The following is a 72,089-nucleotide window of genomic DNA, read 5'->3' on the forward strand; positions in this document are numbered from 1 at the left end:
ACTGATTCACCATCCCCTCTTAGTATAAACATGTGATCAACAAGGGGTAAGGTTTGAATCCCTCAACCCTCAACTAGAATTATGGTTTTTGACCTTCTAAAATCTTCTTGAAATGCCACATTTGGATAGCCTCATTTTCATGAGTAATGGAGGCTAACATGACATCCTTTTGTACCATGGTGGTCAACATGGTAGCTCAACTTGTAGTAGGCATAAATTTTGCTTATGAACTCCAATTGACATGATTATTACACCACCCTGAAAATATATATGAGTATAGATCAATGTATCAGGGTCTTGGATTCTACATAGCACTCTCATGTATAGATTCATGTGCATTTGGCTAAGTCAAACTAAGTCACCTTAGGCTACTTTGCACTTTGTTTTGATGTGAAGAGTTCATTCTTATGAATGTTTTCCTATATGTGACTTATAAGTGTTTAAAAATAATCTTTACTCAAATATTATTTTGTAATGTTGAGGAAGGCTCTATTTCATATCTACACATAGTTTTCAATTCAAAGATGAAGGGGTTTTATTTTATGTAATGGAAAACTAAAAGCCTTCAATCCATTTTTTAAAATATGTTTATAACTAATAGAAAAATATTTTGAAAGTGTAATGAGGCGTTTGGCCATGGTTGTAGATACATGTGAAAGGGTATAAGTATATGTTAGACCCTACTATTATAGCATGATTTTCCACCCATACAATATTTTCCACCCATTCGCATGCTTTGTCTGATCTACCATTCCTTGGCTTTTGAAGACATCCATCCTCCCTAGAACACTTCAAAAATATAATTTTGAGTTCATTACATGCCTCCTATATAAGAAAAGCATGTACATATGTTGTTCCTCTAAAACAAAAATGTGTACATATGTAGTTTCTCCTATTTTTTTTTAAATATCTCTATAAAATTGCATTAAAAAAATTAGATACAAGCATACTAATATGTTTTTTGGTGGGGGATGTGGGGTTTATCAAGGAGCCACCGACTAAAGCCCATTCCTAATGACCCCAACCACCTTTTAGTAGTATTTAAACATCCTTATGGTGATGGAGGAGGGGGAAAAATCATAGTATACTTACATTGTTGAAATTCTATCTGCAAGTCTGATATGTATTTTTGAGTTTCTAAGTTCTTCTCCATAGTATGAAACCATTGTTTTAGAATTTCATCCCTTTTATCCTCTTGCTTTAGGGAGAGGTCCTTTCTCTTTCATTTTCTTGGAATGGATTAGTGGAGACCAATGGAGTTGAGCTTCAATGGCTTAGGATAGAAGAATCTAAAATGTGGTTCTATGTGGGGTTAACAACAATGAATTAGTTGATACACTTTCATTTATTTATTTTCTTCATATAATAAAGAACTCACTTTTATTTAATCCCCAATCAATTATTATGTAGTATTCTTACTCATTTAATTATATAAATTTGACCATATATATTTGTCTAATTCCAAATATTGAGAACAACTATCATTAGGTTGCTTTCACTTGTGACTTGTTTCCTTTTGTGTGCAGGTTAAAAAGATATATTGAGGAGTGAGAATTGAAGTTTGAGAAGTTTCTTCACTTCAGGACTAAATTTCAAGAAGTTTCTTCATTCATGATCTTCTCCAACCAACGAAATTCCGAGTATGTTCTTTTTTTTCCTCTTATTTTATGATAACGATCACAACTTATCTAGTATTATAGGTTCATTTTGAGTGTTCTCTCTCTTTCACTCTACTTTGACTCCAATCCTAGTCATAGGATAAATTTCCACAGACAACTAATATGATTAACACATCCTTTATGTTTATAATAAATAATTTAGAATTGTGGTTGTGATATCTTATTATTTATATTTTAATTTAGTTGTCAAAGTGTGTTTGTGCTTTGTGACTTTGATTTGAATGTCATAGGGTTATCATTGGTTACTATTAGAACAAGTGAATTTCATTTGTTGAAAACTTTAATTTTAGAAGACAATTATAACAAAGACTGTTGCATAGAATTATTTGAGAAGGAAGGCAATAGGATTTTCAGTAGAAGTTACATAAGAGGAAAAAAATTGTGAAAGAACAAATGAAATTTTGGTGAATATTCCATGGAGAGAGTGTAGGGTGCATTGCAATTGTAGCATTAAAGCACATTTGGAGTAGTTGGCAAAGGTGGATACGTTGTAAAAAGAAATAAAAGAAATAATGATGATGATGGCAAAGAAAATCTTGATAAAGAAGATGGAAACATGGAACATAGGTGTGAGGGCGATTTCAATTGTAGAACTTTATATTAGAAAGAGGAAGCATAAGAATAATGAATGGAGAGTCCATAATGAAAAGTGGAGAAAAATGTATAAAAGCTGAAAGAAAAAAGTAGAATCTTATAGAGTGATTAATACAGATCAAATGTTTTAAACAAAATGTTCAAGACAACTATCATGTATAAATATTGATTTTTCTTTTAAATAAACATATTTTATATTTAATAATTTTTCTCGATTTTAAAAGAAATTAAAAAATCAATGACATCTATTTTACATTATCTATATCTCTAATAATTTTCTTAACCTACAAATTTTTTATTTTGATGTGTATTTCCATAAAATTATAAAAAATACTAAAAAGAATGAAAATTAAATTGTGATTTAAAAATAAATAAAATAAAACTATATAATAATTTTCATTTTTAATATTATTTTCCTAAAAAAACATTAATTTTCTTGTATTATAAAAATTATTAAATTTCTTTGAAACTAATTCATGTTTTGCTATAACAATACCTATTTTGATTGAGATGTAAAATATAATTATTTGAAAAAGCTCAGATCTAAAATATAATTCTTAGAAAAGAAGAATTATCTATTTAAAAAAAACTTAACAACATTTAAAACTAAATTTTGAGTTGGAAAAAAGTTCAAATGTTCCTTTTAAGTAAAAGGAGTCAAATTTCAAAAAGTGCATGTATTGATTTTGTGGATCCACTACTACAAGAATAATTTGAAGATTACGAGACAAATATTTTAGGCAATGTTATTGAATTTTGGTATATACTCTTGGATTCCATGTGGTGTGCTTAGGTATAAATTTAATTGTTTATGGCCGATTTATTTACACTTTCATTTTTAGATTTCATTAAATTTATATATTTGGTTTATTATAGTTATATAATTATGTTGAATCAATGCTAATAAAAACATTAGTTCATATTTAAAATAATAAGTTCATATTTAATAAATATTTAATCAAAAGATAAAATGATTGAATTCTCATATTATAAATCAATCTTCAATCCCTTTATTGTAAATATATCAATATATTTTAAATCTTTAAAATAGGAAATATATTTAAATTTAATATAATGTTTTTAAAAAGTAATTATAAAATATTATGAATTTAAATATAAATTTAATATTTAATATTTATTATGAATTTAAATATAAATTTAATATTTATTAAAAATATATAGAAAATTTTATTATTTAAATTTAAATTATAATATTATCTATATACAAATTTAATTAAATGTGTTTCTAGGATGGGTTTGGCTGGCAGATCTACTTAATGACTAAAGCTTTTTGACCATGTGGTGGAGCAATGATGATATGTTTTTATTGGAGTTTTTTTTCTAGCCAATTCTGTAACGCCCTGCGGTCGTGCACGGGCGCGCGCTCCCTCTCTTCACGAAATTGACTAAGTGTTGGTGCGAGCGCTCCATGAAACGCCGAGAGCATAAGTGATAATGCGCGCGTAGTAATGGAGGGCGCTCGCCTACTTATAAGGCAGCTCGCCTTATGTCTTAAAAGCCGACCAAGGAGCAAGTCATACGTTGGGCAAGCCGACGGTTGATGGAGCGATTGGTGGCGAATGGTTAAACGTTTGTAGCGTCGGCCAGGAGACAACGCACAAGGGAGTGTGCGTATAAACATGGCAGGACTGCGATTCATTTGGATCAATCAACCGATCGCTCTCACATCGGTCTTCATCGCACAAAGGGTAGTGCGCACTTGGGAGAGGCGCAGGTTTACCGCAGTTTGGTGGATGAGCCCGCCGAGCCGGGCGAGGGTCGAGTTGAGGATCGTGTGGAGGTTCCGGTGGTGCGCACGGGCGCCCACACCTATATCGCACTTGGATTGGGTTGTGGCTTGGGTAAGGGCCGTGCACGGGTGCGCCCGCCCGCCCAACGCCGAGTTGGTGTGTTGTTGTAACTTGTATTTTGGTGGAGTCTTGGTAGACCGCCGTGCGCTCTTGCACGGGCGGGCACCCTCCTGTTTATGGAACGCCAGTTGAGCGCGGCTCCCGGTCATGTAACTTCGCATATATAATAAAAGATTGATTATTATTATTATTGCCGAGTTGATTTTATTATTGTATATTGTTAATGGTTTCCGCACATTAATAATATGAATTCATGTGTATTATGAATTGTTAAGGCGTAGTTCGCAAAGTTTATTAACGATGGAACATCTTAATAACTTAGGCGGTGCCGCACCCGGCCAATTTAACGAAAAAAGAATTGGGGGCGTGACAGGTGGTATCAGAGAAGGTTCACGGGATGTTGAAGCTGCTGAACGAAGTGAAGGTGAAATGGTGAAGCCTGATAGAGCAGGGTTGCTCATGACAGGTGAAGCCGATGCAGATATGGTTATGGAGAAATCATGGAGGAACAGTCTAGGTTTCGTGGACTTGATGGTTCATGACAAGACCATTCAAGCTCTGGTGGACACAGGTGCCACACATAACTTTATGACGACACGGTTGGAAAAAGAGGCAGGGCTGACGATCACCCCATCGAATATGGAGGTCAAGGCAGTGAACTCTAGAGCTAAAGTGGCGGGTTTGGTACACGATGTACTTGTGCAGATAAAAGACTGGAAGGGTCAGTTGGACTTCACAGTGATGGAGATGAATGACTTTGATATGATACTTGGACAGGATTTCTTGAAGGGAAACAAGGCTATTGTTGTCCCCTTCTGTGATGAGGTGGTGCTGGTTGGACAGTCACAAACTTGGACTTTGCCCACTCATAGGCAAAGAAGGGAAGTCAAGGTGCAACATGTTTCAGCACTGAGTTTGGAGAAGGCTATGAAGGATTCAAATATGGAGACATATGCGGTGATGTTCAAGGATGTTGAAGGTGATGGAGTGGGGACGCCTGTTCCAGCTGAGATATCTGATGTGCTTACCAAGTATGCGGATTTGATGCCTGATGAGCTTCCGAAGAAACTTCCACCAAGGCGTGCAGTGGACCATAGCATTGAACTTGAGCCAGGAAAGCAACCCCCAACTAAAGCACCTTATCGATTGTCAGGGCCTGAATTGGAGGAATTGAAATGCTAGTTAAAGGAGTTAACTGAGGCAGGTTTCATTAGACCTTCAAGGTCCCCTTATGGAGCTCTGGTATTGTTCCAGCGGAAGAAGGATTTGAATGAGCTATGGATGTGCTGTGATTATCGTGCATTGAACAAGCAGACGGTAAGGAACAGGTATCCTTTGCCATTGGCTGCTGATTGCTTTGACAAGCTTGCGAAAGCCCGAGTGTTTTCCAAGCTGGACTTGAGGCATGGGTATTATCAGGTGCGGATAGCTGAAGGAGATGAGAAGAAGACCACGATAGTAACAAGGTATGGTAGCTTTGAGTTCCTTGTTATGCCATTTGGGTTGTGCAATGCTCCTACTATGTTTTGCAATTTGATGAACGATGTTCTACGACCATACTTGGATTCGTTCGTAGTAGTATACTTGGATGATATAGTGGTGTTCAGTGAAAACATGGAGGATCATAAGAAACACTTGGCGATGGTATTCAAGGCACTGAGGGAAAATCAGTTGTTCTTGAAGAAGTCTAAGTGTGTGTTCGCTCAGACCCAGATTCCGTTCCTTGGGAATATTGTTGGTCAAGGGTACATACGGATGGAGCCGAGCAGGGTGAAGGCGATTGAGAACTGGGTTGAACCGAAGAATGTCCATGAGATGAGGGTGTTTTTGGGCATAACCAACTACCAATGGAAGTTTGTAGAGGGGTACTCCAAGGTGACATCGGCACTGACAGACTTATTGAAGAAAGACAAGAGGTGGAGTTGGACGAGCAAATGTCAAGAGGCATTTGATGACTTGAAGAAGAGGATGGTTACAACACCGATACTGAAGTTGCCTGACTTCGAGAGACCATTTGAGGTACACACTGATGCTTCAGATTTTTCCATAGGAGGAGTTCTTATGCAGGATGGGCATCCGGTGGCGTATGAGAGTCGGAAGTTGCAGGATAGAGAACGAAGGTATCCGGTCCATGAGAAGGAGATGACTGCCATCATCCATTGTCTTCATGTGTGGAGGCATTACCTGATTGGGAAGCCGTTTGTTGTCAAGACTGACAACGTTGCAGCAAGTTATTTTGCATCACAACCGAAGCTTTCTGCGAAGCAAGCTCGTTGGCAGGACTTCTTGGCAGAATTTGACATGACTATCGAGTATAGACCGGGTACACACAATGCGGTAGCAGATGCCCTTAGCAGGAAGGGACAACTTGCAGCATTGGAGGGGGAAGAAGACCGGGCAGCAAGGAGTAGGAGTCGAGTTCAGATGTCAGAAGAGATGCAGAATAAGATCAAGGAAAGTGTTGAAACCAATACTTTGGCGCAGAATATAGTGAAGCAGATAAAGGAGGGGAAGACACGAAAGTTCTTTCTACGAGACAGGTTCTTGTTCTTTGGAAACCGACTCTATGTTCCAAAGTCATCCGGACTCAGGAGGCACATTTTGAAGGAGTGCCACGATTCTCCGTGGGCTGGCCACCCAGGGCAGCGTCGTTCTTTGGCATTGTTGGAGAGAGGATTCTTTTGGGAGAAGATGCGAGAGGATGTGGAGGAGTATGTACATACGTGAATCATTTGTCAGCAGGACAAATCGGATACTCAGAGACAAGGAGGACTGTTGCAGCCTTTACCGATTCCAGAGAGGCCATGGATGAGCGTCTCGATGGACTTCATCACTCAGTTACCACAGGTTCAGGGGTATAATGGGATTATGGTCGTGGTTGATCGTTTTTCCAAGTATGCTGTCTTTGTTCCTACAAAGATACCTTGTGGAGCCGAGCGGACAGCGGAGTTGTTCTTTAAGAACATAGTGAAGTATTGGGGGATGCCATTGAGTATTGTGTCGGATAGAGATCCGCGATTTACAGGGAGATTTTGGACCACATTGTTCAAGTTGGTCGGGACAGAGTTGTTGATGAGTTCGAGTTACCATCCGCAGACAGATGGGCAGACCGAGAGGATCAACGCATTGCTGGAGGACTACTTGCGACAATATGTGACGGCTGATTAGAAGAATTGGCCTGAACTCTTGGATATTGCTCAGTTTAGCTACAATATTCAAAAGAGTTCCGTGACGGGGTATAGTCCATTTGAGTTGGTAAATGGACAGATGTCGGTTGCACCGCATACCGTAGTGACGGGAGGCTTCTTGAGAAGTCCTCATGCGAGGAAGTTCATGAAGGCTTGGGAGGAGACCTTGGAGTTAGCACGGTTACGCTTGCACGATGCTGCAAGGAGGATGAAAAAGTATGCTGATCGTGGAAGACGGGAGGCACACTTCGGTGTGGGAGATATGGTGTTTCTCAGGATTACCAGGGAGCAGTTTCAGCCAGCCAAGGGGAAGATGAGCAAAATGACACGGAAGTATGAGGGACCATTCCGAGTGAAGAAGAGAGAGGGGGAAGTTGCTTACGAGATGGAGCTTCCACGCCATATGAACATGAAACACCCAGTTTTTCATGTGAGTCAGTTGAAGAGATGTAGACTTGATTCAGACCATCCAGAGAGGGTTGAACCGACGAGAGGACCAACCGGGATAGTGGACAGACCAGGACTAGAGTTGGAGAATATTTTGAGTCTCAGAACTACAGGAGTTGGTTGCCACATGCGACGGGAATTTCTTTGCAGATGGAAGGATGCACCGGAGGAGGACAGCTGGGAGACGGAGGATTCACTTTGGAGATGGAAGGACAAGATCGCGAAGTATGACAGGAAGTTGAAAAGAAGAGTAGGAATTGTCGGGACGACAATGACTTCTGGTGGGGAGGATGTAATGCCCTGTGGTCGTGCACTGGCGCGCGCTCCCTCTCCTCATGAAATTGACTAAGTGTTGGTGCGAGTGCTCCATGAAACGCTGAGAGCATAAGTGATAATGCGCGCGTAGTAATGGAGGGCACTCGCCTACTTATAAGGCAGCTCGCCTTATGTTTTAAAAGCCGACCAAGGAGCAAGTCATACGTTGGACAGCCGAAGGTTGATGGAGCGATTGGTGGCGAATGGTTAAACGTTTGTAGCGTCGGCCAGGAGACAACGCACAAGGGAGTGTGCGTATAAACATGGCAGGACTGTGATTCATTTGGATATCGCTCTCACATCGGTCTTCATCGCACAAAGGGTAGTGCGCACTTGGGAGAGGCGGTTTACCGCAGTTTGGTCGATAAGCCCGCCGAGCCGGGCGAAGGTCGAGTTGAGGATCGTGTGGAGGTTCCGGTGGTGCGCACAGGCGCCCACACCTATATCGAACTTGGATTGTGTTGTGGCTTGGGTAAGGGTCGTGCACGGGTGCGCCCGCCCGCCCAACGCCGAGTTGGTGTGTTGTTGTAACTTGTATTTTGGTGGAGTCTTGGCAGACTGCCGTGCGCTCTTGCACGGGCGGGCACCCTCCCGTTTATGGAACGCTGGTTGAGCGCGGCTCCCGGTCATGTAACTTCGCATATATAATAAAAGATTGATTATTATTATTATTGCCGAGTTGATTTTATTATTGTATATTGTTAATGGTTTCCGCACATTAATAATATGAATTCATGTGTATTATGAATTGTTAAGGCGTAGTTCACAAAGTTTATTAACGATGGAACATCTTAATAACTTAGGCAGTGCCGCACCCGGCCAATTTAACGAAAAAAGAATTGGGGGCGTGACAAATTCCATCAGACACAAAAGGTGTTTCTGTGATGGATTTGGCTTTGGGTCGACAGATCTAGTTAATGACTAAGGCTCTTTGACCATGTGGTAGAACGATAATGATATGTTTTCTTTAAAATTTATTTTTAGCCAATTCCAACCAACACAGAAGGTGTTCCTATGATAGGTTTGGCTGAGACGATCTAATTAATGACGAAGGCTCTTTAACCATATGGTGACGAAGGCTCTTTAACCATATGGTGGAGCTATGATGATATTTTTTCATTGGAGTTTCTTTCTCGCAAATTCCATCAGGGTTGTGGCGTTTTTCTTGAGGAAGTCTGGGGATCTGCAAACACAAAACTTTTGGCATTTTCAGGAAGCGCGGGCGTGTTTTCAACAAAAGTTATTTTTTAAGTAGGTTTTATATTTTTTTCTTTGGAGGCATCACCCATATATCCATACGGCTATAGTGAAGGAGGACCCATATACCCATAACCCTAGAGTCTCATAGGGCAGGAGGATACACGCACAATATAAAAAGATACAAACAAAATAAATGCAAGTCTCATCACCAACTCATACCTCTAAAATTTTGGTGTTTGAAATTGATTTACAATAGTCCCACCAGTGTTCTAATTGGTATAATCACCTCTGGAATTTCTCAAGTTCTCAATTACTTTCCCACAGGAATTCTTCAGCGCCCCCGAGGGCCATCTCGTCCGCCAATTATGTTCAACCAAATGTCCATGGCCGGGAAATATGTTCCAACCAAAATATCAACAAGATCATCTCATACATGCCCACGTCCTTATCAAACCACCATCTTTCAGGGATTCGTTAAGGGTTTTGCACAGTCTGTGGCATCCTATCTAATGAAAATGGCACTGGGAAATTTTACATTCGATTACTTCGGAAATTATAAGGATTGCGTCGATAGTTCCACTGCATTCGATTTCAATAGTTCAGGTGATGCAGTATCTGGTGCTTTCGATGACAATAGCTCTATGGGTTTCGATACCAGTGGTATTCATCTTAGATACGCCCATGTTCTTATCAACCATCATCTATCAGGGATTTATTAAGGGTGTTGCATAGTTTGTCGGGTCATCTATAATGAAAATGGAACTGGGAAATTTCACATCTGATTTCGCTGTGAATTATAACGATTGTGTCAATAGTTCCACTGCATTCGATTTCAATAGTTTAGGTGATGCAGGTTCTGGTGCTTTTGATGATAGTAGCTCTGGCAGTTTTGATACCAGTGGTATTCAGGGAGATTCCTGAGTATACATCTTTGGCTGATTAGATATTTTGCGTAGTTGAATTGATTTGATTATATAGTATTTTCGTTTTATATCTGTCTGCATGTGCTCTTCATATATAGTTCCACACATCCGGAGCCTTGTCAACTAACCGTGTAGCATTAAGATTTTTTTGGTCATGGAAGAAACTTCGTGTATGGTCACTAATACATTGGAACTCAAGTTTCATTCATTATAGTCCCTTCCCCTTCGGGGCTGTAGGGACTATTGTAATCTCTTTTCAACCATCTATTGCTTCGACACAAGAACCAATGAAGTTCTTTTCACTTTTAATCAAAGTTTTTGAAACTACATAGTAATCAAGTTTTTTGAAGTTATTTTTGTTTTAACCAATCAACGAAATCATCATCTTATTTGGCCTCATACCTAGGCGGTATGAGGCAAAAAGTTTAGGAAGATGCAAAGTATTAAGACAATTTGAAATCAAAATGAACTAATGCTATCTTCCCTCAACATTATTTATGCAACATTTTATGTTAAGTAAAATCATGGCGTATACTCCTTGAAAGTGAAACCTATATCTTGTTAAGAAGTAGACACATATTTCATACGTGTCAATCAAGACGTAGACACATGTCCCATACATGTCAATCAAGACTCTCATACGTGTCAATCAACACGTAGAAACATGTCCCATACATGTCAATCAAGATGCGCGAAGCCTAATGTGTTGTTGTCATTTGAATGTCACCCTCAAAGGGGACTTCATTAGTTTATGGTTAAACTGAGATTACTACCTTAGCCAATTGATAAACCACTTTCAATTGGTTTTGTAAGGACCTTCAGTCCTTGAAACACGCTCTGGTATGAAGTGCGATGGCGAAACAACAAAGTGCAAGCTCAGAACTACAATGTGGAGGTGTTATGTTATAATGCGATGCCTAGGAGGGGAGAGCGATGGTTTATATATGCGTGGGAGCGTGGAGGAGCACCCACGGGCCAACCAACAAACGTAGCGAGGCCGACTTGACTCGTGGGCATTTGGAACGAAGGCCGACTCATGTTTAGGAGTGTTTGCGATGGAGTTTGAGGGCATGGGCAGGTCGGCTGGGCAGCCACGACCTTGCCTTGCCACTCGTATAAACAAGTGCGCGGTGGAGCTCATTTGGACATCGCATCATCGCTCAACGAACTCGCTCATGAAGAAGAAGGCACAGATCTAGTGCGTGGAAGCAGCAAGAGGTAAAGGCGCAGAACTTGGATGATGCGCCCGTTCTTGGGCGAGGCCGCATAGAGATAGCACCATCTCTTGGTTTTGGGTGAGGGCGCGGGTAGAGGTCGCCCGCCGGTTGGAGAAGGGCATGCACGGGTGTGGCACCCAGTTGTGCGAAGGAGTGCCCGACGGTGAAATGAAGGCATGGGCACCCGGTTTGTGCGACGACTTGGCATGGGTTCTTGGGTGACTCGGGTAGGCACCCGCCCGTCATGCAAGTGTGCACGGTGTGACTTTTGGTGAAGTGTTGAGATTGTGAATGGAGGTGTGACTCGTGCGGAGGTGCCCGTGTGTGTGGCGACTTGGTTACAATGAGACGTGCACAAGTTGGGCAAACAACACGATCATGCGACGAGGTGAACGCAGGGTTGGTGAGTCATGCGGCGACCGTGCGGAGGTGCCGACGAGCTGGGCAACCGAGTTTGCCGATGTTGAAAATTGGCTAAGTGTAATTTGGGGTTTCCCAAGATTTAACTTGTACTTTGTAAAAGTGAAGATTATATAATATATTGATTCGGGCAGACTCATATTGCAGGGAGTTGCCCCTCCCTTTATAATGTTGTGCATTTCTCTTGTATAATGTTGTTTATTTGAATGTTATGGGCTTTCACTTGTATAAAGGAACACATTAATAATACTTGGTTGCGAAACACAAACTAAGTAGGATAAGTGGAATGTTAGGCGTAGTCTACAATCATAAGTATTGGTGAAAAGAAAACGATTGGTAGTGCCGCACTTCGCTTTAAACAGTTGAAAGACTACTGCAAGTGTAGGGGTGTGACAGGTGGTATCAGAGCTGGTCCAAGTTTTGCAGGAAACTTGGTGAACTGAATCAAGGAGTTGATTCTACGAAGACCGAAGACTTGAAAGGAAGTTCAAGCTTTGTAGGTGACAAGTGGAATATCAGAGTGATTCAGGTAAATGGTGAAACAGGTTTGGCAGAGGAGAAGCTTTGTGCTTGGGCCAAGCTGAACGACAAGGCATGGTAGGTTTGGAGGAATGCGAAGGGAATCTCTTGCTTACCTTATACAGGTTGAAGCGGATGAAAGAAGAGAATCCCCGGATTCGAGATAAGCTTGAAGTCTTGGAAAATAATGTTGAAGATGAACTTCTTTAACTTGCTTGGACAATGGAGCAAGATGAAGTTGCAAATTGTGCTGACAAGGAAGAGGAAGTCGTGATGTTTGAGGATGTTGTAGATGTGACAATGATGGAGGATGAACTTGAGATCGATCAAGTTGGACCAGGATTGTGTAGTTTGCAGACATGGATGGATGAGGATACTCATATGGAGGAGCCTCATGATGATGAAGTAAGTATTGATACTTGTGTTTCACTTGAGCATTTGGTAGATGAACTGTATGCAGGGAAGGGTAAAATCAGTTTGTCGATGCTAGGGAGGATCTTACCATGGATGTTTATGATGAGACCTTGTATGGAGAAGGAAGGATTGTTGACTGTTGTAGGACTTTTTGGGGTTGTTTGTGACCTTATTATAGAAGGTACAAAGGCTCGTGACAAAGGAGGAACATGATGATCATTGTGGAGGATTGGGTCATGCTTTAGCCACATAGAGAATTGGCTAAGTGCCCGGCATGACTCATGGACAGATTGAAGGGCACACACTTGGGTATGATGATGCCTGGGTGGAATTATCATGCCCAAGACCAAGAGCAAGTCTTGGTGGAACCTTTAGTGGGGAGCTATGATGGAAGGGACTCATGATGATGATGATATGGTTGGGTGACCGAGTTCACTAAACCGAAGATTGAGAACTTGGATTGGGATGACCGATTGTTGTGGTGGGTCTACTTGGTTGGACTACATGGGTAACTTAGTCATAAACATCAGGTTGGAGACATCAAGCATGGCAGTCTTATGCAGGGGCATTATGAAGGAGCACTTATAGAGGTGTCATATGGGCATCCAATTAGGAGTGCCAAGGCAAGGATGTTGTGCAGGTAGATTTGCTGGTGTGACATGGAGATGGTTTATTTATTAGCCAATGGAGAGGTTGTGCACTCTTGCACAAAAAGGCCATGGACTTGGATGGAGTTGTGAGCAAACTATGGAGCATTCCTACTACATGGAGAGCTGAGGCATCTTGCAGAGACCTTTGGGCCGAGACTTGTATGCTTGCTAGAGTGTTGGTTGGAGATGACTCATGGAGCTCATGATGACATGAGGTTGTGACTTCCAGGGAGACTTCATATATGGTGGACTTAGAGGATCTGATGCATTAAGGAGCTCAGGTCAGAGACTTTGATGCAGGATGGGGCATACTTTCAAGTACATGTATGGGGATGGCTTGAAAGAGTAACTTGATGTGGAGGATCGATATGAGACACTTTGGAGTGATGGAGTTACGACGATGATGATGCCTTGGTGGCAACACTTGGGCATGGGTTGTGTTAGCTACCTATACCAATGGGTTTCATATTTCATGATTGGCAAAGAAAGGTCCAAATATGCTCTGCTTTGGTGATGCAAAGATCCCATATTTCATAGAGAAAACAATGTATGTACATAGTTCTTTGTTGACTCATTTTGTGGGTGATCCAAAAGTCTAATCTAGATCATGCCATGTTTCAATTTTCTGTTGTAGCATAGAGAAAAGAAATCTGTCCAAACTGTTTAATCTTGACAGACCAGTAGCTAGGTAGAGAAGTAAGGTTCCCAACTGCTTAATCTGGGACCTTGGAAGCAATAAGGGTAGTATTAGCTAGAAAATCAAAAGGAAAAAGCCAAGGAAAAGAAAAGTCATATGAGGGTCTGCAAGTCTAAGTGCACCCTCCAGGAAGTAACAAAAAATGCTAGGAAATAGATGGGTAAGCAGATGGGGTTGCAGAAATATAATTCCTTTCAAATGGAGGGTTTGATAACCTGGTCACAAAGGCAAATCAATGGATGGAGAGGCTCCTCTTCTACATCATGTGCAGCAAAGCTAAGGAGCATGTCTAACTTCCCTTTTTTCCCCTTCACATTCATTTACTAACATCCCTTAATCAGCTAAGATTCATGGAAGAATTGAAGGTTTATGCTGGTTCTTATGCCTTTAAAAGCCACATTTCTTGTCTAAAAATTCTTTTCAGTTTGATCTACTCCCTAAGCTAAGTTATCTTCACATAAACTTAGTGAATTTGCTCCTCATTCACTTCTTCCATCCATATTAACCCCTAACTTCTATTATCTAAGTCCCTGATTTTTCCCTTCCCCCTACTATTATAACACCATGGTGTATAAATCCCCAACATTGTATAAATATCCTCCCTTTAGCACTATAGCTAAATAAGTTTGTTAAGGGAGACATTAGTCCACCAGGGACTATGGTCAACCCTGTCATGGGATTGCTCTGACCTCAGGTTGGAGTAACAACCTCCCTCTAAGCCATCACCTCACTTCTGTTCAATAAATTCCACAAGAACCCCTTCCCTCTGCTTAAAACCCACTTTTTAACCCTTTTTCCCCCCTTGGATTAACCCTTGCCCCGAAAAACCCACAAAAAGCACTAAACCTAAAGTTCTCCACCCAAATATTAAATCAAATATTTTAATATGCTGACGGGTCCCTCCCCAACATGCACGATCCGTCGGGAGGCCCGCCAGCCATCCATCATCTGCCACCCCCGATCCAACGATGGGCGGGCATTTTCAGTTTCGGATCTGCCGACCTTTAGCGTCCGGGGAACGGTGGTTTTCTGCCCCATACAAGGGATGCGTGACAGGCGGCGGGGTTGTTCAGAGCCCCCCTCCCCGATACTGCCTTTGCCCAAAGGTGGTGCGGGGAAACCGCTTACCACCATCCCCGTTACCACCTTCCCTCCTACGTCACCTACACGTCATCATGACGTCGGACCATCTCCCGCCCCCGCGCCCGTTGCCCTCCACGTGTTCGGCCACCGCATCTATCTGCCACCGCATTCCCCTGCCACCGCGTCTGCCACTCTGGCCGCCACCTCACCGTCCACGTCACCTCCGTACCCGGGCCCGCCGTGACGTCATGCTGATGTCATCGGCGGAAAAGCGCCAATAACCCATTTTTGCCAAAATTGCCGTTATTAACGCCCGAAATAGCGGTTTTGTGTCATTTTCGAGCGAAAATACACGGAGCTCTTGTTGCTGTTTCCGTGCCAGATTGTTCCTGAACCTCCAAAATTCGAATTTGTGCCGCCCGAGCTTATCAACTCAGCTACCTTGTGCCTCCACAGTTCGGCCCGCAGGCTTTTTAAGCGTTTTTATCCAGGTATTCACCGTAATTCTTCCATTTGGCCCATGCATACCATTTCTCTGTAAATTCACCATTAAAGCACTTTTCAAATTCCATACAAGCTCTGTCTACTACCTAAAAGTGAGCTAAGGTAACCTGCATTACCCCAGAACCATAATTCAACACTAAAACAGTTAAAACGCGGACCAAAAATCTAAATTTGTCCTCGAGGGGCCCGACATTGTTCCCTTTTGCCGGGTGTAGACCTGCTGCAGCTGCTTTCCTAAGTAGACCTCACATACCCTCTGCAATTTACCCCTAGCAATTCACAATCCCTGTGAATTTACTAAAAACTGCAGCGGCAAGCCTGCTTTTCCACTTTAAAAAACATTTCAGACATTGTCTACAGTTGGCCTATCATTTGAGCCCTTAAGAGGTTTGCAAACCATTGCACTCATCTTACTCAAAATCAAATCATACAATGGCTGCCCCTGCACCCACAGCTCTCAGTGTTGCTCCATTAAATCCACCCAATAAAGATCTGCAGTCCTTGCCTCTTGCTGACAATGACTACCTTATTGAAGACTATGTGAGAAACAGGGACTTTCTGCAGACCTTCAGGCAGTTGAGAGAGGACTACCTGAATGGTCATGATACATATGGCATATGAGAGTCCAACCTGCCATACTATTGTCTCCCCTCTGTAAATGTGTTTCCTGAAATCATTCGCCTATGTGCTGAAAACTATGATGTGCAGCACAGAGCCATCAACACCCCATCTGGGAGGATCCTCTTCTACATTAATCCCGATTCCATCAACAAAATGCTACATTTTGATCAGACAGAGCTGCTAATCCCATTCTCCATGAACTATCTGCTGGACACTGGTGCCAAGATGACCAGTGAGGAGATTCAAATGGTCACCAGGGCATTCATGAAACCTGAGTGCCAGCCTGCAGGGCCACCTCCTTATTTAGATGTCCACTTCACTGAAGTAGGCAGATTACTCCTGGACATGATTGCTTATGTGCTGGGATACAAAACCAGTGAACATGTGGATGAGACAATGCTAGTATTACTAGCTGTTTATAGCCTAGGCCAATCCCCTGCCCGCAAATATAACTTTGCCAAGTTTATAGCTAACAAAATCCATGATCAGTTGGGTGCAGTGGATAGACAGGGGGTCTTCAAGTACTCGGCCTATATCTATCACCTCTTTATGTACTATCAGTCTGAGGCTTTTCCATGCTATATCAAAAAGCTGGATTATAGAGGGGAAAGAAGATCTGTGATCTTCTGGACCTCTGTCTATCACAAAGTCACTAACTCACCCTATTCCTATTGTGAGTTTGTTGACCAATTTGTGTATCCAGTCTCTTGCCTGTTGATGAGGTCCCCTCCTCCCAGAATATCAACTAAAATGCAGAAGGCTCTGCAGCTTTCCAAAAAATGTAAAATAGGTGATTGGTACCTATATGAGGATCATACAGTCATCAGAGTCTATGGCTGTGAGCTCTGTCCATACAGGCTCCCAAAATATGTGCCTATGAGGATGTTTGCCTTGGAGTATTACAGGAAGCTGATTTAATCCGACCTCACCCACTTCCACAGCGCCAAAAAGAAGGCCCACCTCAAGTTCAAACACCAGTTGGGCCCCTTCATCATGAATCAGAAAGAAGGGTGGGAAGATGCTGACCTCATCCTCAAGGACAAATATAAACTATCATATAGTTTTCAGTGGGTCCCTTATGACCCTGAGGGCTTCATTACTGTCAGAAGGAACAAATACAGGCTTCTAGGTTATAGGCATTTTCAATACCCACACATTGAAAGATATGCCAACCAGCAAGAATGGAAGCTGGGTACTCTAGTTGAAAAGCTAACTGAAGAAGAGATAATGCTAAAGAATATGAAGGAGCTTGAAAAAAACCATTGACCTAGACTCTGTGCAGCAGGTACCTTTCAAGCGGCCTTATTCAACAGGAGAAGGGACCTCGGCCTCAAGGACTGCACCAGTCACATAAGCACCTTCCACAGCAGCACCAGCTGCAGACAAAGGCAAAGGGATAATGGGTGCAGAGGAGGAAACAGTGAAAGAAAAGCCTGCCCCTGCAAATGAGCAGCATCAAGAGCCCCAACAAGGACAGCAAACAGAACAGCAGCAAGAGCAGACTGCCCCTCAACAAACGGAGCTACCAGCAGCTCCAGTAATGCAAACTCCACCTCCACAGACTGAGACATTAACTGCTCCAAGTTTGCAGACCGCAGCACATGAAGAAAGGGGTATGAAAAGAGATAGAGAAGAGTCCACTCCAATTAGTGGATCCTCCCAACAACCAGGAGCCAAAAGGCAAAGGCTAGACTCCCCAGAGGTAGAAGACATCACTGAAGAATTCCTTGACAGCTCAAGGAAAAATAGGGAGGGTAGCCAGCACACAGGGACAAGCTCCTTTCAGCAGGAGCAAGGATTGCAACTTGGTTTGGAGGTGTCTTCCTCCTCCCAGCAGAGCAAGAAGCCCAAGAGCACTAAGGCTTCTTTCAAACAAATAAAAGCTCAGAATGATCTGCTGAGGGCTGAGGTCTACAAGCAATTTATAGATGCAACACCAGCCCAGCAAGAAAGGCTAATGTCTGTGTATGACATTAAAGAGGAGAAAATAATCCTCAGCCACTTTAAGCCTACAATACCGCAACCTAAGTCAGCTGCGGATTTTGTGAAGACAAGGGTGGAGGTCTTGGCCAAAGACATCCATCCCATGGACCAAATAGAACTCCACAAGAAAGCTGGAGAAATGGTTTATGCAACCTTGGTGGAGAGGGAAACATGGCCCATGAGCTAAAAGAATCCCTGAAAAACACCAACACACAGTTGGATTTTGAGAGAATGTCCTCCTTGGCCAAAGACAATAGAATAAAGTCTCTTGAGGACATCATCATTGATCTAGGACATGATCCTAGTGATCCAAAGGGTGTGAAGGCCCTTATGAAGAAGAAAGATGATGACCTGAATGCATTAAAGAAGAGGTTGAAGCTGCAGCCCACAGAGCACCCTCAAACCGCAGAGCTTCAAAAGCAAAAACAGGTTGATAACCAATTAGACCTCATAATGCAGCTAGACCAGAGGATCATGGATTTGGAGAAAGAGTTGGAAGGAGAATTACAAGATAAACAGGGAGAATCCACTTCCCAAGCCCCTCCAACTACTTCAACAACAGCAACAAATTCAGGGGCAGCAGTGGCCCCCACAACAGAAGCAGCAGGAACAACAGCAGCTCCAGATGCCAGTGCAAGTATAGAAGAATTGACTAAGGCCATCAAGGAAATGGAGCTCCAGGCCAATGAAATAAAGAAGGCCAAGGAAAAATTGGTAGAACTGGATGCCAAATATGACAAGTCAAAAGTAACTGTAGCAGAGCAGGGCAGAGAAATAAAGGCCCTAAAAGACAAGATCAAGGCCTTAGAGAAGGAACTGAATCTAGAGACTGCCATGGCCGACATAAAGAGGATTCTATGGGCCAAAATTGGCCATTCCATCAATCAACAATGGAGGTCAATCAAAACAATACATGAACAAATGGACTTAATGGACCAAGCACAAGCAGAAATCCATAAGGCCAAGACAACACTGGGAGACAAGCCAGAACAGGCCAACAGGATGATAGACTTCCTGAACAGACAAGAAAAGGAGGAATTGGCAGCCATAGGCATTTCCAACAGAACCGAGGCTGTCCTCACTGCTAAGAAGGTACTAACTCTCAGGAACTATGTACAAACTGTGGAGAGGAAGTGCTATGAGATACAAGCTGAGGTGGAGGAATATAAAGTCAAGATGGCAGTGCTGCAATCAAAGGGACTGCCCAGCCTCCTAAGTGGTGCGGGAAGACTGATCTCTCGAGATCAATTTGCCAACAGAATGGCAACCACTATTGAAAATCAGATTATTGCATCTGGCAGTACATCTGAGCAAACAGGGCCCACCACAGGATAGAGCTTGTATGAAAAACTTGAAGGCCTGTTCTTCATTGAAAATGAGGTAAATCATCTGTTTGAAACTCCTCCTAACGTTTATAGGTATACAAAGGCCGATGATACCTTGATAAAAGTTCAGAGGCATCAAATGCCTAAGGAGGATTGGTGGCAAGCGATGCTTCAGATTTTGCCACGGTAGCCTCTGTTTTTCGGCCATTGCCAGCTCCAGGTCACTACAAGACAAACAACATGACAAAGTCAGAAATAAAGGCAGCTGAAAGGGTGACTCAGCATAAGGACAATGACAGCTAGCCTAAAGGATAAGCAAATGCGCATATTTGGACAGCTTAGCCTCAGCCGACTTCGACACCCACCAAGTCATCAATTTCTGACTATTTTTGACAGCTAAAGCAATAAAAAGTTACTACAGCTTTTACTTTCTCAGCTACCAAGCTCCAGGAGTTGGCATAACATTTATGAGCCATTAACTCCTTTTCTTGATATTTTTACATGTAAATTTTGTATAAATACTCCCCTTAGTAACGCATAAGGGGTTGGTGATTTTTGACTCCAAGGAGAATCTATTGTATACTTCCAGTTTTATCTAATACAGAGGGCTGGACCAGCTCAGTGATTTCCTGAAGTATTTGATGTATGGATGATGCTAGATGTGCTGATGCAGAATTCCTGTGCTGTCTGATGAAATAACAAGTTTTTCTCAATCTCTGTTTCTTGTCTTCTTGTGTTTATCAAACCATACTTATGTTGTACTAAGCTAGCAGTGAAGAAAAAGAATAGTACAGGATTTGTTTTACTACACCTTGTGCTCAATTTTTACTGCTGTAAATGTTAGTTTTCAGAATTAACGATATACATGAATTCTTAACTGCTCATGTGTCTATTAATTCTATATGTCTGAATGTTACCTAGAAATTCTTCATTGCTTCTAGAATAACATTCTCTCTGTCTTTCTTTAGCGGTTTACTGCAAGATTCTTAATTGCCTTGCATAAACTGGACACACCCCACTCAATCACTATTATAAACGTTGTTCCTCAGACACTAATCTTGCTCTGCAGCATCACTACTGTATTACACAGCACCTCAAACAACTAAAGGACCACTGACTCCATTGCCCAATGACATACAACATTCTAGTGAGAGCATACATATCCTGACTGAAGCATTCTACAAACAAATATAAAAACAAATCTCGAACATCATAGCTAGCCTAAAATTTATACATAAACAGAGCTAAACCTTAAAGAGAGAGCCCTCTATGATTACAGCTTTGGCTAGAAGCTGTAATCCAAAGATTGGTTAGTGGTTACCCCGGCCGTATTCCCTTGGGAGTCATAGGGAACAACCTGGGTGTTAACATAAATGGCGACTCCACTGGGGAACTCCTTAAGATTTTCTAATTACTGTATATCTCCTAAATCTACAGGTGAAGTCTGAATAACAGCCAGGAAGCTTTCAGGACCGTTTCTGTTTTACATTAACAGGTTCAGATAAATGCTGCTTCAGTCAATCTTCATGTTAGCTTTAAGAAATATACAGCCATTCCAAAATCTTGCTTAGTCCTTACAAATATAAAAATATTCCAAAAAACATACTCAAAAAAGAAGTTCAGAAGCTGGCTCCTAAAAGGGAAACCAGACACACTAGGTCGAACCCTGACCCAAATCCACCAGCAGTTTTTGAAAATCCAAATACAATCCCCAAAATAATTAGGAAACAGCAAAGGCAGGAAAATCCTAGTGATTTGAGTCCTGAGACAACTCACCCTGAACCCGTTCCAACTCCTATCAAGGTTCTATTTCGGTCTACCCCTGTTTCCCCCAGTTCACCATCTACATCTCAAAGCCCTCCTTTCACATTTTCACCCACTGCACATATCCCCTTGTCCAACACTCTAGGTGCTGCTGCACCTGTTACCCCTGTGGTACACAGTGTTCCTATTATCACAGTTGCTCCTGTAAATCCCCAAAACCTTGTGAATATGGCTAACAGATATGCACCCTTACAGTTACCTGCTAATGCTGCAGCTCTACCCCAAGACTACCAAACTAAGATCTCATATTTTGACTCTACTGGCCCTTTCACAACTATTCAGCATGCCAAAAGGATGCAAGACCATTTTGAGACCTACGAAATAGATGATGACAGTGTGAGAATGAGGATGTTTGTTCAAAGTCTGACTGGGGATGTAAGAACTTGGTTCAGATCCCTGAATGCAAATTCCATCATAACTCCTGATGAGCTGTATCAAGCCTTTACTAACAGATGGGAGAAAAAGAAAGATCCTCTGCACATACTTGGCGAATATGACACTATCAAAAGAGGTCCCCAAGAGACTGTTTTGGAGTATTGTGCAAGATTCAACAATGTATACAACGCAATCCCACAAAATTTAAGACCTCCCCCTGATTTGGCCTTATACAAATTTCCTGATGGTTTTGATCCTGATATGGCCTACCAGTTGAAGGAGAGAGCTCCTGAAACCCTTGCAGATGCCCAAAAGGTTGCTATCACAGTGGAAGCTAACCTGATTGCCAAAAGAAACAGAGCTAGGTTGGAAAAAAGAACCACCTTCAAAGAAGAACCCTCAGCCTTTGATCAAAAACTGGATGCAATACTCACTGGTATGAAGAGATTGGGAGATAGAGTGGAATCAGTTGAGAGAAAGTCATCATGGGAAGCACCGCAAAACAACCCTCCTAGGAATCCAAATTTTAGGAGAACTCTAAATCCAAACGTTGGCAAGACCAGTTCTGACCCAGACATAAGACCCCCTTTCCAAGAAAATTATGTTGAGACTTCCACATCAAGTGAGCCCAATGAAGATCCCCACATTAATTTAATGGGTTTGGATGGTGAAAGTCAAGTCTTTTTAACACAAGAAGATCATGAGAATGATGAAATCAAGCTGTTCCAAACCAAATCAGGTGAGTCATTTGACTTTAAGCAAGGCTATGACACAGCTGTTTATGAAGTCCATAAACAATACAAGCTAAGGAGTAGAACTGTAAATATAACACAGCCTGAAAAGATAAAGGATAGCCAGCAGCCCAAAAGAGCCATAGTTACAGAGTCAAATGACACAATGGAATCACTTGCAAAGGAAGTAACCATTGAAGAAGTCACTGAACCATTCTCTTCAAAACAACAGCCTATGGCTACATCATCCTTGCACCCTAACCCAAGTGTCACTCCTCAAGAGATGAGCAAGAAGGGAAAGCCTCAAGATCAAGATAAGAGTCAAGAAGAAGAGTTAATGAACAAGGAAAGAACTGTCATCCACAACCAAAAGACCCAATCTGAAAAACCATTTGACCTAGAAACTGAAATTGGTAAATTAAAGGTAGCAATTCCTCTTTCAGAACTAGCCAAGCATGACATTTATAAACAACAAATCAAGAAGTCCCTTCAACTTACTAACAACAAAGATGATGTCAATGTGCTGGATGATACCCCAGAATTGTTGTTCGGCCCAAAAGTGGATGGAAAAATAGTAGTCACAGGGATCTTACCTTCTTATGTCAGTTTACATGTTCATGATAAGATATTACACAATGCAATGTTCGACTCAGGTGCCTCTCACAACCTCATGCCAAAAGCAGTCATGGAAAGACTTAATCTAGATATTACAAGACCATATAAGGACCTATTCTCATTTGAATCCAGCCAAGTTAAGTGTCTAGGTCTCATAAAAGATCTCTGTGTCTCACTCGTCCAATATCCCAATAAAACAATCCTGATGGATGTTGTAGTGGCTGACATCCCACCCAAATATGGAATGCTGTTATCAAGGTCATGGGGGGCTAAACTCCAAGGTTCCCTACAACTAGACATGTCATATGCAACCATCTCTGTCTTTGGGCAACCAAAAAGACTATACAGAGAAACACTTATGAAATACATGGTCAGCAGTGAAGAAAAACCTCAAAATTTTCCCATATATGTTGTTCATTCTGATATAGACTCATATATTCTTTTCAATGATAATACAGGTCTTACAAATAATGATGTTGAAACCAAAACACTTGAGCAAGGCTAGGATATTGATGAACAAACTACTACACAAGAAATAATGGTTAAACCATCACTAAGCAAAGCTGCTCTTCTAGAAGTCAAGCTAATTCAATCAAGTGATCAGACTGTCATAGAAGACAAACCAGGTGAAAAATCAGAACTTCAACTTATGATCCCAGATCATAGAAGGGTTATTAAACCTCCCCTAGAAAGAGAGAACCTATGGTTTCTTGAATTTGATGGGTCAGTCAACAAAGTAGGGGCAGGAGCTGGAGTTTGGATACACAATAAACAAAACAGTCATGCAGAAGGCCGAGCCTACAGACTAAATTTCAGATGCACCAATAACATGGCAGAATATGAAGCTCTTTTACTAGGCCTTAAACTAGTAAAGTCCCTACAAGCCATAAAAGTGTCAATTTTAGGAGACTCAGACCTAGTTATCCAACAAGTAAAGGGAAATTTTGTCACCAATGACAAAAGACTGAGATCTTATAGATCTGCTGCTGCTGAAATACTACAGTCCTTCACTGAATTTCAAATTACCAAAATTCCTAGAACCCATAACCTGCATGCCCATAGCTTGGCCACATTTGCAAGTACCTGCAAGCTACCTTTTGAGCCCCACCACTGTTTTACAGCTGAGGTAAAACACAGACCATCTGTCCCAAACAATGTCAAGGATTGGCAAGTGTTTGATGATGATACTCAAATAAACAATTTCTTGACTTTATAGCAAGAATTTTCAGGACTAAACATTGACACTGAAAGAGCAAGTCAATCAAAAATACCTGAAAGAGCAAGTCAATCACAAATACAGAGTAGACAGAATAACAAAGCAATATCACCCAAAACAGCTAACCAAATACTAAATCCTACAATTTTCAACAAAGATAACATACAAGAAATTCAACAAATCAGTTATGAGGAGACAGCCGAAGATGAGGCTGAAGTGATACAATTGAAGGACAATTTTCTTCCAACAGGCTTAGCTCCTTTAGAAGACATTTTCGACTCCAATGATGTTCCCAACAAACCAAAAATGCAGCCCCTCAACACTGCCATAGAAGAATGTAACATTGGGATTGCTGAACAACCCAAAATAATAAAATTGTCTGCTTCTTTACCTCCTGATCAAAAGCCTAAATACATTGACCTCTTTAAAGAGTTCTAGGATGTCTTTGCATGGAGTTATGAGGATTTAAAATCCTATGACACCTTTGTAATTCAACACACTATCCCTCTCAAGCCAGATCAAAAACCCTTTAGAAAAAAATTGAGGAGAATCAATCCTATGCTTCTCCCAGCAATGGAACAAGAGGTACAGAAAATGTTCAAGGCAGGCATCATAGCACCAATCAGATTCTCTGATTGGATTTCGAACTTAGTCCCTACAAGAAAGAAAACTGGTGAAATAAGGCTATGTGTTGACCTAAGGAACCTGAATCAAGTATCCTTTAAAGACAATTACCCCTTACCCAAGATGGATCACCTCTTGCAGAGAGTAGTGGGGGCCTCAAGAATTTCTCTACTTGATGGATTCTCAGGTTTCAACCAGATATTAGTTCATCCTGATGATCAGGACAAAACAACATTTACAACCCCATGGGGAACCTTCAAATATGTAAAAATGCCTTTTGGATTGAAGAATGCAGGGGAAACATTTCAAAGAGCAATGGATATTGCTTTTGCCAAAGAGATTCATGACTTCCTTGTCATTTATTTGGATGACCTCACACCTTTCTCAAAATCAGACCAAGAACATTTGAAACATTTGAGACAGATCTTCCTAACATGTAGGAAATATGGAATTTCCTTAAATCCTAAGAAATCCCTGTTTGGTTTAGAGGAAGGTAAACTGTTGGGCCACATCATTTCTAAAGATGGCATTAGGATTGATCCAGACAGAATCCAGGCCATCTTACAAATGCCTCACCCAAGAAATATAAAGGAATTACAAGCCTTTTTGGGTAAAATCAACTTCCTGAGGAGATTTATCCCAAATCTGGCCGAATTAAGCAGGTTACTGAATAAAATGTTAAAAAAGGATTCAAAGGTAAAATGGACGATAGAGGCAAGTCAAGCCTTTGAAGGAATAAAATTGGCCCTCACCCAAACTCCAGTCCTAACAAATCCACAATTTGATAGGGAATTTGTTGAGTCCCTATAATACTAGTGATTACCCCATTACTATTGTAGTTATACCCCCTATTTATATTGTTGTGCCCCTATTACCGCCATATTGTTATTTCTGTGCCCCATAGAATCCCTCTATTGTTATTTTTGTGGCTTTATATTATTATTGTTAGGTCGGCTGGATTATATTGTGACTCCTTAGACTCCTATATATAGAAAGGAGGTTTTGTCATTTGTATCATCCAAGAATTGTTCATTTATGTAATGTAAAGGAGGTTGCCCCCTCGAAGAGGCTGAATTCTAAGGCGTGGATCTCTCTTTTCTATCTTTTTGTGAGCTGGTTTCATAACATTTGGTATCAGAGCTTTGGATTCTAGGGTTTCGCTGCTCCAAACAGACTCCTGAATTACATTCAAAACAGGTGACCGGGGGAAATCGTCATAACTTTCTCTCTGGGGATCAGATTGAAGTTTCGTAAGAAGGTACAAAAAGAGCACGGACTGTAGTTTCTTGTGGGTGTTTTTTAGATCCAAAGGTTGAAACAGTGACTCGTGGCATGCCGTACAAGTTCGCTCTACTGAACTAGTCTATAATCAAGTCACTGTGGGAGATTTCGCATAACTCTTCCTTGGAGAATCCAATTTGGGTCAGACTTGTGGCATTGGAAAGAGGACACAGAGGGCTACTACAGGTCACAAATTCAGGACTAGATAATCAGAGAGTACAGAGATACATCAGAGGCAATATCGAGCTCCTACAAAGTGAAAAAAGGTGTGTAGATTTTCTTAAATTTTTGCTTAAGCTTGGTTTGAAAATTTATTTTGAAGGAATTCAAAGGGCATAGTAGAGCATTATTATCGGTAACTGATGCCCCGAGGAAAGAAAATGCAAACACCTAGTAAGGAACCTGAAAGCTCTGGCATGACTCATGAAGAAGAGGAAGAAATGCAACATGATATATCAAAATTACAAGACCAAGTGCAACAACTGTCCCTTACACAAAAAGGAACAGAATCTAAGATGGATGGTTTAAAGAAAGGTGTAGAAGCTAAGATGGACTGTTTAAAGAAAGGCGTAGAAGCTAAGATGCTTGACGTGGAAGCTAAAATGGATGATTTGAAGATAGATTTGAAGACAAACATGGAAGAATTGAAGAAGTTGCTACAAGAAAGGGTCACTAATGGTGAAAAGGTAGTAAAGGAAACTCATGATGAAAACAAAAGAAATGTTAATCATGATTCCATAGACTCTAATGTTGGATCGAAGACTCACCATGTTCCAAAAATCGATATGAGGAAGTTTGATGGCAAGGATCCCGCCACATGGATATTACAGATGGAGCAATTCTTCGATCTCAATAATGTGCAAAACACACAAAAGGTACGTATGGCAACTTTATATTTGGAACCAAATCAGTTTGTATGGTATCAATGGCTTTGTTCTCGTAAACAATTTATCACTTGGGCAATTTTTACGGAAGAATTGATAGCACATTATGAGGATACAAAAAGCAACACTTTTTTTAGCCAATTGATAAGTCTCAAACAAAAGGGTTCAATAATGGAGCACATTGAGGAGTTCCAAAAATTGAACATAAGGGTAAAAGATATTCCAGAGGAGCATAGGATTGATGTGTTCATAGGGTCTTTAAAGGATAATATCCAACATGATGTGTGCCTTTGGGAACCTGATTCATTAGAGAAGGCATTCAGGTTAGCAAGAAAAATGGAAAGCAAAATTATGGCAACTAGGAAGCATACCATTCACAACTATAAAGACGGAAGTGTTGTTGCCCATAGTCTTCCACAACCTACAAGGTTGACACCACAAAAATTGGAAGAAAAAAGAGCAAAAGGGCTTTGTTACAATTGTGATAGCAAATACACAAAAGGTCATAAGTGTGCTGAGAAGAAATTATTCTACATAGATTGTGAAGAGGAAGAAGAAAAGGAGCAAGAAAGGTCAAAAGAAGAGGATATATTCCAGGAACAAAGCCTAGATGAAGAAAAAATAAATCCGACCATATCTTGTAATGCATTGGCGGGAATTACCACTCCTCAAACCATCAAGATAGAAGGACAAATCAAGAAGAAAAAGGTAATAGTGTTGATTGATTCAGGAAGCACCCACAATTTTATTCATTGTAGGGTAGCAAAAGAATTGAATTGCTTCCTATATCCAGCACCAGAGTGTCAAGTGATGATTGCAAATGGAGGAACAATAAATTGTTCTGGAAAGTGCCATAATATCAAGCTATCCATGGGAGAATATGTATTGACTAGCCCAATGCTTTCCATTCCAATGGGAGGTGCTGATGTTGTACTAGGAGTCCAATGGCTACAATCCTTGGGTACAATAGCTTTTAATTTTCAAGAACTTTTCATGAAATTTTCTGTGGAAGGAAAGGAAGTTGAATTAAGGGGTATTGCAGGGAAACCAGGAAAGATAATCAGCTCTAATGGCATGACAAAGCTTCTAAAAAAGGAGCAAAGAGGTGTAATTGCACAATTATGTTCGCTAGATGTTTCCACATTGGAATCATCTATTTCTCCAGATCTCCAAAAAGTCCTGGACAATCATTCCAAGGTATTTGAGACTCCCAAAGGTCTCCCACCTATGCGTGATCATGATCATGCTATTCATCTGATTCCAGGAAGTGTTCCTCCAAACATCAGGCCGTACAGATATCCATATGTCCAAAAAAGTGAAATTGAACGTATGGTTGCAGAAATGCTAGAGGCTGGTATAATTCAACCGAGTCAAAGTTCTTTCTCAGCTCCAGTAGTATTGGTGCACAAGAAGGATGGATCATGGCGCATGTGTCCAGATTATAGGGAGCTCAACAAGCTCACTATTAAAGATAAGTTCCCCATTCCTGTTATTGATGAATTACTGGATGAATTGCATGGATCAATTTACTTCACCAAGTTGGATCTTCGTTCGGGATATCATCAAATCAGAATGAAGATTGAAGACATTCCAAAAACGGCATTTAGAACTCATGAGGGTCATTATGAATTTTTGGTCATGCCTTTTGGCCTTACCAATGCACCTTCAACATTTCAAGGTTTGATGAATTCAATTTTCAAACCATTCCTTAGAAAATTTGTGTTAGTATTTTTTGATGATATACTAATCTACAACAAGTCTTGGAAGGATCATGTTGAACATGTTGACAGGGTGCTACAACTATTGGAGGAGAAACAATTATATGCAAAAAGATCCAAATGTTTCTTTGGAGTCCAGGAGGTGGAATATTTGGGTCATATTGTATCTCATGAAGGAGTTAAGGTAGACCCTAGCAAAATTAAAGCCATTAAGGAATGGAAAATCCCCACATCCATAAAGCATCTGCGAGGATTTCTTGGGTTGACAGGGTATTATCGCAAGTTTGTTAAGAATTATGGGAGAATAGCAGCACCTCTAACAACATTATTGAAGAAAGATTCATTTTCATGGACTTCGGAAGCAACAAAGGCCTTTGAACATCTTAAAGAGGCAATGTGCCAAGCACCGGTCTTAGCTACACCAGACTTCACAAAAACCTTTATTGTGGAATGTGATGCTTCAGGAAATGGAATTGGTGCTGTTCTAATGCAAGATGAAAGACCCATTGCTTTTAAGCAAAGCTATTTATGAGAAGGAAATGTTGGCAATACTCCATGCACTTAAGAAATGGCGACCCTACCTAATGGGAAGACACTTCAAGGTAAAAACGGATCATGATAGCCTTAAATACTTTTTAGAACAAAGATTATCCTCTGAAGAGCAACAAAAGTGGGTCACAAAGATGTTGGGTTATGACTTTGAAATCATCTACAAAAAAGGGAAGCAAAATGTGGTGGCAGATGCACTCTCAAGAAAGGATGAGGATGTGGAAGCATTGTTGTGTGCCATTTCTATTATCCAACCAGATTGGATAAACGAAGCAAGGGAGGAATGGAAGAATGACGAAGAAGTGTGGGCACTTATTCAAAAGCTACAACAAGATTCCAGTACTTCTGATACATTTAGCTGGCAAAATGATTCGTTATGGTACAAAGATCGCTTATACCTCTGTAAGAATTCCCAGCTAAAACAAAAGATTCTTATGGAATTGCACACTTCTCCCTTAGGAGGGCACTCAGGATTTTTAAAAACTTACCACAGGGTTAAGAAGGAATTTTTTTGGGATGGCCTTAAATCAGATATTCAAAAGTTTGTGGCGGAATGTTTGGTTTGCCAGCAAAATAAAGTTGAAACAATTAAGACACCAGGTCTATTACAACCTTTATCCATTCCAAGCCAACGTTGGGAGGAGGTTTCAATGGATTTTATCACAGGTTTACCCAAGTCTGAGGGAAAGAGTGTCATCATGGTGGTAGTTGACAGACTTACCAAGTATGCACACTTTTGTGCATTATCACATCCATTTAAAGCCAGTACAGTTTCTACTGCATTTATGGAAACAATTCAAAAGCTACATGGAAACCCAAAGATTATTGTAAGTGACAGAGATCCCATTTTCACTGGAAATTTTTGGACAGAATTATTTTCTTGTCTTGGTACTCAGTTAGCTCATAGCTCATCTTATCATCCTCAATCTGATGGGCAAACTGAGATAGTAAACAAATGTTTGGAAGGATATCTTCGTTGCTTTGTATCTGATAAACAGACACAATGGGTCAAATGGTTGCCTCTGGCTGAATGGTGGTATAACACTTCCTTCCATACAGCAACAAAAATGACCCCATTTATGGCACTTTATGGGTATCAACCACCATCCATCACATCATATTTAAGAGAAAATTCTAAGGTTCAGGCAGTGGAACATCACATCGAACATCAACAACAAGTCCTCCAACTCTTAAAGGATAACCTCGTGTTGGCACAAAATAGAATGAAACAACAGGCAGATCAACATCGCAGTGAAAGAAGTTTTGATGTAGGTGATTGGGTATTCCTACGGCTACAACCATATAAGCAAATGTCCCTAAAGCAAGCTAAGAAGGATAATAAATTATCACCAAAGTATTATGGTCCGTACAAGGTGTTGGAAAAGATTGGTACTATGGCATACAAATTGGAGCTTCCTGCAGCTTCTCGATTGCACCCAGTTTTCCATGTTTCATGTTTAAAGAAGGTTATAGGTGACAAGCTCCCAATTCAAACAATATTGCCAGAACTTGACGAGGAAGGAAAAATTATATTGGAACCGGAAGCAATCACAGAAACAAGAACTCGACAGCTACGAAATCGATCAATTTCAGAGTATCTTATCAAGTGGAAGAACTTATCTGCTGAAGATTCCACATGGGAGGATGAGAATTTTATGCAGAAGTATCCAGAACTGCTCAAGCGTTGAGGACAACACTTTTTTGAAGGAGAGGGGCATGTTGGGTCCCTATAATACTAGTGATTACCCCATTACTATTGTAGTTATACCCCCTATTTATATTGTTGTGCCCCTATTACCCCCATATTGTTATTTCTGTGCCCCATAGAATCCCTCTATTGTTATTTTTGTGGCTTTATATTATTATTGTTAGGTCGGTTGGATTATATTGTGACTCCTTAGACTCCTATATATAGAAAGGAGGTTTTGTCATTTGTATCATCCAAGAATTGTTCATTTATGTAATGTAAAGGAGGTTGCCCCCTCGAAGAGGCTGAATTCTAAGGCGTGGATCTCTCTTTTCTATCTTTTTGTGAGCTGGTTTCATAACAGAATTTATCATATTTTCCTTTGCTTCCCAACATACAATTGCTGCTGTCTTATTACAGAAAGATGACTAAGGAAATGAGAACCCATTGCTTTCTTTAGTAAATCTCTTAGAGATGCACCCCTGAAATACCAGATTATGGAAAAGCAAGCATATGCCTTGGTCAAAGCTATTAAAGACTTTAGGATCTACATCCTATACTCCCATGTTATAGCCTATGTACCAAGCCCAATTGTCAAAGACATACTTACTCAAGAGAACTTAGAGGGCAGAAGAGGAAAATGGATTGTAAATATTTTAGAATTTGACATTGAGATAAAACCTACCAAACTGATAAAAGGACAAGGTCTGGCTAAATTAATGTCTGAAAAAAATTTCCAAGCCTTGGACATCAACCAACTGGGCAGTGAACCGGAGCTGGCGACTCCAAAGATCAAAGTAGCCTTTGAACAATCCCCCTGGTATTCGGATATCTGTTATGTGTTACAAAACCTGTGTGCTCCCCCAGGGCTGTCCAGAACTAAATGTAGGTTCCTGAAAATGAAAGCTTCAAAGTTTTGTGTTATGGATGGAAATTTACTTTGGAAAAACCATGAAGGGATATTGTTAAACTGCTTAATTGAAAATGAAACTAACAATATCATAAAAGAGTTTCATGCAGGTGACTGTGGTGGACACTTGTACTGGAAGTCCACTGTGGATAAAATGCTGAGGGCTGGTTACTACTAGCCCACCATGTTCTCTGATGTCAAGAAATTCACTACCTCATGTCATAAATGTCAAGTGTTTGAGGGAAAGAGACGGTTACTGCCACTTCCCTTGAGACCTATTGCAACAGAGAGACCTTTTCAACAATGGGGCTTGGATTTCATTGGGGAAATTCATCCCTCATCTTCAGGACAACATAGATGGATTCTGACAGCTACGAACTACTTTACTAAATGGATTGAAGCTGTTCCATGCAGACAAGCAAATGATTCCACTATCATTCAGTTCCTTGAGACCAATATTCTTTCTAGATTTGGCTGTCCTGATAAAATAATAACAGACAATGCTGCTGCCTTCAGATCTAAGAAGATGGTAAATTTCTGCCACAAGTTTCACATTACCTTGGGCCATTCAACTGCATACTATCCTCAAGGAAATGGCCTTGCTGAATCATCAAATAAAAGCCTGGTAAACATCATAAAGAAGGTATTGGAGGAAAATAAAAAGAATTGGCACAAGAAGCTTGTGAATGCCTTATGGGCAGATAGACTAAAAACCAAGAGATCAATTGGGTTCAGCCCATATGAGTTAGTCTATGGACTAGAGGCCAAATTCCCTTCATCACTAGGGGTTCCTGTTATGAAACTACTGCAAGAAAGTCAAGCTGAACCAAATGACATGCAAAGAAGGGTAAATCAAATAATATGTTTGCAACAAACTAGAGAACAAGTTTACAACAGAGTGCAAGTGTTACAAGAAAAGTTAAAAAAGGCTTTTGATAGAAGGACCAAGGCAGAAGATTTCAAAGTTGGTGACAAAGTCCTTAAGTGGGATTCCAGAAGGGAAGATAAAGGAAAACACGGAAAGTTTGATTCCCTTTGGAAAGGACCATTTGTTGTTCAAGCAATACAGGTAAATAATACTTACTTTTTGGAAAATTTGGATGGCACTGACTTAGGTGAAGGTCCTGTGAATGGCAGGATGCTGAAGCACTATTTTGACTACCATCCATGAGTGCAGCCTAATTGTCCCTTGTACATAATCAGCTGTATATATTTTCTTTTAGCAGATAAATAGTTCAGTTTGAGAAGTCACTATAAATAAACAGAAAGGGGCTTTACATGCCAGAAAGTCCACAGAGGTGATAGCTTTTAGTTTTGAAATACAAAAGGGAGAATTTTCAAATTTTGGCAAGAATGGATCAAGGGCCAAGGCATTCTGACCTGCTGTTCTTGGTCTTTCAAGAAGAAAAACCATCCCCAAGTGGAGCCATTGTTAGCTACCTATACCAATAGGTTTCATATTTCATGATTGGCAAAGAAAGGTCCAAATATGCTCTGCTTTGGTGATGCAAAGATCCCATATTTCATAGAGAAAACAATGTATGTACATAGTTCTTTGTTGACTCATTTTGTGGGTGATCCAAAAGTCTAATCTAGATCATGCCATGTTTCAATTTTCTGTTGTAGCATAGAGAAAAGAAGTCTGTCCAAACTGTTTAATCTTGGCAGACCAGTAGCTAGGTAGAGAAGTAAGGTTCCCAACTGCTTAATCTGGGACCTTGGAAGCAATAAGGGTAGTATTAGCTAGAAAATCAAAAGGAAAAAGCCAAGGAAAAGAAAAGGCATATGAGGGTCTGCAAGTCTAAGTGCACCCTCCAGGAAGTAACAAAAAATGCTAGGAAATAGATGGGTAAGCAGATGGGGTTGCAGAAATATAATTCCTTTCAAATGGAGGGTTTGATAACCTGGTCACAAAGGCAAATCAGTGGATGGAGAGGCTCCTCTTCTACATCATGTGTAGCAAAGCTAAGGAGCATGTCTAACTTCCCCTTTTTCCCCTTCACATTCATTTACTAACATCCCTTAATCAGCTAAGATTCATGGAAGAATTGAAGGTTTATGCTGGTTCTTATGCCTTTAAAAGCCACATTTCTTGTCTAAAAATTCTTTTCAGTTTGATCTACTCCCTAAGCTAAGTTATCTTCACATAAACTTAGTGAATTTGCTCCTCATTCACTTCTTCCATCCATATTAACCCCTAACTTCTATTATCTAAGTCCCTGATTTTTCCCTTCCCCCTACTATTATAACACCATGGTGTATAAATCCCCAGCATTGTATAAATATCCTCCCTTTAGCACTATAGCTAAATAAGTTTGTTAAGGGAGACATTAGTCCACCAGGGACTATGGTCAACCCTGTCATGGGATTGCTCTGACCTCAGGTTGGAGTAACAGCCTCCCCCTAAGCCATCACCTCACTTCTGTTCAATAAATTCCGCAAGAACCCCTTCCCTCTGCTTAAAACCCACTTTTTAATCCTTTTTCCCCCCTTGGATTAACCCTTGCCCCGAAAAACCCACAAAAAGCACTAAACCTAAAGTTCTCTGCCCAAATATTAAATCAAATATTTTAATATGCTGGCGGGTCCCTCCCCAACATGCACAATCCGTCGGGAGGCCCGCCAGCCGTCCATCATCTGCCACCCCCGATCCAACGATGGGCGGGCATTTTCAGTTTTGGATCTGCCGACCTTTAGCGTCCGGGGAACAATGGTTTTCCGCCCTGTACAAGGGACGCGTGGCAGGCGGCGGGGTTGTTCGGAGCCCCCCTCCCCGATACCACCTTTGCCCAAAGGTGGTGTGGGGAAACCGCTTACCACCATCCCCGTTACCGCCTTCCCTCCTACGTCACCTACACGTCATCATGACGTCGGACCATCTCCCGCCCCCGCGCCCGTGGCCCTCCACGTGTTCGGCCACCGCATCTGTCTGCCACCACATTCCCCTGCCACCACGTCTGCCACTCTGGCTGCCACCTCAGTGTCCACATCACCTCCGTACCCGGGCCCGCCGTGATGTCATGCTGAAGTCATCGACGGAAAAGCGCCAATAACCCATTTTTGCCAAAATTGCCGTTATTAACGCCCGAAATAGCCGTTTTGTGTCATTTTCGAGCGAAAATACACGGATCTCTTGTTGCTGTTTCCGCGCCAGATTGTTCCTGAACCTCCAAAATTCGAATTTGTGCCGCCCGAGCTTATCAACTCAACTACCTTGTGCCTCCACAGTTCGGCCCGCAGGATTTTCAAGCGTTTTTATCCAGGTATTCACCGTAATTCTTCCATTTGGCCCATGCATACCATTTCTCTATAAATTCACCATTAAAGCACTTTTCAAATTCCATACAAGCTCTGTCTACTACCTAAAAGTGAGCTAAGGTAACCTGCATTACCCCAGAACCATAATTCAACACTAAAACAGTTAAAACGCGGACCAAAATTCTAAATTTGTCCTCGAGGGGCCCGGCATTGTTCCCTTTTGCCGGGTGTAGACCAGCTGTAGCTACTTTCCTAAGTATACCTCACATACCCTCTGCAATTTACCCCTAGCAATTCAAAATCCCTGTGAATTTACTAAAAACTGCAGAGGCAAGCCTGCTTTTCCACTTTAAAAAACATTTCAGACATTGTCTACAGTTGGCCTATCATTTGAGCTCTTAAGAGGTTTGCAAACCATTGCACTCATCTTACTCAAAATCAAATCATACAATGGCTGCCCCTGCACCCACAGCTCTCAGTGTTGCTCCATTAAATCCACCCAATAAAGACCTGTAGTCCTTGCCTCTTGCTGACAAGGACTACCTTATTGAAGACTATGTGGGAAACAGGGACTTTCTGCAGACCTTCAGGCAGTTGAGAGAGGACTACCTGAATGGTCATGATACATATGGCATATGGGAGTCCAACCTGCCATACTATTGTCTCCCCTCTGTAAATGTGTTTCCTGAAATCATTTGCCTATGTGCTGAAAACTATGATGTGCAGCACAGAGCCATCAACACCCCATTTGGGAGGATCCTCTTCTACATTAATCCCGAGTCCATCAACAAAATGCTACATTTTGATTAGACAGAGCTGCTAATCCCATTCTCCATGAACTATCTGTTGGACACTGGTGCCAAGATGACCAGTGAGGAGATTCAAAAGGTCACCAGGACATTCATGAAACCTGAGTGCCAGCCTGCAGGGCCACCTCCTTATTTAGATGTCCACTTCACTGAAGTAGGCAGATTACTCCTGGACATGATTGCTTATGTGCTGGGATACAGAACCAGCGAACATGTGGATGAGACAATGCTAGTATTACTAGCTGTTTATAGCCCAGGCCAATCCCCTGCCCGCAAATATAACTTTGCCAAGTTTATAGCTAACAAAATCCATGATCAGTTGGGTGCAGTGGATAGACAGGGGGTCTTCAAGTACTCAGCCTATATCTATCACCTCTTTATGTACTATCAGTCTGAGGCTTTTCCATGCTATATCAAAAAGCTGGATTATAGAGGGGAAAGAAGATCTGTGATCTTCTGGACCTCTGTCTATCACAAAGTCACTAACTCACCCTATTCCTATTGTGAGTTTGTTGACCAATTTGTGTATCCAGTCTCTTGCCTGTTGATGAGGTCCCCTCCTCCCAGAATATCAACTGAAATGCAGAAGGCTCTGCAGCTTTCCAAAAAATGTAAAATAGGTGATTGGTACCTATATGAGGATCATACAGTCATCAGAGTCTATGGCTGTGAGCTCTGTCCATACAGGCTCCTAAAATATGTGCCTATGAGGATGTTTGCCTCGGAGTATTACATGCAGCTGATTCAATCCGACCTCACCCACTTCCACAGCGCCAAAAAGAAGGCCCACCTCAAGTTCAAACACCAGTTGGGCCCCTTCATCATGAATCAGAAAGAAGGGTGGGAAGATGCTGACCTCATCCTCAAGGACAAATATAAACTATCATATAGTTTTCGGTGGGTCCCTTATGACCCTGAGGGCTTCATTACTGCCAGAAGGAACAAATACAGGCTTCTAGGTTATAGGCATTGTCAATACCCACACATTGAAAGATATGCCAACCAGTAAGAATGGCAGCTGGGTACTCTAGTTGAAAAGCTAACTGAAGAAGAGATAATGCTAAAGAATATGAAGGAGCTTGAAAAAAACCATTGACCTAGACTCTGTGCAGCAGGTACCTTTCAAGCGGCCTTATTCAACAGGAGAAGGGACCTCGGCCTCAAGGACTGCACCAGTCACACAAGCACCTTCCACAGCAGCACCAGCTGCAGACAAAAGCAAAGGGATAATGGGTGCATAGGAGGAAACAGTGAAAGAAAAGCCCGCCCCTGCAAATGAGCAGCATCAAGAGCCCCAACAATGGCAGCAAACAGAACAGCAGCAAGAGCAGACTTCCCCTCAACAAATGGAGCTACCAACAGCTCCAGTAATGCAAACTCTACCTCCACAGACTGAGCCATTAACTGCTCCAAGTTTGCAGACCCCAGCACATGAAGAAAGGGGTATGAAAAGAGATAGAGAAGAGTCCACTCCAATTAGTGGATCCTCCCAACAACCAGGAGCCAAAAGGCAAAGGCTAGACTCCCCAGAGGTAGAAGACATCACTGAAGAATTCCTTGACAGCTCAAGGAAAAATAGGGAGGGCAGCCAACACACAGGGACAAGCTCCTTTCAGTAGGAGCAAGGATTGCAACTTGGTTTGGAGGTGTCTTCCTCCTCCCAGCATAGCAAGAAGCCCAAGAGCACTAAGGCTTCTTTCAAACAAATAAAAGATTAGAATGATCTGCTGAGGGTTGAGGTCTACAAGCAATTTATAGATGCAACACCAGCCCAGCAAGAAATGCTAATGTCTGTGTATGACATTAAAGAGGAGAAAATAATCCTCAACCACTTTAAGCCTACAATACCGCAGCCTAAGTCAGCTGCGGATTTTGTGAAGACAAGGGTGGAGGTCTTGGCCAAAGACATCTATCCCATGGACCAAATAGAACTCCACAAGCAAGCTGGAGAAATGGTTTATGCAACCTTTGTGGAGAGGGCAACCATGGCCCATGAGCTAAAAGAATCCCTGAAAAACACCAACACACAGTTGGATTTTGAGAGAATGTCCTCCTTGGCCAAAGACAATAGAATAAAGTCTCTTGAGGACATCATCATTGATCTAGAACATGATCCTAGTGATCCAAAGGGTGTGAAGGCCCTTATGAAGAAGAAAGATGATGACCTGAATGCATTAAAGAAGAGGTTGAAGCTGCAGCCCACAGAGCACCCTCAAACCGCAGAGCTTCAAAAGCAAAAATAGGTTGATAACCAATTAGACCTCATAATGCAGCTAGACCAGAGGATCATGGATTTGGAGAAAGAGCTGGAAGGAGCATTACAAGATAAACAGGGAGAATCCACTTCCCAAGCCCCTCCAACTACTTCAACAACAGCAACAACTTCAGGGGCATCAGTGGCCCCCACAACAGAAGCAGCAGGAACAACAGCAGCTCCAGATGCCAGTGCAAGTATAGAAGAATTGACTAAGGCCATCAAGGAAATGGAGCTCCAGGCCAATGAAATAAAGAAGGCCAAGGAAAAATTGGTAGAACTGGATGCCAAATATGACAAGTCAAAAGTAACTGTAGCAGAGCAGGGCAGAGAAATAAAGGCCCTAAAAGACAAGATCAAGGCCTTAGAGAAGGAACTGAATCTAGAGACTGCCATGGCCGACATAAAGAGGATTCTATTGGCCAAAATTGGCCATTCCATCAATCAACAATGGAGTCCAATCAAAACAATACATGAAGAGATGGACTTAATGGGCCAAGCACAAGCAGAAATCCATAAGGCCAAGACAACACTGGGAGACAAGCCAGAACAGGCCAACAGGATGATAGTCTTCCTGAACAGACAAGAAAAAGAGGAACTGGCAGCCATAGTTATTTGCCAACAGAATCGAGGCTATCCTCACTGCTAAGAAGGTACTAACTCTCAGGAACTATGTACAAACTGTGGAGAGGAAGTGCTATGAGATACAAGCTGAGGTGGAGGAATATAAAGTCAAGATGGCAGTGCTGCAATCAAAGGGACTGCCCAGCCTCCTAAGTGGTGCAGGAAGAATGATCTCTCGAGATCAATTTTCCAACAGAATGGAAACCAATATTGAAAATCAGATTATTGCATCTGGCAGTACATCTGAGCAAACAGGGCCCCCCACAGGACAGAGCTTGTATGAAAAACTTGAAGGCCTGTTCTTCATTTAAAATGAGGTAAATCATCTGTTTGAAACTCCTCCTAACTTTTATAGGTATACAGAGGCCGATGAGACCTTGATAAAAATTCGGAGGCATCAAATGCCTAAGGAGGATTGGTGGCAAGCGATGCTTCAGATTTTGCCACGGTAGCCTCTGTTGTTCGGCCACTGCCAGCTCTAGGTCACTACAAGACAAACAGCATGACAAAGTCAGAAATAAAGGCAGCTGAAAGGGTGACTCAGCATAAGGACAATGACAGCTAGCCTAAAGGATAAGCAAATGCGGATATTTGGACAGCTTAGCCTCAGCCGACTTCGACACCCACCAAGTCATCAATTTCTGACTATTTTTGACAGCTAAAGCAATAAAAAGTTACTACAGCTTTTACTTTCTCAGCTACCAAGCTCCAGGAGTTGGCATAACATTTATGAGCCATTAACTCCTTTTCTTGATATTTTTACATGTAAATTTTGTATAAATACTCCCCTTAGTAACGCATAAGGGGTTGGTGATTTTTGACTCCAAGGAGAATCTATTGTATACTTTCAGTTTTATCTAATACAGAGGGCTGTACCAGCTCAGTGATTTCCTGAAGTATTAGATGTATGGATGATGCTAGATGTGCTGATGCAGAATTCTTGTGCTATCTCATGAAATAACAAGTTTTTATCAATCTCTGTTTCTTGTCTTCTTGTGTTTATCAAACCATACTTATGTTGTACTAATCTAGTAGTGAAGAAAAAGAATAGTACAAGATTTGTTTTACTACACCTTGTGCTCAATTTTTACTGCTGTAAATGTTAGTTTTCAGAATTAACGATATACATGAATTCTTAACTGCTCATGTGTCTATTAATTCTATATGTCTGAATGTTACCTAGAAATTCTTCATTGCTTCTAGAATAACATTCTCTCTATCTTTCTTTAGCGGTTTACTGCAAGATTCTTAATTGCCTTGCATAAACTGGACACACCCCACTCAATCACTATTATAAACGTTGTTCCTCAGACACTAATCTGGCTCTGCAGCATCACTACTGTATTACATAGCACCTCAAACAACTAAAGGACCACTGACTCCATTGCCCAATGACATACAACATTCTAGTGAGAGCATACAAATCCTGACTGAAGCATTCTCCAACCAAATATAAAAACAAATCTCGAACATCATAGCTAGCCTAAAATTTATACATAAACAGAGCTAAACCTTAAAGAGAGAGCCCTCTCTGATTACAGCTTTGGCTAGAAGCTGTAATCCAAAGATTGGTTAGTGGTTACCCTGGCCGTATTCCCTTGGGAGTCATAGGGAACAACCTGGGTGTTAACAGGTTGAGCCGAGACTTAACCCCTTTTGACACATGGGAGCTGATTGATCTATGATCATGGGTAGCACATGGATAGATGAGACAGGTGTACACTTGTTTCTATGGCAGACTTGAGGGATGGCACATTGCAGATATGATGGAGGTTGCTTCATGGACCTAGATGTGGCACATCGAGAGTTGGAGTTTGATGAGATGGTCTCTTCATATTGAGGAGGCACACATATGGATGATGATGTTGGGGTAGATGTGGCTGATTTCATGCAGCACATTAGTACCAGACATCATGGAAAAAATTTTGCAGATGAGATGAGGGCTACTTCATGGACCTGAACATGGATTACTTATATGGAGATGGATTCTTGATCGAGTTGAGGATGTGACGAGATGTTCAAAGAAACAACTGATGATGGCATGAGGATGTGCATTCTCATGGTTTGAGCGGATAGTTGGACTGATCACCCGACTAGCTCAGACATGGGGGCTGGCATGTACAAAGATGTGTTAGCATTATGTTGGAGTATCATGGCAGAAGTTCATACGAGGACGACACATGATGAGGTCAACACGAGATGTTGCAGGAAGCATGTAGCTTGAGATGGAGGGGCCAACCTTCCACGATGGGGAGAAGCATGTGGAGATTGTGACAAAGTGGTTGATGATCATGGATTGAGATGATTTCCAGTGTATGACATACCGATGGGGTGTATACCTTGGTATGGTGATCTTGGTGATAGATGGTTGCTGGGACGAGGCATGATGGAGACGGTGGTTCTACATATGTTGCAGAGATGGTTGCAGTATGTGGAGGAGTTGACATCATGGGTAAGATAGTTGTTGATGATCTTGGTGGATGGCTACCAGGATGGTATGTTGTCGAGGACAACAACGACTTTAGGTGGAGGAGGATGTAAGGACCTGCAGTCCTTGACACACGCTCCGGTATGAAGTGCGATGGCGAAACAACAAAATGCGAGCTCAAACCTACAATGCAGAGGTGTTATGTTATAATGCGATGCATAGGAGGGGAGAGAGATGGTTTATATATGCGTGGGAGTGTGGAGGAGCACCCACAGGCTGACCAACAAATGTAGCAAGGCCGACTTGACTCGTGGGCATTTGGAACGAAGGCTGACTCATGTTTAGGAGTGTTTGCGATGGAGTTTGAGGGCATGGGCAGGTCGGCTGGGCAGCCACGACCTTGCCTTGCCATTAGTATAAACAAGTGCACGGTGGAGCTCATTTGGACATCGCATCAGCGCTCAACAAACTCGCTCATGAAGAAGAAGGCGCAAAAACTTGGATGATGCGCCCGTTCTTGGGTGAGGTCACACGGAAAAAGCACCATCTCTTGGTTTTGGGTGAGGGCGTGGGTAGAGGTCACCTGCCTGTTGGAGAAGGGCATGCACGGGTGTGGAACCCGGTTGTGCAAAGGAGCGCCCGACGGTGGAACGAAGGTGTGGGCTCCCGGTTTGTGCGACGACTTGGCACGGGTTCTTAGGTGACTCGAGTGGGTGCTCGCTCGTCGTGCAAGTGTGCACGGTGTGACTTTTGGTGAAGTGTTGAGATTGTGAACGGAGGTGTGACTCGTGCGGAGGCACCCGTGTGTGTGGCGACTTGGTTACAATGAGACGTGCCCAAGTTGGGCAAACAACACGATCGTGCGATGAGGTGAACGAAGGGTTGGTGAGTCATGCGGAGGTGCCGACGAGCTGGGAAATCGAGTTTGCCGAAGTTGAAAATTGGCTGTGTAAATTTGGGGTTTCCCAAGATTTAACTTGTACTTTGTAAAAGTGAAGATTGTATAATATATTGATTCGGGCAGACTCATATTGTAGGGAGTTGCCCCTCCCTTTACAATGTTGTGCATTTCTCTTGTATAATGCTGTTTATGTGAATGTTATGGGCTTTCACTTATATAAAGGAACACATTAATAATACTTGGTTACGAAACACAAACTAAGTAGGATAAGTGGAATGTTAGGTGTAGTCTATAATCGTAAGTATTGGTGAAAAGAAAACGATTGGTAGTGCTGCACCTCGCTATAAGCGGTTGAAAGACTACCGTAGGTGTAGGGGCGTGACAGGGTTCTTACTAGATATGATTGGAACAGGAAGAGATGCCAAAGGGATACAAAGGGTTTCAAACCACATTTGCCTCTTCTGCAGAATCTATTGCTGACTCAGCTGCAACTATATTTTCTCCATGTACTTATATTTTTTCGGTTATATTGCATATTTTTTTCCTGAGACGTGAACACTATAATGGGCCAAAAAGAATCTATCCGTGATTGTTATATTGCATCTATCATGGCATATTATATTGCATCTATTCATGAGTGTTATATTACAAATCTAAAACCATGTTCTCTACGTTATAAAAATAAGTTTTAATTGAACACAAATCTATAATAATTTTGAAAAATCGTAGGTTGATTTCTGCATGTGCACCTCTGCAAAACTGGAGATGTAATTATTGCCACTGCCTGCAAAGAAAACGGATATGGATATGTAGCTGTAGCCACTACCTTCCACGAAGCCAGAAGAACTCGTGCCCCCAGAAATTTTTTTTACAATGCTGAGATTAGATGGCTGCAACATATTTTTTTATTAGTGTTTTTGGTTTCTATGATTCTTGGGCGCCTATTATCTGATATGGAAATTATAAGCTAAAATATGAGCTACTAGAGAATATGAAGCTGGTTTGAGGCTCAACAATTCCATGCCTATTGTAAAAGTGATTTCATTTCTAAAAGACAATGAAACTACTGAAGCTCCCTTCTTTGATATGGGCAAGCGAGTCTGCCTATAATTAGGGGTTGGAGGTGGTTTTGGGCTTATATTGGTTGAAAGAATAAGAACACAAGGCTTGCTGATTTGAAGTTTCATCTCTAAGGCAAGAGGGTCATAGGCCCTTGATTCCCCTCAAAAGAGCTTTGCTTAGGTAAAGTCCTACGCCGGGAAACCAGGTCTTAATCAACTCGGCTTTGATGGCTTCTAGTTTACATATTGGCAAGGGGTTATCTAAAGATGAAAATGCTCGTTAAACTTAGAAGGTAATGTTGAATATTTACTTTGAAGGTCACATCAAATATTTACTTTAGCATTGTAATGATTTTTCCAAATACAAATTACTGTTCTACCCTGTACAAATTTACATTATATAATTTCAAACTTCTCTCTTGATAATTAGTTTAAATCACAACAAATTGTTCGATCTTTATTTGTGTAGCTGAAGGTGTCAAGAAAGTTTTGGAGGAGAAGATATTTGAAAGGATGAAATCATTCGAGGAATTGATGCTTCAAGTAAATCTTCTGTCCTCAAGGTTGGACAATGTAGAAATAACCGTTGAATTTTCTTCACCTATTGCATTTGCATGAGCGCTGAGTTCTCAACTTGAGGTTTTTGACACCAGACATTAGCATCAATTTCACAGAGAATTTACTGTCAGGAAGCTTCCATCCATATTTCAAATTGACATTTTGAAGTGGTCTTTCAAATTTTGCAGCTTGTTCTAAAGCTAAAAACATCAAACCCTATCATCTGTGATATTACTTTCCTATCTAGTTGTTTTGTAATGAGGTCCCATAAATTGTGATCTCAGTTATTTTCCTTGCTTGATTTATCTTTTCAGTTTTTGGTAGTTGTTGCAAACAGGTCCTATTGTTAGAGTTTGATTTTAATAATAAGATAATTGTTACTGAAGGAAGCCTGCAACTGAGCATAACGACTGTCAAGGTTCCAGAAGAAGAAGAAAACTTAAAGCCAAGCAAATTAGTGGATATCAACAGTTCTGAGAGCACCAAAAATGAGGAAAAACTCTGCAATATCTTTTTAGGGAAGTGGGTAAAGGATGCTTCATATCCTCTTTATCAGCCTGATTCCTGTCCTTATGTTGATGAAGCCTTTAATTGCCAAGACAATGGAAGGATTTCTTATTCTTTGATTCATCGTGCATATCTGATTGATTATTCGAGCCATTAATATATAGGTTATATGATGCATACTCTCTCACACTGGTTTAATCCTTATACTTGATTCCAATTAATAACTCTATTTGGAATGATATAGATATTATGTTCGAGCCTACTATAATCTTCAACAGACATATTCACTAAATAGAAATGTCCCTAATGCAATCCAACCTATTTTTATGCCTAAGAAAATCATTACTGCCTTTACCTTGTTAGCACCTGCCCTAAACTTTGACAATAGATACAGGCTTAGATGCTACAGGCATATATAACTTACATCGTTCCTTTACCAGTTCTCAATTTATCAGATTCTTTTAATGCTAGACCAATCTTGACGCTTGAAAAAACAACTATCTCTTTTTTATCTTTAGTGCCCACCAATAACAGAATGATGATCGCTTAGCTTACATCCTCCTCTCTTTCTTATGGCTTATTCTTTATGGCCCACATGCATCCCACTTTTGAACGTTGGGGTTTGATTGGTTCTTCCCCCTGAGTTTGGATCTATTTCTTATTGATGGATATCTTCATGCAATGATATTTTATTGCAAGCCTGCTATTTTCTGATGACGCATCTGATCCCTTATTATTTCTCCATCTGATGATTTTTCATTAAGGTAATCCACTGAAAAAGCCCTAAACTATGTCTCGTTAGATCATTATTATGATTTTCTAGTTTTGTGATCCATTAATGATTGCAAGTGCATTCTAAAGCCTGGATGGGGGTGATCTATCATCTCTTCAGGCATGTGTGTGTGCATGCATGTCTAACATTGCAGAGAATATAGACAATGCCTTGGGTGCATTGAATATGAATAACAACACAGACTTATCTAAACTGCGGTTTTTCAATTGTCTCCTTCTAGTTATTTACATTAGTTTGTGATATTTGATACACATTAACATTGCTTTTGCTTGACTTCTATATCTAATACCTCCTTTGGCACAATTCTTACAAATATAATTTTTAGTTGAAATCTTTAGTGCACTTTCCTCACTTATGATGCACAACCTTGTGACTTTGGCATGAGTGATCTTACTGGTTGTTATTTTCCATGCACAATTCCGTGACTTTGGCATGAGTGATCTTACTGGTTGTTCTTTTCCATTAGCATGAATATTTTTAATGATGCAGTTGCTACAGGGCTATAGATGGGTTGAATATAGTTCTTCTGTTCCTAGACCAAGAGAATGCCTCTGTGGTTCCATTGGTTGGATTTTCTTTTTTCTCATCAGTTACATTAGCATGAATATTTTTAATGATGCAGTTGCTGTAGGGCTATAGATGGGTTGAATATGGTTCTTCTCTTCCCAGACCAAGAGAATGCCTCTGTGGTTCCATTGGTTGGATTTTCTTTTTTCTCATCAGTTACAGGATCAGTGTAGAGCAACTCTTTCAACACCTTATTTTTCAATATTTGTGTTAGGTCTCTCTAAGATTTTCAAATATCAAATATGAACTGTTGCTTCTTGTCATGGTTTAACCAAAAATAGAATTTATGATTGTTATATTCCAACCTCAAATATGTACTTTAATATGTATGATATAAAAGAAATGTTCAAAATATACCTATTTGTAGACACTCGTTACTCTTTACTGCAAGAAGAAGCTTGCAGATATTGGTTACTCTTTACTGCAAAAAGAAGCTTGCAGATATTGGTTACTCTTTACTGCAAAAAGAAGCTTGATGTGTGTGTTTCATTATAGTGGGCTATACTGTTTTAAACTTCATATTTTCATATGCACTAAAATCAAAGTGATTTTGGTATGCATTGTTTCATTATAGTGTATCGATCCTCATATATCGCTTCAATCATCAAAGTAGTATGATTGATAGAAAAAATTTCTATTTGATTAAACTCTTTCCTATCCATAACTTTATGGAACTTGGAAATGAAACACCGGAAGAATATTTAAAGCCTTTCACTCAAAATTGGTTGAGATTTCCGCATCTTTTACTATCTTTCCAATTGAAAAGATATTACAATCGGGATTTTAATCCCATTAGTTTAAATTCAGGATATGGCAAGAACACGAACAAGAAGGATGAGATTATCTCGAATAATCAAGGACCGAGCGAAACTCATTTGGAAAATGATGAGAACGATATCAATTTGAAGATCGATTCAACTCTTAATTCAACCGAAAATGAGTATTGGAAACCTGAAAAATATCTTTGTGAAGATCCATTCACAAGGAATAAAACGGAGATTGAGCAACGAAGAAAAAGATCAATTCTTTGGGATCTTTCTTTTATTGAAAGAGAACAAACAAAAATAGAATCGGATTTGTCTTCAAAGTGTTTATCAAAAGATTATCCAATCTCTTGGGCGAAAGAATTATTTACAGAAGATCAAAGATATACAGAAGAGAATTCCTTTCCTTTGGAGAGGAAAAGATTCATTGAAAATTTTACAAAATCAATTCATTATTCTTTTTTTTACATATTTCCAATAGATGAACCGTGTATGGGTGGTCCTAGTGCTACTAAAAATCCCATTGAAGATTTCAACTTATCCAAAAGGTTATTTAAAATAAAAAAAAATGTTTTTTCCCAAGATTTAAGGGATTCAAAATCCTATTCATTAATGAATAGGATAGTTGATCTATGGAAGATCAAAAAATATTTTGAAATTGAAAATCCTTCCTTGAATTGTGCTATGCAGAGTTTTACTTTGCCTTGGAATCTATTTTCTGCATTTTGTGATCAAAGCAAAGGAAAATACATATTGCACAAAAATTGTCTGGAAATGACAGATCAATTCACTCTATCAATAACTAAGCCTAGTCAGGTTCATGATAAAATTTCATTTTTTATTTATTATAAAATGAATCCATTATATGAACTCAGAGCCGAGATAGCTCAGTTGGTAGAGCAGAGGACTGAAAATCCTCGTGCCACCAGTTCAAATTTGGTTCCTGGCAAGATGTCAATATCCATGTCTCCATATCCATCTATCTAAATCTATTCTATCTAGATGTATATCTACATATGGAGACACCCCGATCAAAATAGATAGATGGATCAATCTGTTCTCTCCCTCTTCTTTGCTCATATTGTCCCTCTCTGTCCGTTCCAATTGAATCACGATACTCTGTACATATAAAAAAGTAGGATCGAGAACTCAGAAGTCAAGATTTGACGGTGGGACTGATAATTCGGCACTAGTCGGAATCTATTCATCCTATTCCATCCGAATCGAAATGGGATAGATTATCCCAATGATAGATCTATAATTCCAGAGTTGAAGTAGATCCAAACGTTGCAGAGGGTATCTCGAAAGTAGATTCGAATTGAGGTTCATAAGATAGATGTAATAACTTTTGACCATAGTTTCTAATATGAATACTGGATCCAATATGATGATCCCTATGATTTATAGTGAAATATTTTATTCTTTCCTTGTTGGAGTTCGGGCTTCATATATCCATCGAACTATCTTTTCTTTTCTTTCACGAAGTTTCGTTATAGCATCTATAATGGCCTATGGTTCAAGTGGGCAATCTGGCGAATAGACATCCACAGGAATTAACTTATCTACTTTGCGAACGGTACTATAATAATCTGTACCAAACATTTCTTTGTGATAGTACATGCTCCAGGGAAACTACATATTTTGGTTCCGGCATTTGAAATCTCACTACAGAAGGAGCCTTTTTCATGGTCACAGTCCTTGCTGTTATAATGAGGTAAGCTCGTCTAGGTCTAGATCTTGGTACCGGACCATAACGATCGGAGTCGAATCGCGAATCTGTTAATGAAGTGAATTTGATGAAACCACAATTAATACTGTAAAGGAGCGTACATAAACTGGAGAGTCTAGCCCAATTCTTTCGACAGATTGTTTGGGGTAGTTTAAATATCTGGATTCAAAATTGTTTGATCGAGTAAAGGTAACTTCATAGGATTCATCATTGGCTTTATGTCATTTTGTACTTCCCTCCCCCACTTGGAAATTAAGGACCATTCCAATGTTCCTCTTTGCCACGCATGGACTGAACCAACGATGAAAATAAGCACGAGAATTGAAGCTCCTATAAATGCAGATATACCCTGTATACTAGAACTCATAGCCCATAGAGAAAGGGAGAGTGTTCCAACATCAAGAACAACAAGAACTGGAGCGAACATATAATGATCTTAGATCGGATCCAAGTATCTTCCCATTGGTTCGATACTTGATTCGTAACTAGTAGTCCGGTTCTTGACCAATGGGAGCCAAAGCTCTGGAAATAAAGGATGCAAGAATAGGTAGGAATGAAACTATATATTAATGAAAATATCTAGCCAGAACGTATTATATTAGGGAAATAGGAACATGAATATACTCCTTTGAAATAGATCAAATTCTTGTATTTTTACGTCAACTTCATTATTATCCCACCCACCATGAGTGGAAGACCAAAGGACCGAACAATAAATACAATCAATTCTAATTGATTCACATAATTTGTTTCGTCCATGGCTTATTATCAAATTAATTCAATGAAATGTTATTTGAATGTCTATTGAGAATATTTGACATGAATCAAGTATGAGAGAAAGAATGTAAATGGGTCCCAATCCCGAACTACCCAGTTTTAGATCTGAGTCTATACTCATATTATAGAATGAATATGTTGATGATCTTTATCCAGCATCCATGGCTGAATGGTTAAAGCGCCCAACTCATAATTGGCGAACTCGCGGGTTCAATTCCTGCTGGATCCACTGGAGAATTTAGTATCCATCTATACTAAATAGTTCCCTCCGTACATGCTTTCTCAATTTGACAGATATTCCCGGACCACCAGTACAACCTGCTATACCAGATGAGTGGGATATTACTGATCGCGAAGGAATTCTCAAGGAAAAGTTTATTAATGATATTATCGAGGAGGATTGGAAGGGTACCGATTTCAATATCGTGAATGGTTCTCATTCTACTGTTGATATTTACGATGCTATACATTCTTGTGATTACGATCATACAACAAGTATTGACAGGCAAAAGAAAAAGACTGATCTTATTATGAATCAGCAGGGGATTGACTAGACGTGAAGAAAAATGTTGGCATTATGGATTCTCCGAAAATCGAGAAGGGAATATCCCAATTAGATCTCAATTTCTGGTTATTCCCGGAACTTTCGGGAATAAAGAACATATATTATGAAACTAAATCGAAATTCATACCAGGAAATTCACTTTTACGGGAAGAACGAGAGCGGAAAAAGATAGAGGAAGAAGAATGGAAGGAAACAACAAATTTTCTAGAACAAATGATAGGTATTAGATCAAATGTTAAGAACAAACAAGTAGAAGATGGTCAAGATAAAAATGGTCAAGTAGAACATCAAGATGGTCAAGTAGAAGATCAAAATGGTCAAGATCAAGATGGTCAAGTCGGTATAACTTGGGCTGCTACAATGGTAGTTTTTACATTTTCCCTTTCACTCGTAGTATGGGGGAGAAGTGGGCTATAATGGTAATGCTTAAGAATCAATTATTGCGTTCCTTCCATATCATGCATGGTAATATATTCTGTTCCATAAGGATCCAGTAATATTGAATCTTCGTTCCAAATTGAAACACTCTACATGGAATTATTTCCTCTTTATCCCTGTAAGGGATGTACGTAATGCCTTATCATTATCATTTTCCTATGAAAAATCTTATTTTCTTCAACAGGTTTGAATTCATTAGTTCTTTTTTAGAATGAGTTGACAATCTCATTTCTTCCACTGAAGAACGATCTCTCTTCTATTTCTTAGTAGGAATAGAAAGAGTCCCTGTTTTATCGGATGGTTCTGAATTGAATTGATCGGATCTGATATGAATTCCGTTCTCGGAAAAATATGGGACATAAGTCATAGATTCCTTTGCTTTTTCATATACCATTTCAAGTGCTATATCTAACATGTGCTAGATATATATGTTCGTACCGAAAAAAAGATGTTCAACTTTGATCCTAAAGAATCCGCAAGTACGTTCAGAATTAAGTCTGTCTGCATTGGGTCTATTTTTCCAGGAGCAGGAAGAAGGTGATGTGATCAGCTCCGCTATTTTATGGTACGAGGTCCTTCATCCTACATTTACCATATATGGATAAGTACCATTAAGATATATTTATCCATATATGGGTGTAAAAGAAGAAGTAGTACAAAAGAAAAGGTTAGATATTCTTTTCCTCCGTACTACTTTTTTTTCTTTTCAAAAAAAATTAAAAGCAATCCCTACCCTGTATTGTTGTAATACAATAGATCCACCCTATATTGTTGTAATATAAAAGATCTCATAACCTATTTTATACTTATGATCTGGATCATAAAGATCTATCTAGTGATCAGCAATCAATTGATTTTCATCAAAATCAATTGCTTCCACTGCTTGCACTGGCCGTTTTGACGTAAGGGATAAGTAGAAAAGCAGTAGGAACTGCAAGGAATAGTAGAACAACAATAAATGCAAGGGTATTTACTTCCATGATCTCCTTATTTTAACTTTGTTCAAAATAGCTCGAGATTTGATCTCATTTTGATCTCATAGAGATGAATGAATCTTTATTTCAAGATCCATGAAATAGATGTATGTCATTGATAGAATTGGTTCGAGTAACGGAATCTAACTAATGGATTGAATGAATTCTTCGATGGAAATAGTATAACCTAATACAATCACTTTTGATAAGACTAGTAGTAAAAACTTATGTGCATCATAAAACGTTCTGATCAACACATGTCTGGTATAATTTTGAAAGAATAGGATTCGTACGAATAAGAACCTTATGCTCCTCCAGAAGATGTTCGTTAACACTTATTTTTCGAGTGGAACTATTTTTTTTGTAAATGGAAAACGTCCGGGTCGAAATATGAATTTCAAATTGAGTCACGAATTAATGGATGCTGCTAGAGGGAATGGCAATGCTATACACAAAAAGGAAGAGACTCATAGAATGGCAGAAGCCAATAGAGCTTTTGCACATTTTCGTTAACTCATAAACAGGATCGAGATCTACCTATCTATATAGTGGATTTAAATATTTTGATAAATTAGAAATTGATTCCCATTCAGATCAGACAATATGTTTATCGGAACAAAAGAGAAAAAATAAAAAGAAAAAAGCATAAATCATAGATAGATCTAAGTCCTCTTGGGAAGGCTTCCTTAAGGAAAAAGGAGATAGATTATGGAGGAATATTCGATCCTATTCATGAGATTATGTAAATCTCCTAAACTTGGAAGTTAGAAACTTTTTCTACTCTTTCGGAGATTGAAATAAATTACTAATTCATGATCTGACATGTACAAAGTGAAAACTTCATTTTCAATTATACCCTGAGATCGTTTGAAAGAGTTTCATTTGCTTTTCTTCCATTCTGGTTTATGGTCTTTCTGGCTATATGGTCTATCCAGGGGAAAGATTTAGCTTCAAGAAATAGTAAATGATCTCATAGATACACAAATGTATAACTCTCCAGGAATTTGGATTGTGCTTATATCCATAACTGTAGGAATTGGGTCCGAACTTTACTTTTTCCAGTCTCTTTTCATCAATGGACCCCTTATGAAGGGAAGAAGTGCGATTAATTTTACAAATTATTACCTCTCTAATAAAATAGATTGAATAGATATCTATCTTTCTTTTTTATAAATGTTTCTATGGACATGTGGAAAAGAGAAAGAAAAGGACTGTTACCCCTACCTCCACTCGGACCAAGACATCACTTTTACCGAAAAAAGTTAAAGTTTTTGAAAATATTTTTTATTTTGTACCATATTCAATTCTTTAGGTTTCTATTGAATTGAAAAAGAAAGGATGTTCATTCAGTCGTCTTGTTTTATAGGAAATCTCCTCCAGATAATTTTTTTTTTATGATGAACCTATATGACCAATCGTATATCAATACTCGAATACGCTATCTCTAACATATGTTCATTCATAGATCAGGATATTTTTCATATATATATATGAATGGAATAGAATTTCCTTTTGGGATGCCTTGATGGTGAAATGGTAGACACGCGAGACTCGACATCTCGTGCTTAAGAGTGTGGAGGTTCGGAAAAAAATTCTTGCATTTGTATCAGGCTCTCGAGGGGCCCATTCGAAACTTTTTCGAACTGCTAACCAATGGAAAGCTAGAGCCTTAGTTTTCGCCCACCGAGATAGAGGTAAATGCAAGAGAGACCTTCGTTGTTTGTGGATTACTCGGATCATTGCAGCAGCTCGTGCCAATGGGGTTTCTTATAATAGATTCATCCAATATTTGTACAAGAGGCAGTTGCTTCTAAATCATAAAACACTTGCACAAATAGCTGTATTAGATAGTAATTGCTTTTCCACCATCTTTAAAAACTTATCGTATGATGAAATAGGTTAGGTATAGATGAAATAAATAGGTAAAGATGGAATGGATAGAACAGATTCTCCCGGAGAATTCCCTCCGGGAAGGTTGAAATATTGAAAAGTTTTTTCATATTGGATTGGAAATGAACGAAAAGAATTCAATCCAATTCTTTTCCAAAAATGAAATCCTGTTGACTTTTTCAACAATAGACTCAAGATCTGCATCTTTATCGAACATATATTCCAACTCCGATTTGATTAAGGAGTAGGCTTATTTCCCATGGATCAAATTAGTTTTCATTATAAAGAAAAGGTAACAAAGATAGAATACGAGCTCATTTAATAGCGTTAGTCATTAGACGTTGTTGTTTTGAAGTTAATCTATTCACTTGGCCGGATAATATTTTTCCTTGCTCACTAATAAATCGACTAATTAGGCTCATATTTTTATAATCGATCCGATCTCCCGACCTAATAGGTGACAAATGTCTACGAATTGGTTTCAAATATCTACGAATTGGTTTCAAACGTCTGCGAATTGGTTTCAAATGTCTACAAAAAGATTTCTTGGGTTTATCCATAGTTTGTTTCATGAACCTTTTGAATACTATTTATTCCAAATCTTTTTAAAATATTGTTCCATTAAAGATCTTGTTGAAATACCATTTATTTTTATATCTGTGATTTATTCCTATCCATGGGTAGGAGTAGTACGTTTAATCTCTTTTTTTTATCTCTCCGTGAATGGTATGCTTGTAACAATAGGGACAAAATTTATTTGATTCCAATCGAATAGGTGTATTGCGTCGATTTTTCCTAGTCGTATATCTAAAATCCCCGGGAATCTTTTATAAACACTATCTTGGGTACAACTAGTGCGCTCCAAAGTAATTGTTACTCTTATATCTCCGCTCTTGGCCATAAACTTACTCTGAATATTGGTTTTGCTTTTCGACCTAAAAAATAAAAAGGGAAAAAGGGATAGAAGTTGATAGCCGGAGATCCTACGGTGAAACATTTGAAAGTAAAAAAATGATTGATCAGGAGTGAGTTTTTAGTTTTACTTACAAAATTGAATGTGGAAAGAATCTTTAGATCGATATTTCTACTTGAATTCTACCCCCTTCCAGTCCTAAACTTATTATCCAATTTTTTCCATTGGACCTGGCGTTGGCCAGGGCACTGCTGCGGGCCAATCTATAGAAGGTATTGCGAGACAACCAGAAGCAGAAGGTAAAATACGAGGTACCTTACTGCTAAGTTTAGCTTTTATGGAAGCTTTAACTATTTATGGACTAGTTGTGGCCCTAGTGCTTCTATTTGTGAATCCCTTTGTTTAATCCCGAAAAAAAAAGATCCCTACACCTCGTCATTACATTAGTATTTCTCCAATAATTTACTTGTTAAACTGTAGGAGAGGCTGATTTGAATAATTAGCAAATGAATTATTCTTCCTATAAATATACTTCGGTCGGAAAGATTAATGACACGTGCGGCAGAGAAGGGAGTGGATAGGGCAAGCAAATTCTTTTTATCCTTATAAAAGACCTGGGACTAAGTTAAGTATCCCAAATATTATTATCTAGAACTAGATAGGATCAAATAAGAAAATAACAAAATTCTGTAGAACATATCCTTATCTATGAGGGGAGAGCGTATGAAAAATGTAATTGATCCTTTCATTTCCTTGAGTTATTGGCCTTCCGCTGGGGGTTTCGGATCAAATACCAATATTTTAGAAACAAATATAATAAATTCAAGTGTGGTGCTTAGTGTACTGATCTATTTTGGAAAGGGAGTGTGTGCGAGTTGTATATTCTAATAATATGGCTGGGCCCAACCAGCTGCACTTTGGAGATAGAAAAGTGCATAATCTGAACGAAATACTTCCGAATGGGGAATAACAAAGAACTATAGCATTTCGTAATTGATTGGGAAATGAACTCTTAGTTTATAACAACCAATGAGGGAGGACCACTAGAATGGTTAAAGCTGAACTGTTTGAAGTATAAGCACAACTAATTGGGTATTCTTTCCACCGCTGTGTCAAGATGAGATGGATTCAAAGGCATAGTTGGAGATTGATCCGATATATAACATTCATATCAATGGAATAATTTGATCTATTTACTGAAAATAGTCCCAATCTCCCATCCAATTTTAGTTCCAATGCTGAACTGGCGACCTAAACAGAAGGGAATTTATTTGATAGAACAAAAAGGAGGAGGCACAAATTAATTGATTGAATGGAACGATTCAATTTTCATGAGGGAAGAAGAGGAGAGAAAAGGGGAAACAAAAACAACATAAAAATTTCTTGATAATTGCAAATCCCTTTTGTTGGAAGAGCCCTTCGGAGATCTCGGTCTTTTATAAATTGATTCTAATCTTCCGTAAACGGAACGGAAAGGGCAAGCTTGGTGTGAAGGGAACGTATACGTTCCTGGGGAATAAAAAAGAACTGAGCAGGAGAGCCGAATGAATCGAAAGATTCGTGTTCGGTTTGGGAAGAGATTATGAATTCCTGAAATTTGTGAATAGATAATCTACTTTCATTAAGTAATCTATTAGATAACAGTAAACAGAAAATATTGGAGACTATTCGGAATTCACAAGAAATATGTAAATGAGCTATCGATCAGCTCGAGAAAGCTTGGGCTTGCTTAAGGAACGTGGAAATGATAGTGGACGAAATCTAGGTAAATGGAAACTCCCAAATAGAACGAGAGAAAGAGGATCTCCTCAATACTACTTCTGAGAATTTGGAACAATTAGAGGATCCCAAGAATGAGACGATTTACTCCAAACAGCAAAGAACATTTGACCAGATCCGACAACAAGTTTCTAGCCAAGCTTTATGAAGAGCTATAGGAACTTTGAATAGTTGTTTGAATACTGAGTTACATTTACCTACGATCGATCACAATATTGGCCTGCTTAGAACCATGATGAACACAAATGATTAGTTGTTATAGGTCCTATTTCTCAATAGATAATTAAAAAGGTTAAGGACCTATTTCTGAACAGATAATGAATAAGTGCTAATGGGAAGTATTAGACTCGACGAAATTAGTAGTATTATATGGAAACAGATTTAACAATATAACAACGAAGTAAGAGTTGGTAATCTTGGCACCGTACTTCAAGTAGGAGATGGCATTGCTCGTATTCATGGTCTTGATGAAGTAATGGCAGGGGAATTAGTGGAATTTGGAGATGGTACAATAGGCATTGCCCTAAATTTGGGATCCTATAAATATTATGTTCCTCTTTAGATGAATTAGAAAGGGTACTCCTTCCATCTATGTCTTCGTTTACTATTTTGTTTTTTAAACATTCGGTTACAAACCAATCTTGAATACGAGGAAAAATTTCCTCGTTCTTATTGGAAAACATTTCAGATAGTAAATCATATTGATAAGATCAAGTTTGAATAAGACCCACGTTTGAACTGAAACCCCTTTTAAAGCATTGATCAAAGTTGTTTTCTTCTGAATCGGATCTTTTAAAAAAAGGTTGGCAAAAAGTTTTTTCAAAATTGACTATTTGTTCTTTTGTTAAAGGCGTTGTAGAAATCTCTTCGATCGAAGAAAGATATCTCTTTTCACGAACGAATTGATTTAATCGAGTTAGTAAATTGAAGGATCTGTACAAATCATAGATTAATACAAATGTTTGGTCACCACTTCGTTTTCGTTTTAAATATTTAGGTAATAATATGTTAGATACTTGTGATTTGATGAATGAAATAGTCTCTTTTTTTGAGTGAACGGGTCCTATTTCACCAATGGGCAAGGAAGATAGATTGTTGTGGATGATCAAAAGATTGAATAATTGTCCATATGTAAAATTATTCCTTTTTATATAAAATATTTTCATATCATAAGGTAATCTATTCCTATAATTTGGCCGAGTATGATGCAAATAATCAAAAAATTGGAGCGTATTTGCTCCGTGAAAAGAAGCTATCAATGAGCTCTGATCAGATAGTTTCACAGGATTCAACCAATTGTCTTGATCATTGGATATCGTCGAAAAATAAGTGTTATGGAATGATTATTGCTCACAAATAAATAGGGAAATCCCTGGATCCAGTGGGAAGTTATTTCCCTCTATGGATTATTCATAAGTCAGTTCTCCTTCCAGATGAGAGTGGGGAAGGGATATAACTCAGCGGTAGAGTGTCACCTTGACATGGTGGAAGTCATCAGTTCGAGCCTGAATATCCCTAAACCTAATGTAAGCCCTTCCATATTTTTTGGTCAAAGGTATAGTAGTACTTACATGATCGATCCTCATATATCGCTTCAATCATCAAAGTAGTATGATTGATAGAAAAAATTTCTATTCGATTAAACTCTTTCCTATCCATAACTTTATGGAACTTGGAAATGAAACACCGGAAGAATATTTAAAGCCTTTCACTCAAAAATTGGTTGATATTTCCACATCTTTTACTATCTTTCCAATTGAAAAGATATTAAAATCGGGATTTTGATCCCATTAGTTTAAATTCAGGATATGGCAAGAACACGAACAACAAGGATGAGATTATCTCGAAGAATCAAGGACCGAGCGAAACTCATTCGGAAAATGATGAGAAAGATATCAATTTGAAGATCGATCTTTATATGAATATATCATATAAAATATATGAAAATATATCATGAAAATTGACCTTTCAATTTAAATTGGTAGATTCCATTATTATTTTAACGTTTTTGTCGAGAGAATGGATTGATTCAATTTGCAACATATTTAGATAAAGAATATGCAGAGTTATCTATCTACAAGAGAAATGAATAAATGAAATACATAGGATGTCTTTCACATCAAAATATATGAATTAACCCCATTATTCCTTATGGCAGTTCCAAAAAAGCGTACTTCTAGATAAAAAAAAAATTCGTAAAATGTTCGGAAAGGAAAATCATATCGGGCCGCAATAAAAGCTTTTTCTTTAGCTAAATCTATCTCCACTGGTCATTCGAAAAGTTTTTATTGCATAGTCAATGATGATTCCTTTGGATCATCCGAATCAAAATTGACAACAATTGATTTGGATGACCCGTAGCACAACACGAGCGAATATACGACACCACCCTCCAGGACCCTGGAGAACAATGATGCAAAATCATTTTATTCAGGTACTCCCAAGGGTGGTCGTACGAAAAGGACATGGTCATTAATTAGTTCCACTACAATACTTTCTTTCAGACAATCTGGATAAATGACGAATTTATAAAACACTCTTCTATCCATTCTGCCTTCCCACTAGAAAGGGATTAGAGTTAATCCTTTTTTTTTAAGGATCCCGAATGAACTTCAGCATTACCATTATGCTACCGAAAATGTAGCATAATCTTATCAACATCCCAATCCATCCATTCCGATCCAAAACTAGGATTCATTTATTATTATTTATAAATAAAGAGAACCTATGGAATCACGCAATACCTAATGACCGACGTTAACTTTGGTTGGTTAATCCAATAAATTCATCGATGGTCGGCAAGTATGATGGTTCTAATGATGATCCTACATGTATTCCGTGTTTATCTCACAGGTGGATTCAAAAAACCCCGTGAATTAACTTGGGTCACAGGTGTAATTTTGGCTGTGTTGACCGTATCTTTCGGTGTAACTGGTTATTCTTTGCCCTGGGATCAAATTGGTTATTGGGCAGTGAAAATTGTGACTGGTTTGCCTGAGGCTATTCCTGTAATAGGATCTCCTCTGGTAGAATTATTACGCGGAAGTGTTAGTGTGGGTCAATCTACCTTGACTCGTTTTTATAGTTTACACACTTTCATATTACCCCTTCTTACTGCTGTATTTATGCCAATGAACTTTCTAATGATCCGTAAGCAGGGTATTCCAGGTCCTTTATAGAGAGGAAAGATAGATTGAAAATAACTATTCATAACTTATTGTTCCGAATAACGACAGTAATATATCATCGCCAGGAATATCTCTTATTCAAAAATGGAAATATCCATAGAAAATATGGTCCTCGGATTTCTCCTTTTGATTTTGGAGTATTATTAATCCAATACAAACAAATAATTGGAGTAGATTCTCAGACAGAGAAGATGGATTATGGGAGTGTGTGACTTGAACTATTGATTAGGCCATGCAGATACTTTCTCCGATCTACCACATAAATATTTCTGATAAAATGTGTCTCTGTCCCAATTTCCTTATCAGAAATAGGAAGTTTAGCACCTGGGTGGAAAGGCATTGGTCAGTTTGTTCCGTTCCAAGAGAATTCTTTCTATGATAGAATCTGAATCAGGAAGGGCTCCGTGAGATCCAGACAATGGGACAATATTTTCATATATTCAATAATTGGACTATATGACTTTACTTCTCCTTTTCATAGTGTGAAAATGCATCCATTTCCCTTGCATCCATTTCGATGGGAAAACTATTGGAGTGAAAGAAGGGATCTAAGGAAGGAGAGAGGCCAGATCAATAACAAGTCAATACCTTGTATGCTAAAAAACTTTTGAGGTCTATTCGTAGTGATAAACACAAATTACAAGGACTAAGATGGTCCAAAAGGCATATCGATCATGATCGAATTTGTGAGCTTACTTGGGTCATGAGCATTTAACTGTAATAATTAAATGACCAATGATGGATGATCATAGACATTATTAGTTCCTATTTTTCCAATTCGTCTTCCATCAGGGGAAAAATAAGTGATATATACTTCCTCCAATTATCGTTCGAGCCGGATGATAAAAATTGGCATGTCCGGTTCTTTTGGGGGATAGATCCATAAATATCTACTTATCCCAATAACAAAGAAACCTGACCTAAATGATCTTGTATTAAGGGCTAAATTAGCTAAAGGTATGGGACATAATTATTATCCCTTCTCCACGAAATATTGTAAATGTATGTTTATACTATCAATATTTCCCTCTATGGATAATAGTTATTTGGTACGTTGATAGTGTAAATGTAAAGAGAGAGATGCTGTATATCAGTCCCTTACATATTACTCTGCATTATATGTACCAGCAAGATCGATTCGGAGGAATAGTAGGAAGATACATAAACAAACTGTATTTCTCGGAAATATTCCTTTAATGAATTCCCATGGAACATTTGTAGTAAATGGGATTTACAGAGTCGTAGTTAATCAAATATTAATAAGTCCTGGTATTTATTACCGTTCGGAATTAGACCATAATAGAATTAATTATATATATACTGGCACTCTGATTTCAGATTGGGGAAGAAGATCGAAATTATAGATCGATGTGGGAGAAAGGATATGGGCTCGTGTAAGAAGAAAACAAAACATATCTATTCCAGTTCTATTATCAGCTATGGGTTTAAATCTCGAAGAGATTCTGGACAATACTTGCAATCCCGAAAGATTTTTATTTTTATTGAAGAAGAAGGAGAGGTGGGAGCGGGAGGAATATCTATGGTCGAGGGAAAAATCCATTCTAGAGTTTTATAAAAAACTCTACTGTATAAGTGGCGATTTGGTATTTTCCGAGTCTCTATGTAAAGAATTGCAAGAAAATTTTTCCCGACAAAGATGTGAATTGTGAAAGATTGGTCGACGAAATCTGAACCAAAAACTGAACCTTGATATACCTGAGAACGAGATTTTTTCATTACCACAAGATGTATTGGCTGCTGTGGATTACCTTATCGGGGTGAAATTTGGAATGGGTACACTCGATGATATAGATCACCTCAGAAATCGACGGATTCGTTCTGTAGCAGATTTATTACAGAATCAATTTATATTAGCTCTAGGTCATTTAGAAGATGCAGTTAAAAGAACTATACACAGAGCAACCAAGCACAGGTTTTTGTCAGAAGATTACCTCTTCACAAATATTGTGTCAAACCAACCCCACATTTCATGGAAAACCTTTCTCACTCCACTCAGGATCATTACTTTCCAAAGGGATTTCACTGATAGGTCCTATGGGAACTGGCCGATCTTATTTGGTCAAAAGTCTAGCAGCAGACTCATATGTTCCTTTAATAAGAATATCTCTGAAGAAGCTCTGGTATGGTGAGTATTTAGATTACCCTGTTGAACGTATTCCTACTGAGTTTGATCCTTTTGTGAAAGACAAAATGGAAGATTTCCATATTACCTTAGAATTGGCAAAAAGCATGTCTCCTTGCATAATATGGATTCCAAACATTCATGAACTAAATTTAAATGATGCAACTAACTATTTATTTGGTTTTGGCTTCACTGACTTGTTCCTTAGTGTATTAATTACCTGTTACCACGAAGATATATACTTATTTATCCGTAATAGGGAATGCCCCATTAAGGAATGGATCATACATTTCAGTAAAAGAATCCCCCTTAGAATTGGAGAATTTCACTCTCCTTTCTATAACATTTTCAGTGGGAGATCCATGGCTTAGAGCTTTCACTCGATCCGAAAATTCATTCCCTAAAGAATCCCTTTTTCTTTTCATGGTATGGTTCCATCTATAATAAGGATCCTCAGATGAGCAATAAGTATATAAAAAATCTCTATATTCACCGAGCTTTTCCCCAAGGACCAATACACTAGGTAAAAACGTAAAAGAGATTCTTTTTTTTTCCATCACTTGAGTATGCGCCAAAAAAATATTGAGAGACTTCGGTCCTCATAGGACCTAGGCGAGTAAATGGGCTATTTCCAACATATCGTATCAGTTGATAAACCCTATTATGATCAAAGCACATAATGGGCCATGGTTGCTGCCGGAAGAACTTTTCTTCTTTTATAAGTTCTTGAAGTTTTTGTGGATCTATAGCCACAGAGTGGTTTTTTCTAGCCATAGCCACAAAGCAGTCTACGGTTCGAGCCCGTATAGCCCTATACATTCCACTAAGTGATACTATTTATATATATCCCCTCATAGTCCGTCCCTATGACTTGGCCTTGAAAAGTCTTTTAGATCATATCAATCTCATGTCCTTATCGAGATCGATGGATGGGAACAATGGACTAGAGCAGGCATATTAGTATTTTGGATCGATCGAGATTGATCCGATACCAGATGATCAAACCTATAAACTATTTTTATTTATTTTTTATCGCTAGTTCTTCGAAAAATTCGAGAGTTCTCTCGAATATCATATGTTCCAAGCAATCCATAGAGCAGTCAAAGTATCGATCAGACATGTGACTTTTAGATCCATCCAAACGCAACGCATTCCGTTGGGGTTGAACAAAATTTCTATTCAATCAAAAATCCCGGATGTATCTATCCCTTTGCTAAATATCGGGGCGAAGATCCTGATCAACTAGGATTCTCTTCAATAAGTTATGTGCGATAAATCGAGCCTATTTTTATTCTCCTTAATAGTAATTCCTGTTGGATCCAAGAGGGAAATATTGACCTGAGTCTAATGGCCTTTTTCATTGCTATTCAGAAGAATAACAATGCAAATAAAATATCGAAAGAACTTGCTCTTCAGAGGAATGTTCAGGGAAAGGTACGCAATGATAATGAAATAAGGGAAGATAAAAAAATAATGGTCTTCCAATCATATCGTTTATCAAGCATAGTGTATGACCAATTCCTGATGTATAAAATCTTAAGTATTTCATTGAAGTTTAAAAAAAGCACCGGAGAATGGATAGATGGAGATTTTTATGATGGATCTGTGCAACACGGAAAAATTCTGGGGGAACTAAAAAAGATTTTTAGTTCCCTCAATTTAGAAGATATTTTGCTTCCAAAACGTCGTAGAGAATTTCGAATCTTGAATCGGTTTGATCTGGAGAATGATCATGTAGGATTTTCCAATGGGAAAGACATACAAAATGATGAAGAACTCATGGGAAGAGACCAACATCTTAGCGTAGATACAACACAAATAATTAAATGTTTTCTTTGGCCTAGTTATCGATTAGAGGATATTATTTGCATGAATAGATATTGGTTCAATACAACTGATGGGAGTCGATCTGCGATGTTGAGAATACGTATATATCCCCTAACTGTCAATTGATAAATTTTTTGCTTCACTTTTTTTCATAAAAAAAAAAGAATGGATTGATTCAATGGAGTTTCAGGATATGGCAAAAATTGAACCAATCTGTTCGTTCTGTTTCATCAATGTGAAAAGATTCTACATCTCGTATCATGTTTTGCCATAGGTTAAAACCAGATGTTCCTCCAAGAAGATAGGAAGAATCTGACCATTTTTTCTTAAATGGTCAGACGAAACGAATCAAAATTATTATATGAACCATGAAAATGAAAGAATGGATCTAATTCTTTTTTCTGACTCGGAAAAAAATTAAGCCCTGGAAAAATTTGTGCTTACATTAGGTTTAGGGATAATCAGGCTCGAACTGATGACTTCCACCATGTCAAGGTGACACTCTATTACTGAGTTATATCCCTTCCCTACTCTCATCTGGAAGGAGAACTGACTTATGAATAATAACTTACCAAAGGGTCGAGAGACTCAACACAACTATCCCACTATTTTATCTTGAACAACTTGAAGCCAAACCTTCTTTTCACACTACGAAAAATAAATTGGAGCCTATTATGAGTGAATCCTGTCGAAAGTAGTATTTCCTAATGATTCGAATCATAACATATGGTCCCGTAAAATCAGTAATATTTTACCTATCTTGATCAAGCAAGTTTTACATGAACTTGAATCAGCATGTTTGATCCGATCTAGCACTAGTGCGTACAGAAAGAACTCAATATTGTTTGGAAGAACAAGGAGAACAAGATCGAGTCAAGATTATACAGAGATGATACGGATCAAATTGTTCTTCTTGCACCAAGGAGAAGACCCTATGCAACCGTTAACTACTTTATAGAAATAAAGTGAAATCCTACCGGAACAGAATTTGTAACTAGCACTGCTATCCTCTCGTCTAGCGAGCAAATATTTACCCTTGTGGATGGAAATACTTCTTGATCTGGATCGATGTAAGAGTACAACTACATTTCCAAAATCCATGTTGTCTATTCAGAACAGGTTGACCCCTTCGCTCTCTCATGGTACAATCCTCTTCCCGCTGAGCCTTCACTTTTCCACAGGTCCACAGAAACAAGATATAGGACTGATGCTGACATCAGTTCATCATATCAGATCAAAAATAACTTTCTTTTCCGTATACTCTCCCTGGTATCGGTTGCTATTCGTGTGGACTTACGCAGTCGATCAAATCATATCTCAGATAGATATGGATATATATCTCCCTCAACATAGGTCATCGAAATGATCTTGGACAACCCCAACAAAAGCACGAAAGCCAAGATCTTTCATTAAATTGATTCCTGTTCAAATTCGAACAGTGTATAACCACATGAATAAGCTCACATTAACCCGTCAATTTCGAATCCAATTTGTGATTTGGAGGAATGATATATCGAGATATCAAGAAGGAATTAGCATGTAATAATGTCGATTCATACAAAAAGAGCATTTCTTTAGGCACTGTACTTATAGGATGGGAATAGAGAAGGAAGAGGGAATCCCGAAGATTTTGCATAATCTTTTTGACCGAAAAGGAAAAATAGGATTCATTAGTGTTTGGTTATAATACGAAAATGTGTTTGACTTAATTGGTTCCAGTTACTCTTTGAGACATAATGTATAAAGGAAGGGAATATTAATATTCTTGAACAACGAGAATAATCCAATTTATCTTACTTTGAGACAAAAAAAAATTTGAACGAGAAGCCGTATGAGGTGCAAATCTCATGTACAGTTTTGTAGAGTGACAGTGAAGAAAACTTATCTGTCAACTTTTCCACTATCACCCCCAAAAAACCAAACTATGCCTTACGTAAAGTTGCCAGAGTACGATTAACCTCTGGATTTGAAATCACTGCTTATATACCTGGTATTGACCATAATTTACAAGAACATTCTGTAGTATTAGTAAGAGGAGGAAGGGTTAAAGATTTACCCGGTGTGAGATATCACATTGTTCGAGGAACCCTAGATGCTGCCGAAGTAAAAGATCGTCAACAAGGGCGTTCTAGTGCGTTGTATATTCTTACTTATCTAATACTTGTATCATTTCATGATGATGCCATGTGAATTGCTAGGAACATGTTAAGTATATAGCTAACCTAATAACGAACATTTTGTAAGGGGACTAGAGCAGGCTACCATGAAAAAAAAACACGATCTTATTTTTCATTGGAACTATTATATGTCCAAGGTTCAATATCGAAATCATTTTCGAAGTTTTCCCTGATTGTTTCAACAGAAAATTCAAAAATACCTTGACCTTATTAGAGCGGGTTCAAGTCAAATAGCAATGGTTTGAAACACTTTTTTATACACTATTTTGTAAACCTAAGGACTTGATCGTATAGATATGTAAAATACAGGATTTCTAATCATAGCAAAAGAAAGAAAGGGAACGGATACTCAATTGAGAGTGAGTAAATAGAATTATATGCATAAAGAATATATCTCATCTATGCAGATATAATAATGTGGAAAGCCATATTCGACGAAAGTCGTATGTACGGTTTGGAGGGAAATATTGATAGTATAAACGTGGATATACCCATTTATTTCTCAGTTCCAGTAGTTTATTTTTTATTGAGAAAAAATAAAAAGAAAAAAGCATAAATCATAGATAGATCTAAGTCCTCTTGGGAAGGCTTCCTTAAGGAAAAAGGAGATAGATTATGGAGGAATATTCGATCCTATTCATGAGATTATGTAAATCTCCTAAACTTGGAAGTTAGAAACTTTTTCTACTCTTTCGGGGATTGAAATAAATTACTAATTCATGATCTGACATGTACAAAGTCAAAACTTCATTTCAATTATACCCTGAGGTCGTTTGAAAGAGTTTCATTTGCTTTTCTTCCATTCTGGTTTATGGTCTTTCTGGCTATATGGTCTATCCAGGGGAAAGATTTAGCTTCAAGAAATAGTAAATGATCTCATAGATACACAAATGTATAACTCTCCAGGAATTTGGATTGTGCTTATATCCATAACTGTAGGAATTGGGTCCGAACTTTACTTTTTCCAGTCTCTTTTCATCAATGGACCCCTTATGAAGGGAAGAAGTGCAATTAATTTTACAAATTATTACCTCTCTAATAAAATAGATTGAATAGATATCTATCTTTCTTTTTTATAAATTTTTCTATGGACATGTGGAAAAGAGAAAGAAAAGGACTGTTACCCCTACCTCCACTCAGACCAAGACATCACTTTTACCGAAAAAAGTTAAAGTTTTTGAAAATATTTTTTATTTTGTACCATATTCAATTCTTTAGGTTTCTATTGAATTGAAAAAGAAAGGATGTTCATTCAGTCGTCTTGTTTTATAGGAAATCTCCTCCAGATAATTTTTTTTTTATGATGAACCTATATGACCAATCATATATCAATACTCGAATACGCTATCTCTAACATATGTTCATTCATAGATCATGATATTTTTCATATATATATATGAATGGAATAGAATTTCCTTTTGGGATGCCTTGATGGTGAAATGGTAGACACACGAGACTCAAAATCTCGTGCTTAAGAGCGTGGAGGTTCGAGTCCTCTTCAATGCATAATATTGCTCATGCTTATTGAATGAGCAATATTATGGCAAATCTCGTAGATTATCTCAATAGATTGAGATAGATTCTCTGTTGATATGAGGTATTTCGATGATCGATTACCTACAAGTTAACGTTGTTGGAATAGGACAGTGGATCACAGGTAGAGAAACATCGAATCCAGCAGGATCCGGCAACCTCCCAAGGGGCAGGAACTGTTATTCTAACTTTTCTCGGAAGATTCCATCCACAAACTCAAAGTTTATGGATGACTGATATGGCTCATCATCATTTAGCTATTGCACTTGTTTTTCAATTGCTGGTCATATGTATAGAACCAACTTTGGGATTGGTCACAGTATGGAAGATATTTTGGAGGCACATGTTCCTCCAGGAGGCCTATTAGGACGTGGACATAAGGGTCTTTATAACACAATCAATAATTCCCTTCATTTTCAATTGGGTCTTGCTTTAGCTTCTTTGGGGGTTATAACTTCCTTGGTAGCTCAACACATGTATTCTTTACCCGCTTATGCATTCATAACACAAGACTTCACCACCCAAGCTGCATTATATACTCATCATCAATACATTGCTGGGTTCATTATGACAGGAGCCTTTGCTCATGGAGCTATATTCCTCATTAGGGATTATAATCCAGAACAGAATAAGGATAGTGTATTGGCGAGAATGTTGGAGCAGAAAGAAGCTATAATATCTCATCTTAGTTGGGTTAGTTTATTACTAGGTTTCCATACCTTGGGACTTTATGTCCATAATGATGTTATGCTTGCTTTCGGTACTCCAAAAAAACAAATCTTGATCGAGCCCATATTTGCTCAGTGGATACAATCTGCTCATGGTAAGACGTTATATGGTTTCGATATACTCCTATCTTCAACAAGTGGTCCATCATTCGATGCAGGTAAGAACATATGGTTACCCGGTTGGTTAAATGCTATTAATGATAATAATAATTCATTGTTCTCAACAATTGGTCCTGGAGACTTTTTGGTTCATCATGCTATTGCTCTAGTTTTGCATACAACTACATTGATCCTAGTTAAAGGTGCTTTGGATGCACGTGGTTCCAGGTTAATGCCAGATAAAAAAGATTTTGGTTATAGTTTTCCTTGCGATGGTCCGGGACGGGGTGGTACTTGCGATATCTCGGCCTGGGATTCTTTTTATTTAGCTGTTTTCTGGATGTTGAATACTATTGGATGGGTTACTTTCTATTGGCATTGGAAGCATATAACATTATGGCAGGGTAATGTAACACAATTTAATGAGTCTTCCACTTATTTAATGGGATGGTCAAGAGATTATCTATGGTTAAATTCTTCACAACTTATTAATGGATACAATCCTTTTGGTATGAACAGTTTATCTGTTTGGGTGTGGATGTTCTTATTCGGGCATCTTGTTTGGGCTACTGGATTTATGTTCCTTATTTCCTGGCATGGATATTGGCAGGAACTGATTGAAACTCTTGCATGGGCCCATGAACGCACGCCTTTAGCTAATTTAGTTCGATGGAGAGACAAGCCAATAGCCCTTTCCATTGTTCAAGCACGATTAGTTGGATTAGCTCACTTTTCCGTAGGTTATATATTCACTTATGCAACTTTTTTAATTGCCTCTACATCAGGTAAATTTGGTTAATTCTTCTTCATCAATTTCTCTGTGGGGTATTGTCATTGATATAATGACAATACCCCACAGAGAAAAAGTAATCAACATAATATTACTCCATCTAAAATCTGATCTATATTTTGATTCCTGGTAGGTAATAGTACCGACTGAACTATTATGGCAAGAAAGAGTCTCATTCAGAGAGAGAAGAAGAGACAAGCACTCAAACGGAAATATCATTTAATTCGTCAATCTTTGGAGGAAAAAAGAAAAGTGTCATCATTGTATGAAAAATGGGAAATTCATAGAAAATTGCAATCTTCACCACGTAATAGTGCACCTACACGTCTCCATCGACGTTGTTCTTCGACTGGAAGACCTAGAGCCAACTATCGAGACTTTGGATTGTCTGGACACATACTCCATGAGATGGCCCATGCATGTTTATTGCCCGAGATAAAAAAATCGAGTTGGTAGGAAAAGAAAAAAAGTAATTGAAGTTTCTTGTGATAATGGGATATAGTACCCCTATCTCTATATAGGGATAGGGGTACTATATCCCATTATTGTTTTGTGTACCCATTCTGATTATGATATAAATCAATGGTGCGGAGTAGAGTAGTCTCGTAGCTCACAAGGCTCATAACCTTGAGGTCACAGGTTCAAATCCTGTCTCCGCCAGACCAGAACATACGAAGTATTTTGGTCCGGAAAGGATTGCTCTCTCACTTATCAATTTATAATTTAATTATAAGTGATGAAAAGAAACGATCAATACATGAACTATTCTTTTTCATATTCCATGTGAAGGGTGGGTAGCGGGGATCGAACCCGCATCTTCTCCTTGGCAAAGAGAAATTTTACCATTCAACCATACCCGCATTTCAATTATATGATTATCTATATATTCATATAATTGAAATGGAAAATACATATATGTTCAATCCCATTCATAAGTAGATACCATTTTTGAATGGTCCAATTATTAATTCAATTACGGATATGGAAAACCCCTCCTCCTTGGGCCTGAAGTAAAAGGCCCTTCAGAAAAGCTATAAAGCCCTCTGGGAGGAGGGGGAGGGAGTGTGAACCTAAAACATCTAGAACATATCTAAGATATAAAAGAATTAAGGATACCTACAAAAAGGACTGATCTGATCCATAATGATACACCCGAAAATATAACATTTTTGCTACTTGACCAACCATCGGGAGAGGCAAGTGCAACAGGCACACCAATCACTAGTAAAAATGAAATAGCAATTAATGCAAACACAACCGATTGGAAAGAAATAGTCATGGTTGTGATCTTACAAGTTCCCAACAGATTGAATAGACTATACCATCCGATCCCCAATTTTTAATTCTGATCAAATGCACTATGGAAAGGATTTGACCATAAATTGATCGAACTTTCAAACTTTTTCAATTTGATATTTGAGTGTGAGAGGAGAGGGAAATTCGTTTCTCTTTTTTTCCATTCCAGATGATGAAAAATCATCATATGTCACAGGTATAGTTGGTATCGACCCGACTTTATGCTTATAGTTAGGGATTATACGAAGGGGTAGAATAGAAGTTGTCCCCAGGAGAGATGGCCGAGTGGTTAATGGCTCCAGTCTTGAAAACCGGTATAGATAAAAAACTATCGAGGGTTCGAATCCCTCTCTCTCCTTTTGTTTTTCAACAATTGCATTTATCGGTCCAATAAAAAAAAAAGATCCCTATCATATGTTCAAAAGGTGATTCAATCGTTTGAAGATTTTTTGCTAAGTATATATATTATACGTCCTTTGGTTAAATCATAAGCACTTAATTCGACCTTGACCCTATCTCCTGGTAGTATTCGTACGAAATTATGTCGAATCCTACCCGAAATATGAGTCAGAATCTGACATCCATTATTTGTCAGAACTCGAAACATACCGTTGGGGAGTGATTCAGTGACCAAACCTTCCGCATGGATCGGATTCTGTTTCTTCATCGAATCTCCTCCTCTTTTGATTCAAAAACTTGACTAACGTGCTTGGATGAAGATGAATGGTGTCTCGACTTGCTACGACTTTTCATACTATGGGGATATATTACAGAATAAATATTTTTGGACAACATTTGGATTAATTACCATACATAACATAAAATTTCTCCTCCAATTTTTTTCTGTCGAGCTTCTCGATCCGTCAAAATTCCTTGGGAAGTAGAAAGAATTACGATCCCCATTCCACCTAGAACTTTTGGAATTTCTCGATAATTAGAATAAATTCTCAAACCAGGTTTGCTGGTACGCTTTGACGTGGTCATATATGTCCTTTTCTTCCTTCTCCGATATTTTGAGGTCGATATAAAAGATATTTTTGGCCTTCCTGATGTTCCCTAACGTCTTCTATAAAACCTTCTCGTAAAAGGATCCTTCCAATGTTCTTGGTAATATTAGTAGCTGTTACTCGAACCGTTCATTTTTCTACCATGTCAGCATTTCTTATAGAAGTAATTAGATTGGTAATAGTGACGTTACCCATGACGAATGAATTCTTAGGAATTCCTGGTCTCGATATAAAAGGCATGTTCGATCTTCTTTGAGGAATATGCCTGAGGTGCAATGAATTTAATTGATCCATGTACCATTTGATGAACCTTAAGTCAAAGATTCTTACAAGATCTATCAGTACTTATAATACTTCGGGAGCCAATGAAACTATTTTCGTGAAATTCAATTGTCTCAATTCCTGAGCAACTGGAACAAAAACTCGAGTTCCTTTTGGATTTCCTTCCTGATCAATGACAACGGCTGCATTATCATCAGATCGTATCATCATTCCATTGTCACGTTTAAATTCTTTACAGGTGCGTATAACTACGGCTCTAACTACTTCCGATTTTTCCAGGGGCATGTTAGGTACTGCTTCTTTAATTATAGCAATGATAACATCACCTATATGAGCGCATTTACAATTACTTTCTCCTAGAACTCGAATACACATTATTTTTCGGGCTCCACTGTTATCCGCTATATTCAAATAAGTTTGAGACTAAATCATTTTTCCTTCAAAATATTTTTTACCTCAGGAGCTAACATGAAAAAAAAGGAAGAGTTCTTACGAACTAGTAATCTTCTTCCACCAGAAATAACTCTTTGATTCTGTATGGATGGGTTGGGTTAAGTAGTAACAAATTGAGTACGTATAGGCATTTTGTATGCAACTATTCTAGCAGCTGCTCTAACGACGGATTCGGATACTCCGCCCATTTCATAAAGTATTCGACTTGGTTTGATGACAGATACCCAATATTCAGGAGATCCTTTCCTGGAACCCATACGTGTTTCTGCAGGTCTCATTGTAATAGGTTTGTCGGGAAATATACGTACCCATATTTTTTCGCCACGACGGGCATAATGATTAATCGTTCTTTGTCTGGCTTCTATCTGCCCAGATGTGATCCAGGCGGGTTCAAGTGCTTGAAGAGTGAATCTACCGAAACAAATGCGATTGCCGCGGTAAGATACTCCTTTCATTCTTCCCCTATGTTGTTTACGAAATTTTGTTCTTTTTGGGTTATAGTCGATGGTTAATAGTATTTTGATCCCATCTCTAATCCAGAACCGAACATGAAAGTTTCTTCTCATCCGGCTCCTCGTGAATAATCAATGTGTAGATAAATGAGTCTATATCTATGCATTACACATATTGTATATAGAATCTAATTTACAGGACGAATAACTCTTAAATTTCCATCCAATGTCTTAATAAAGAATTTCACAGGCGAATATTTACTCTTCTAGTATTTGCTCCATGGGGTCGACTTACCTATAGACTCCAATGAGATTAATTGGTTTTTGGTTTATTTCGCCATCCTATCCAATGAATGATTAAGATTACTTCTAAGTCAGAATATATATTTTTGTGAACTTTTTCCTTGAAGGAAGATGTTCTCGCACGAACCTCGGCAATAAGCTGTTCCGATTCCACATAT

Source organism: Pinus tabuliformis, chromosome 1_1, assembly GCF_031772625.1.
Source record: "Pinus tabuliformis cultivar Carrire ecotype Pingquan chromosome 1_1, CPIR1, whole genome shotgun sequence".
In the NCBI taxonomy this organism is placed as follows: domain Eukaryota; kingdom Viridiplantae; phylum Streptophyta; class Pinopsida; order Pinales; family Pinaceae; genus Pinus; species Pinus tabuliformis.